Source organism: Gossypium hirsutum, chromosome A13 (genome assembly GCF_007990345.1).
Source record: "Gossypium hirsutum isolate 1008001.06 chromosome A13, Gossypium_hirsutum_v2.1, whole genome shotgun sequence".
Lineage (NCBI taxonomy): Eukaryota > Viridiplantae > Streptophyta > Magnoliopsida > Malvales > Malvaceae > Gossypium > Gossypium hirsutum.
In genome coordinates this window covers 4,794,057-4,859,957 of record NC_053436.1, presented here as the reverse complement: position 1 = coordinate 4,859,957, position 65,901 = coordinate 4,794,057, and the positions used below count along the sequence as shown (strand labels likewise).

The window sequence follows — 65,901 nt, the reverse complement described above, 5'->3', positions numbered from 1 at the left end:
GTACCTATGTTTTTTTACTAGAATACACGTGTCAAACATTCATCGGGCTAAATGATAACATTTGGTTTGGATACTCAAGTATCAAATTGGACAAAAAAAAAACACTCAAATATCAAATTAAAGATTAAAACCAAACTTGCATACTAAATAATATAAGGTAAACTACCAAAATAGACACTTTTATTTACCTCAGGTTACATTTTAGTCACTTATGTTTGAAATGTTACGTTTTAGTCACTTAAGTTATCGCGTTGTATCATTTTAGTCACTGAGCTGTTAATTGCCGTTAATGGTGTAACGATAAGCTGACATGACATGTTAAGTCATCATTTCAAATAAAAATTTTAGATTAATTTATACAATCGCTCTCCATATTTTTTTATTTTGAGCAATTTAATTTTTTTCTTTATTTTCCATTTTCTTTTGCTTCTCCCTCTATTTTCCTCCTTTCTCCATTTCTTTTAACGTAGTTTTTCTATGTTTTCCATTTGTTAAAACTAGTCCTTATACTTTTATTTTTTGAACAATTTAATTTTTCTTGAGTAAGACAAGCTTGTAGACTAGTTTTAACAAATGGATAATATAGAAAAACTATGTTAAAAGAAACAAAGAAGGGAGGAAAACAGAGTCAGAAGCAAAAGAGAACGGAAAAAAAAAAGGAAAGTTAAAATACCATGAAAGAAAAAAATTAAAATTGCTCAGAAAGAAAAAAATTAAAATTGCTTAAAATGAAAAAATATAATGACCAATTGTAGAATTTAACCACGTCAGCTTACCATTACACCGTTAACGACAATTAACGGCTCAATGACTAAAATGTAACAACACAATAACGTAAGTGACTAAAACGGAACATTTCAAATAGAAGTGACTAAAATATAACTTGAGGCAAACAGAAGTGACTATTTTTATAGTTTACCCAATAATATATTAACCCTAATTGATGGTTTGAGAGGAATGTTTTTTTTTCTTTCTTTTTTCCAATGAGAGAGAGAGAGAGAGAGAGAGAGAGAGAGAGAGAGAGAGAGTCGTGCTTAAGTTTATCAAGTCATTAGTAAACCTAAACAAAAATTTTCCGACAACTAATCAATGATAAAAGGAGATCAATTATTTACAAATGGCCAACTTTTAGTTTATGGTCAAAAAATTGGGCAGCCTGCACTCATCATTATCTTAATGAAATAAACAATATTTTCTGTTAGACTAAGCTTTGCCTTTGCTTTCATGTAGTTTTCATGATCAAATTCCTCCGTCGCCCTGGAATTCAATCCTTTTGACTGAATTTTTTTTTTGCCTACTTTCTTACAAAAGGAATGATGTTAGAAAGATTTTGTATGGAGATTAGGAATTGGGACGGGATTTTTTTTTTCTTGTCAAATTCTGACTCGTTTTTTATACATTTCGTTTCGTTACAATTCTATTTTGAATTTAAATTTATTTAAAAATTTCATCCCGACTCTAATCTTACCTTAATCTAGCTATCACGACATTCTAAATAATAAGAACCCCTTCTTTAGTAAGGAACAATATTCAGTGCATTAATATCATACACTATCAATAAATAATAACATGACGCATCTTTAAATTAAACAAAAATATGGAGGACTTGTTAATAAATATTAATAATTTTATTTAAACACAATCAAACATTAATTGTAACTATTATAAATAAATATTAATAACTCTTAAAATTAAGATCTCGAGTTTAAGGGTTTTGGCTTTAGGGTTTTAGTATTTATTTATAATAAATTATTATTTAATTATGTTTAAATAAGGTTATTAGTATTTATTTATAAGTCTTTCACTATTTTTTATTTTTATTTAATGATGATATGTCATGTTATTATTCATCGATGGTGTGTGAGATTTATGCACCGACAATGTATCAAATATTTTCCTTTTTGGGAAATATATATCCAAAGAATAAAATGACTTTTAACTGGGCTCAATCCCAAAAATTTTAACGTAAAAATCGACCCGATCACTAACTCTAAAATTCATTTTTTTATTATAAAAAAGTTAGTTTCAAATCGAAGAAAAACGGAACCTTCAAATTCAAGTTGGAAGTTTTGTTCAACCCTTAATGGAGATGGGGTATGAAAGTTGGGAGAGAGACAGAGAAATTAGGATATTTAAAAAGACCAGGTCAAAAATGGGTTTTATGAAGCAAAATTGAGGAAACCAAAGAGAAATTTAACAAGACAAATTAGTATGAAGATCAACTGTTGTGGGCAGGGGAAACCCATTTTTCTCGCAACCATATCCTCCATTCACGGTCAATGTACCATACTAATGTCATTGTTGAAATTTGCAAGCTCCTATTCCATCTATTCATAACCATCAATGATTTTCACCGCATAAAATGCGAATATAAATCATAGAAATGTATAACACAAAATGTGGATATAAATCGTGGAGATGTATAATAAAATTAATGTATTAATAAATGTTAAGTGTAGTAATAAAGTATGTCATACTTATAATTATGTTCAAATTATTTTTAAAAAAAACAGTCTTACAACATATTAGTCAATATGAACAAAATGGAGTAGTTAAAGAAGGAAAAATGACTGATTAAAGCCAAAGGGGGACCGGTTGGGAAAGAGTAATGGCTAGAAATGAAAATTTCCGCCATTAATGCCTTGCATTGAGAAGCCAATGCCCCAGGCGCTTCTACATAGGTTCAATTATGTTTCTAGTCTTTATATGGTCCCTTTATTTTTATTTTTATTCTTATTTTGGTGAAAATAGTCCCTTTATTTTTAATCCCAACAATTTAATTATTCCACTCTTTTAATTTGATAGTTGAAGTCGAATGAATGATACCGTCAAATGATTTTTCACTAAATTGGATTATGTTATATTTAATGTGAATATTAAATCTTTGAGTGATTGGAGCTAAAGGTTTAATACGCATGCATTTAGGAGGTCATTTCTCTCACTTTTTCACAACACAACAAACAACTTCTCCCACTCTTGTTTTCTAAAAATTCGAGTGTTTTACTAAATTATATTAGAGCGATATTCTGTTTAGGAGATTGGGGTTTCAATTTTTCCTAGGAATTGAACCTAGTGTAATTTATCCGAGTTGGGTTTCTTCTAGGTTATTTCTCGATTCCTTTTGACAAGAGCAATGCTAACTATGTTCCACTTTCTTTATTTGGTTGTACGAATTTAAAAATACCGTATTAACTTTAGGGGCGACGTTCATTACTCAATTACACCAATCAAGACAAGTTTGCTTCTAAGGTAGTGATTCTTCCACGGCACAATGATTATTTCATTATTTATTTACGCTCAATTTATTTTACTCGGGCAGTGCTAACAAGTTTATTTTCCAGTAGTATATTTTTAAGACATCCATCTAAGCCCAAATTCAAACCAAACTCAATTTGTTTTCAAATTTATAATAATTTTTAGGTTATTATATATGTATATATATTATAATATATATCATATATATGTTTATGTCAAATTGTTTATGTTTAGAAATAGGTAATGTGTGTTTTAAAGATGCAAATGACCGATGTGGTTGTTGATGGTGATTTTTACGAGCAATTGATCATTTTAGGTGTACTCTTTTCCAACGAAAGAATGACATTTTATAGAGGCATTTTTTTCTATTAAAAATTTGTTTATATTTAAAAATTTAATAAAAGATATATATATAGTAAAAGATATATTATATACTTTATCAGTAAATATTAAATAAAAATTTAATGGGTAATTATTTGATATATCGTCTATAAAGTTTTTAAGACTGTATAAGTAAATTAAAGGTGTGACAAATGTCGTATTTATTTAAATATTTAATTTTTTACTACACCTTATAAGATATTTGTCACATTATAAACCTGCTTATGGAGTCTAAAAAACTCCAAAAGTGTTGCATGAAATAATTAAAAATTTAAAAGGAAAATATTTGATACTCTGCCAATAAAATTTAAAATTTTTATACGTAGTGTTGAGTTGATGATAAATATATATAAGGTATAATAAAAAATTTTAAAAAATAAATATATATAAAAGAAACGGGACACATGACAAATTTTTAATTATGCTTGTGAAGTTAAAAACATGCATTGCATCTAATTTTAAAATAAAAATAATGTAGGGGATTAATATTCATAATTAATAAAATATTACGAAATAATAATCCTTTCAAATGCAAAAAACTTATATTAATACTATAAAAATATTTTCAATAAAATGTGTTTTTATTTTATTTTATATCTATTAAGCTTTAATTTAGTTGCTTATTGTTATAATAATTAAAAAGACATGAATTTAAACTAGTTTTATAATTTAATGATTTAAGAAGAGATATTAATATTAGTAAGAATCGTATAAAAATAAGTGTGTTTTATGCATATAAATTAAGGGCAATTATTAAAAAAAGCTAAATTCGGATATTATTCTCTATATTATGCGTATGTCGTGGATTTAGTCTATGGATTTTGAATTGATTATTTCTAATTTTTGTACTTTTTTAAAATTTAAAATTTTAGTCTTATCAAATAGTAACTATTAAATTTATTCAGTTAAATTCTACTATTTTCAACCTTCAGCGTGACATGAAAGATTTCAAGAGAACTTTGAATAAAATTGTACTTCTCTTATTAACTAAAGAATTGAACTTAAATGGAGAAAAAAAAAGTCCTAATCTTAATTAGGAAAATAGTTCCCTTATTCTAATAAACTACTAAAACATAAAAAGAAAATAGTTCCCTTATTCTAGTAAACTACTAAAAGATAAAATAAAAATATTTCTAGAATATGAATAAAACTTATCTATCCAAATAAGATTTATCTACCTAAATAAATTTAAAATATATACATATTTCAACATGACAAACTTATTATTGCATGTGTAATGCAATATAAGCTCATTCTTTCCAAATATTACTCACAAAAAAACCTAGTTAATGGATTTAATGATAACAAAAGTCTCGCAACATTGTTTTCTTTATTCAAAATACTCAAACTCAAAACCTTAAGACTTTGCTAGATAGAATGAAAAGAAAACCAGAAAGATGAAAAATTGAAGGAATAGAAAAAGTAGAATAACAGAAAACATGTACTTTTTCTTTCTCTCTTTTTTTTTTCTAATTTTAAAGGATTAATTTTTATACACTAAAATGGAAAACAGTCATCTCTCCTAATATGATTCTTTCTAATTTTAATAGCCATAAATATAAATATATATATATATAAAAGCATATTTCTATTTCAGTGAGGTTTTAATAGCTCCAAGTGCCTGGTGTATTTAGGACTAAAGCAACCTTTGATTGCACCATATGAATTAATGAAAATTATGAAGTATTTTAGTAAACTACATACTATAAAGCATATATAAAAAACAATCAAAGAGGCCAAATATAGATATAACCCATTCAAGTAATGCAAACTATATATATATATATTATATTACATAGTGATTGTCAATGATATCTTTTCTGACTTTCAAACTCAAAAGAATTAGCATAAAATTGAAGCCTCATAATCTGAGCTGATGATGTTAGGCCTCAGATGTCTAAAAGAAGCATGCTTCCTGAGTCTCTCGACTTTAAAGAGAGATCGATATCCAGTTTTACACGGAATCAAAGCCACATCTTGTCCGATTGTATTCGATATTCGACCAACATGGCATTATTATTAGTACTGCCTTGAGTGACCAACATCCCTTGCGACATCATTGTGCCTTCGCAAGGGCTCGACTGGATGGACCGCGCAACAACTTCACAAACCCAAGGAAACTTAACTTCCCATCCGTATGCCTTATCCAGTCATTAAGAACAGCATGAACCGGAATGGAGGGTCCAAGGCCAAGTTCCTGAATAGTTTTAAGTACAGAGTTGCTACTTTAGAGGTTGCATTTGATGATGCATTTTCCAGTTTAGTATCATAATTCATAACACTGATTGGAAACTATTATTTATCTAAAAAATTCCAAACTTACAGAAGCAAGTTCCTCGATCACGATAGGCCTGTTTCCATCCTTCTCAAAAAGCTCGTATGCACAACGGGCATGTTGTTCCCAACGATCAAGCGCCTCAAGCTGATGAACACTTAATGCAGCTGCACAAAATTCTTCAAAACCCATCATTCTGTATTGAAGTGCGTTAAGCTGTCATGCAATGGAAATTAAATGGAAGGGACTTGAATAAGCTACTTATTGATGACCATATAATCGAGGAATGGCTACATAAAAGAAAGAATAACTGCTTTCATACTGAGAAAAGAAAATCCGGAACGTGTGAATCCTTCATTGCATCTGTTACATTTTTCATCAGGGCCTGCTATCAAGAAAACAAATAATCAAAAAAAGAGTATCATCTAACAACATATCAAAGGTGGGGGCAGGAACGGAGACTAACCGTCTTAATATTCTCCAAGGTTATGCTACCATTTTTGGGCTCGAATAATGCAAATTGCTCTCTCATGTAAAAGAGTTCATCCTCAGTCAATGTCTTAGACAGTGCCTGCAGGAATGAATTAATCGTAAAAACTGATGATTTCTAGTAAGAAGAATCAGTGTATCAGATCTTTCCACCAGAGAATCATAAATGACATAACCAAGTTAAAGTACTCTCTGGAGTTTATTTTAAAGGCTTATCTCTTAGTAGTAAAACAAACGTCCTAGATTCTCCAAGACCTTGGTGAAGTACACCATTCAGTAAAGAACATGCATAGCAGCATATGAGATCATTTTAGTTTCTCACATCATACTAATAGGTTTCACTTAGGCATCAGATCTTGATGAATCATGCACTATCTAGTTTACATTCTAAATTACAGACATAATGAAGTAATACTGAGCAAAGAATAATCGAAATTTATTGGTGTGAGCATGGTGGTCAAAAGACCAAGTGTTACACAGTGGCATAGGTAAAGTACAAGTAGAAGAGAATTTCATCCCATTAGCATACACACCTTTAAAGCAGCCTTCCGTAAAGTTGATGATCGCATATATGCCTTCATAAGCCTAAATACTAGAATGTCAAGAGGGACCTTAACATCATTATGATTCTGGATCCAAGGATGACCTGTGAACAAAAGAGCAAAGCTCGTTACTCTAGCCTGAGGATGCAGCAACCTAATATTGTAGTTAAAACCAGGCACGCACATAGAGCCTGAGCTGCTGTCATTCTTTTCCTGGGGTCCTTATTCAAAAGGCGCTTAACAAAGTCCTTAGCTTCTGAAGATAAGGAAGGCCAAGGCACTTCGTTAAAAGTTGGATCAGCTTTTAGGACTGCTCGAAAAATTCCGGATTCGGTCCTAGCCCAAAATGGACGACTACCGCATAAAAGAATATATGCTATTACGCCTATACTCCAAACATCAGCTTCTGTACCATAAGATCTATGTAGAACTTCAGGGGCCACATAGTATGCACTTCCCACAATGTCATTAAGTCTTTCATCTGGAAAAACCATAAGCATTAGATATTTAAAAGAATCCCAAAAGGTCAAGCAGGAGGAAGCTGAGCAAGAAGGGTAAAAACCTGGTCTGACAAAATCCGACAATCCAAAATCTATGGCCTTAAGCTGAGAGTTCTCCTCCTTAGAAGTATATAGAAAGTTCTGGTCCAGAAATATGCTAAGTTTAGATTCTTCAAAACGGTAAAAAACACATAAAAGGTCACAAGTTATTTACAGAGTATCTATCATGAAAAGAGGGTAACAGACTCGGCCATTATGATGTGGCATGAAAAATGTCCTACAACTTTAACCCGACAGAAGGCACACACTTGCCTAGCCCCTCATTAGGTCAATTTTCAATATAGGAAATGTCAACCATATCTCCCATTACACGGCTATGATCTATGTATGCTTTGTGTTTATATTAAACCATACAGAATGCATTTGAGGATCACTACCTACTCATGCTTTTATTCCTTTTAACTATTGAGTAAGAAAAAAGAGAATTTGCTCCACCTCTGGCTTAAGGTCCCGATGCACCACACCCTGAAGATGACAAAAAGCAACAACATTTAGTATCTGTACCATCACAGTTTTTGCATCATCTTCCGAGTATTTTCCGCCCCTGCAAGCATAATTTCACTTTCAAGTTAGAGGCCATACAATAAACCATTCTTAAAATTTTAGCCATCTATTACAAGAACAATCACCTGGCAAGAATTCTATCCAAAAGCTCACCTCCTTCGCAAAACCTGTAATTTCAATCATGTTACTCAAACTTTTAATTAAAATAAGATCACGTAAGTGGCAGTGCATGTCTTGAGCTTACTCCATTACTATATAGACATTATCATGATCTTCAAATGCATCATAGAATTTCACTAGATTGTTATGTCCTGTCAGGGCTCGCAATATCTTCACCTCCCTTCTTACATCCTCAACTGCAATAGCTGTTGTCATCTGACACATAAATAAATTGTCACAAGAAAAACACATAAAGACAAACCAAGGGAAAAAGTAGAAAAAGAACACGATCATAATCTATCTTCATCAAACATTAACTAGAACTTGTTTTTCCCAACAAACAAACTGCATCTAGGATAACTAAATATAAGGCATTCGCTTCAGGCTATTTGTTAATTGATTTGATGAAAATAGAAAATGAATAATAGAAGCCACCTCTGCCTTCATTCCGTTTTCAGTACATTTTAGTTGTCCTTAAACAAATACTAACAAATCGAAACCACCCAGAACAGCATATTACAACAAATCTTTGCTTTGATAAAGTGAGTTGGAATAATAAAAAAAAAAGAGGGCCTATATTGAGAAATTTTCATCAGTTCTACTCGGCAGCAGGTTGCGAAAGAAAATCCATCCTTATCTGTTCCTATTCTTTTTCCATTTAAGAAGGGACCATCGCAATCAAAGATTAATACACAAGAGGAAGAAAGAAGGCTACGTAACAATTTATTAGTAGTTACATCTTAAGCCATCTTGCTAGTCGGGGTAAATTAAGTCAAAATATCATCTTAATCAAAGAATAAGAAAGAAACAATAGTAGAATGTTTCTCTCTGCCTTGCAAAAGTTCAAAGCATTGCTTCAAGGTCAATTGATGACATAAAATTTTCGGTGCAATCATGCAACAAACACAGACAATGGATGTGCAATCTAAACAAACACAGACAATGGATGTGCAATCTAACTACAACCATTTGTTTTTTTCCGTCTTGGTTGCAAGTATAAGCCAGTACAAGACAATAAGGTACTACTTGACTGGTTCTGCCTGACCATGATCATTCCAATAAATCAATTTATTCTTAACCATTGAATAGTGGTGCTTCAGTAGCACTTGTCAATTCAAAGTGTAGAGAAAAAGATATGTCAATATCCTCTAGAGAATTTCAGCAGTTTCTTATCATAAAATATTCACTTCCACCAGCACCCAGACATACAACTTAATGATTCAAAGATGCAACTTTTAGGACCCCAGATGTCACATTGCTAGGAGGGGCAATTACGAAGTCCGAAAGATTAGTGTTTATGGACAGTTAAAACAGACATGAAAGATACCATATTCATTCCCAAAAAGAATGCACTTTTTAGGCCTAAAATATTAAAGTCAGATGTGGCGAGCTTAAAATATCAAATAGTCCAAAGTTTTGACCTAAACAAACACCCAAGACAAAGATGTGGTAAGCTTTATAAATCAAAATAATCAGGAGTTAACCAGGTGGATGGTAGCACTATATGATCACATCCTAACCATTAACCCATAAAAATCAACAAAGAAAAAAGTTGGCCACTTTATGTTGTTTTACCCTGAATTAAAGCCAAAAATTTCACCTAACTCTGGAACAGTAAACTTCCCTATGATTTCTATCAATATTCTCTTCGTGTCACATTCAAACTATTAAAGTCTTCATCCCACTTACCTAGAAATAAGCAAACAAGTTGGCCACTTTAGTGTTGTTTTACACTAAAGATATAGAAACTTATTTTCTTCCTCTAGAAGGGTTCTGAAACAGTAAATTATCCATCATGAACAAAATAGAAAGTCAGTTGTAGCCAAAACTCAAAATCTAATAAGAAAACAAAGAATCTCTCATTTAATCTTATAAACACGAAGAAGAAAGTATCAAACATTTACAATTACATACATTGTCAAAAGGAATGAACTTTGAAAAAAAACAAAAACAAAAGACCAAACCTTGGATTTGGGAATAACTTTAACAGCAACCTGCTGGTCTTTAAACTCTCCTTTCTTAAACTTAGCAGAACAAGTATAGCCAAAATGCCCTCTGCCAACTTCTTCTTTGACTTCCAACTTACTCTTCAGCTCCTTTGAAAACCCAAATCTTTTATCCAAGTCAACTCCTTCCTCCTCTTCTTCATCTCCTTCAACAATTTTACCCTCATTTTCGGCTTTCTTATTAGACTTCCGGCGCCTCAACACAGCCCGAATGTGCTTGGCGGGAGAAGGAGGAGGAAAAGGACGACGTAAAAACCTGAGAGGAGTGGAAGGAGTCTTGGGTTTTTGGTGGTGGTGGGCAGGGCTTGGGGTGTACAAAGGGAGGAAAGGTGTGGTCGGAGGGAGAAGAGGAGGAGGAGGAGGGGATTTGGGTAATTGGGAAGTGGCAGGATAGTCATTGTGGTGATTCTCTCTTGTGGCATATGAGTTTGGCTTTGAAGGCTTTGAAGTGCAGGCTCCCATTGTCAAAAAGAAGAAGAAGAAGAAGAAGAAGATCAAGAAATCAACAACGAGCTTTGCATTTGAGAGATTTTTTTTGGGGTTTCAGCTAACTGTAAGAATCAGAGGAAAAACTTTTATAACAATAAATAAAGAGAGAACTAAAAAAAAAAAAAGTGAGATTTTGCTGTCGTTTGTTGCTGCAAGAGGAAGAAGAAGAGGAAACAAGTGAAAGTGAATCAAAATGTAAGCTTTAGATGCCTGTTATGCACGTGAGCTGCACATGACCGTGTTCTTTTATTTATATTCATCACTAATAACAATAATACCATAAATAAATGCTAAATATTAATTATAATAATATTAAATTTAATTTATTAAATATTAAAATTTCATTTTGTCCCTAGAGCAGTGTGTAATAGATTTGGTGCCTGATTGGCTGTGAATGCCCCCACAAACTTCATTGACCTTCAAACATATATATATATATAAAACATTGAAAACATGTAATTATTTTAATACCAACCAAATGAAATTATTTAATTTATTTTATGATCCCTATAATTTTGCATGCATGGAGATATTAATTTTGTTTTCATTTGCTTCTACTTTATTAATTACAATTTTATTTCTTATTCATGGACATTACATGTTACCTTCACCTCCAATACCAATTTTCTTTTATTCAATTCATAATTTAATATTTATTTCAAAACTCATTTCCAAATTATTCTTTTAATTAGGGCTGTGGGTGAGGATGTTCAAGCTTTCACCTTTACTAATTATTTTATATTGTATAAATTAAATATTGTTCTTATTTTTTAGAAATTGATTTCAATTTCATCAGGTTTGTTTAGATTTTTTGATCCGTCCAATGGCGTAGCCAGGGGTGGCATGGCCCCGGCCCTCCCTAAAATGGTAAATTTCATTTTAGGCCCTTAAAATTTTTTAAAAATTTTAAATTAGTAAAGGTAAAATTTTACTTTGGCCCTCCCGAAAATTATAAAAATTCAATTTAATCCTTTACAAATTATAAAAAAATAAACTATAAAAAATTAAAATTTCATCCGGCCCCTCTAAAAAATTTTTCTGACTTCGCCCCTGGATCTGTCCATCATAATTCAGTTTGATTTTTAGTTTTTTTTATTAATTTTTTGTTTTGATTTTTTAGACTTGCTTTGATGAAATGAGCTTTGTTTTATGGATTTTGAATATTGTTTGACAAATTTTCAAGTTCTTTTTCAAAAATATTTCTAAAAGATAATAATTTTTTAAAAAATTTTAAATTATTTTCACTATTTTAAATATATTTATTTTTATATCATGGAAATAAAAAACATAATTGGATTCGATTTTTGAGTAATCGCGATCCCTAAAGTTACATTCCATAAATTGTTTAAATATCTTGATTTGCATCGCTTTTTAGTTTGAATGATTTTTTGCTCAACCCTAAATTAAAGATTTATAAATTTAAAAATTATAAAAACAATTATTGCTAGAATAATTTCAAAAATACATTGAAAACCAACATATCATATTAGCATGAAATATACATAGACCGTCACGTATATTGTCATGCCAATATCGTTTAAGAAAATTAATATTTTAGTTAAGATTTTCATTAAAAAATAATTTAATTTTTCAAAGATTAATGATTAAATTTAACTAAAAAAATTAAATTAACAAAATATGTAAATCGAAGGAAATGTTTGATATCGTCTTATTAAAGCTCAACACCTTTACTAAAATATCACGTTCGACTTTCTTTTATAGATTTAATCATTTATATTGTATTTATATTATTATATGATTAAAAATTGAAATATAACATAAATATATACACACAAAAATTATGAAACCTAATTGGGAATTTTAAATTAAAGTGTTTGACCTCACTATTAAAATTATAACGTTAATTGCCTAAAAAGAAAACATATATTGTAGTTTTCTCTTTTTTCGCATATTATATTTTCATTTGATGCAACTTTTTTCACTTTTTCTAAATCTAATAAAAAATAAATAAGTTTTGACATTAATCTTTTAATTTAAACATGATTAATTAAGTACAAAAAAAATGACATTATTAATAATTGAGGTACGAAATTAATTTTTCTTTTGATAAAAAAACGGTTACATTCTTAAAGTATTATCGACTCAGCTATTAATTCAATTATTTCGGCCATATAATTAGTAACATTATTTTGAGATATTGGATAAATTAAGTCCATAAATTAACTCACATGCAGTCCATGAGCTACTTTATTGAAAGGGTGTTTATTTTTGCTACTAGCCTACTATTTTTAATGAAAAGAAATTACACTCTACATATTCACACTATTAGTTCTATACTTTGCATAAGTTATTGATTCACCCTCTATACTTTAATTTATTCAATTTAATCTACGTACTTTTCGAATCAATTAACTTTAGTCTTTATATTTTTAAATTTTAAAATTTTAATATTAACGCGAAACAACAGTTATTAAATCCATCAATAAACTTTTTTTATAAGTAATATATAAAAATAATAAACTGACATCACATTATATATATATATATGATAATATCAAAAATTAAATTTTACAAAAATGAATAACATAATTTAATCTTTTATTTATATAAATCAATATCAAAAGGGAATATAAACTTTATCAAAATTCCCACTATCATCATTGTTAATTTATTTAAAAAAAGTTACAAGTGGGATCCCCCACTAAATGGCAGAAAAAACAATTTCATTGTTATGAGAAAAAAAAAACACTTTCTTTTTTGACATATAGGGACCCCATTTTTCTTTTTTATTCTGCCCATTTAAAGGGAAACCATGAGGGAATGTGAATTTATTCCTTGCCTTTGATCAAAGTTCTCTTGTTGCAAATACTTTACTTTTTTTTCAATATTTATTTTGCAAATTTTCTTTTTCCATATTGATGAAAATGAGAAGCATCAAGTTTTTTGAAATTTTAAATTATATGTTGTTGAATGTTATTTGAAATTTTATTTTATTTTAATTTTTTTTATAATTAAGGTATATTCATATTCAAATACATAATTTTAATCCTCGTATGAAACATTGGACCAAATTGATGAAAGTGAAATTTGGTGTTGTTTGGGAATACAAGGAATTAAGATAATCAACGATGAAAATGGACAACTATGGTTTCAAGAAACTCATGTTTGGACTAGTCACCCATATATAGAACCTGTTCGAGCTTGAGGCTTTGAAAAAATTAGTGATAACTCTTTATTTCAATGTTTTCTTTCGGATATTAATTTTTATGTGTGTGATGTGAATTTATTCCTACCATAATAATATTATTATTTTTTAAAAATTATTTTTTATAAAACTTTAAATCAATTTTCACTATTTTAAATATAATTTTTTAATTCTATTGAAATAATCTTAATTTTTAAATTTGTTTTTTGACACTATGGTCTAAATCCATTTTTGATTTCTCAATATTTTTTCCTTAGCCCTAACCTTCAACCCCTTTTGAAAGCAACAAGCACAGCCACCGTTGATGACTGAAAAAGAGAAGACATTAACCATTCAATACATGCATAATTATAACTCTGTATATTGATGGTGATAGCTTTTCTCCATGATAAATAATTGTATGGCTCTATGATTTCACGTCATCTTTATTTCTTTCAAATAGGAGATTCAAATAGGAGAATGATAAATCAGATTTTTACTCATGATTTTTAGCATTTTTAGTTGAATTTGAATTCTTTCAAGAGTAAAAAATTAAAAATCAAGAGGAAAAATCTGATTTATCATTCTCTTATTGGAAATGGATAAAGGATGACCTAGAAACATAATTTTATTCAATCTCTTCTCCATTCTCCATATATATATAACTCTACTTTAATAATTACATTAAACCCTAACTAAATTCAAAATCAAATCAATTAAATTTCTAAACATACAATAAAATTTTGGCGGTCTTTTATTCACAAAATTTAAATTCGAGACTTTATAAAAGACGCATTCACAAATGCGTAAACAATGAATGCAAGCAGAGGCCTTAGCACCTCGAAATCGTAAATCTCCATTTAATCCTTTCAATTTTTGTGAAATTACAGATTAATATAATAGTAAAATTTCACTTTGATGTTCTGAAATTCATAATTTATTTCTAACGTCTTCAGCGATTTTATAATTTCATCCTTAGACATTGAACTCCTTACTGACACAAATTAATCATATATTTGATGTCTTTACTTGCACCCACACCTCCATGATGGAGCATACGTGTAATGCATAATCATATATTCGCCTCAATTCTTTGGTTCGCCACTACTATATTATGCATCAAATCAATGACTTGGGTACATCACTGCGAGCTTGCAATTACCTTCTTGCATTCATTGCAGTTTTTTATCAGCCTCTTTTCAGTTTTCATCGATTTCCCAGTATTAATCCTGTTCTTTTCTCTCTTTTTTGGGTACAAATTTCTCGTGTAGAAATAAAATAAGTATGTTAGGCTAAAACGATGTTTCATTTAAAGTACATGTTTAATTTCCGGAAAGATGGTACAATTCTAGCATCATATCAAACAACTTTAAAAACAATGAACCATAATTTCAGAGTTTGTGAGGAAAAAATGTAGTATATATTGGTTCCATATTGATTTTATCTCAAAGTTCAAGCTACTATTAAATTTTAAGTTTAAGGTAATTTTAGTTTTAGGTTATTTTGAGTTGAAGACATTTGGGTTTGAGCTTTTAAGTATTTTTTTTTTGTTTTTTTTAGGGATCTTAGTAAATAAAATCTTTGATTGGTTGAACCACTAGTGTTGGCACAGTGGTACAATAAGGGAGTAGTAAAGAGGAGGATGTGGTGGTGACTATGAAAGCTGATTAACCCAGTTGGGACGAAGAGTTGAAGATTTCAAACAGTGAAAACGGAGAGAGTCTAGAGGCTAAGTGCTGGGAGCAAATTGGCAGACTGTAGGTTTTGTATGCTTAGGAGCTGATCTCTTCTTCATTGCCTTTAGGGGTATTTATAAGTTGGGTCCCATGTAGGATAGTGTTAGCGTGTTGGACCTGCCATTGAGTCATCATTGCAGAATGCGTGAGCCAGATATCTTCGATGGGACGAGGATGCTTGTGATAGGATAAATCTGTCATTCATTCTAATTCGGTGGTATACGGAGCAGTTAAACCCACGTAAGGTTTTGTGACAAAGAAATCATGTTCTTAACAGAAGACTAGGAGTTTAGAGGAATGGGTGGTTAATCTCCCTGAATGACTACCTCATGTTTGCCTAATGATTAGGACAAGAGGTGAAGCTTTTGGTAACCTTTTATTAGTAGGTGGAGGAGTTCGTCTCTTAAATGGCTTTCTGACTTGTTACATGTCCCTATTCGTATGAGAGATATAACAATCGGCAGACTGACAAAAAAATTGTGTTTAAATTTTTAATTGAAATTATTCTTAAATTTGATTCCTTGCGAATCCTACTTCTTCCACTAATCAACAATCATGGACTTTTGTTCTTGCCATTTTTATTAAACTCCGATAAAAATAATTTCATCTACAAGATTCTGAAAAATCATGTTTATAAGTGAAAATATTGCATGAAGATAGAAGCAATGTATCTTTAAAATGAAATTTTAACAATCAAGAATGGTCTTTTTGGGGGTGTTACGTATTTATGATTATCAACCCGAAAATCAGATTAGGTTCTGGTCGCCTACCCGCACCTGGTTAGGCCCTACCAGATGAATGCATGCAGCCTTATAGTGGGAGGTTGACAAGGGGAGTTTGTGGTCCCAGTTCGCACATACCCAAGGTGTTCGTATGTGGGGGCCATGATGTCCAACAAGCATATCAAAATAATACACATGTCCAGCATGCATATAGCCTACTAAGAACGTCAATTCCATAAACAATAACCATGTATATATATTCGATTGTCCCCTTCAATGAGACACAATGGAAAATTACTCAACAGGAGGAATCCTTGGAATCAACAAAATAATCTCTAAAAGAAACAAAGAACTATAAGTTATCTATTGAGTTACATTTCAATTCCAAATTTCATTAAAGCAGGCAACAGTTCCTTCTAGTCCGTTGATATAATAAAGGTACTCTAATACCTAAAAATAAAATACCCAAATTCCTTTTTAAATTTTTTTCCCAATTGACAATTAAGACATTGTAACATCTCGTTTTTTAGTGGTATCGTGAATAGTGGTTTTGGGACCACAATTACGGCTAGTAAGTCAGTGTTAGAGGTGTGCATGGGCCGGGCGGCTCGGCCCGGCCCGAAGGCCCGCCCGAAAAATGGGAGGGTTTGGGTAAAAATATAGGCCCGAAAAATGGGCTTGGACAAAAAACGAGGCCCGTTTAGAAAATGGGCCAGGCATCGGGTAAGATTTTTTTAGCTCGGGCCCGGCCCGATTTTAATATTAAATTATTTTTAAAAAAATTTTATTTTTAATTTTAAGTAACTTTAGTATTTTACTTTACTCTTTTTGTTATTTTTAATGTTATTTTAATATTGTAAAACTTTTGTTATTAATATAATTTAGTTCTTAATTTAATTTTAATTTGTTTCAATTTTTCAATTTTAATATAATTACTTTTTATTTTATTTTTAATTTATGTATTATTTTAAGAATTATTTTAGTCTTATTTTTTATTTGTTTTTTGTTTTAATATTTGTTTTTATGTTTTAAATGTATTTGATTTATTATATTTTAAAGTTTTTTATTTAATAAAAAAAAAGCAAAAAAAAAGTAATATGGCCGGGCCGGGCTTGGACAAATTTCTAGGCCCATATTTCGGGCCGGGCCAAGCCCGGGCCTTGAAAACAGGCCGAATTTTTTTTATGGGCCCGGCCCGAACTCGGCCCGGCCCGGCCCATGCACACCTCTAGTTAGTGTTTTATTGATTAATTAATATTTATAGGAAATCTATAATGTTCTATTAGAGTTTGATCAAGAAATTTTAACATTTATTTAGTTAATTAAGTAAAAAAGACTTAAGGATAAAAGTTGTGAAAGTTGGTGGTTATTAGTTGAGTTAAAGCATTAAATGGTTAAAGTAATTTTAATTTTATGGCCTTAAATGGTAATTATTCTATGAAGACTTAAGATGGACGGTTGTAGGCTTTAAGTAATTGCCGGCGAATGGCGGTCGCCACGGTGATCCGACGACTGGACATTGATCGGAGTTTAGAAGGGGGGAGAGAGTTTGAGAGAAAGCTTCTGATTTTTATTTTTAAATGGAGGAAGAATGAAGCTTTAGCAAAAAAACTTGATATATAGCTTATTCAAAACGACGCCGTTTTGGGCCAAAGAAAAAGTGCTAAAACGGTGCCGTTTCATGCTCAATCCATGCACTGACCCGACCTGTCCAGAGGATCCACGTGTTTTTAATTAATGGGCTATTTCACTTTTAGCCCTTCCGCTTTTTAATTATTTTGCAATCCAGTTTCTTTCATTTTTAGTTTCTGCCCAATAATTTTATTTTTATTTCAATTTAGTCCTTTGTTAAAAGGTGCGTTTTTGGGACAAGGAATATTTCCAATTTGGTCCTTGTCCTTTTTGCGCGCGTTTTATTTTCCCCCTTAATCGCCCCTTTCTTTTTTTACTTTTAAATCTATCCCCTAAATTTTGTTTAACTTCTGATTTAATCCTTTAGGCATTTATTTTATTATAATTTAGGCCCTAATTTTTATTTTGAACTCAATTTAATCCTTTAGGCATTTATTTTATTATGATTTAGGCCTTTAATTTCATTTTAATTCCACTTTGGTCTTCATTTATTTAATTTCGAACATTTATGGCTTTTCTTTATTTTCTTTATTATTTATCTATTTATTTATTGTTACTTACTTTTTTTAATATTTCAAATTGATTTATTCCTTTTATTATGCATTTTATATTTCATTTTTTTTCCTACTTGCTTTTATTTATTATTATTATTATTATTACTATTATTATTATCTATCATTATTGTTATTATTTATTTACATGTTTTATTTACATTTTTATTACAAATTGCACCTTAAATTTCATTTATATTTTAATTTGGTTCTTTACTTCCAATATTTTATAAACTCTTTTCCCTTATATTTATATTTATATTTATTTATTACTTTGTTATTATTGTCATTACTATTGTTTATTTTATTCATCTTTGATTATTCATATTATTGTTAAGATAGCGTACATTACACGATACTCATGCGTTGTTTTAATTAGTGCCATTTGCTAATACAACAGTTCATTCATGTATTGTTTTAAATATTACATTAATTTCTACCCAAATTCGTAAAAAAAGGGAAAATTTGAAAATAGACAATGTTTCGCATTTTGGAGATTCGAGAAATTGTATCCTAACTTACGGGGTTTTGATTTTCTCGTCGAACCTAAATAGCCAAATATCCTTTCAAAATTTTAAAATATATGTGTTGACACCATTTTTTTGACGGAAAACGGGGTCAACTTGGGTTTTGAAAAATGAAAACGAAAGTGGGAGTCGCCACCAATCTTTTTTGATGAGGTGTGATCGGGTCACCTCGAAGAGTGGCTGTTTTTAATAAACGATTTAATTTTTATTAAAATAACGATTTTGGTCTACGAAATTCAGAAAAAAGGGTTCGGGAGTCGGTTACGCACGAGGAAGGATTAGCACCCTCGACACGCCCAAAATTGGTACCTTAGTTGATTATTTAATGTATTTATGTCGAAAATTAAAAAACTCGAAAAGAATTTAAAAATACAATCCTTCTTTATATTTGCGTTATTTTTTTAAAAAAAAATTACTTGGATAAATCAAAATGAAAAATGCCTTCTTATCTCGAATTAACAAGATGTCACATCCAGTAAGTTAGGACACGACACCTCGTATTTTTAAGAGTAAGCTTGCCTTTTATTTTTATTTAAACCTCATTTATTTCAATTTTCAAAGGGTATTCGATTATTTAGGAACAACGCGAGGAAAATCGAAGCTCAGTAAGTTAGGGCACGATTTTCTCGAATTTTCTAAATACGAAATATTGCCTTTATTATTGAAAGTTTAAAAGGGTATTTGGCCATTTGGTCGAACGAGGAATCGAAACCCAGCACGTTAGGGCACGTTTTCTCGAACTTTTCAAACGCGAAATATTGCTTTTATGAAAGAATTATTTTCGTTGGGTAATTAATATAAATTCGTGGTAAAGTGGAATAGCGAAAAATGAGCAAACAAATATGAATTTCGATATCAATGAACATAACAGAATAAAAATAAATGCATAATAAGAATGATGAGATCAGAAATAGAGGAGTAAGACAAACAAGCAATGTAAGAGAATAATAAAAGATTAATAATAATTATAATAGTAAAAATAATAATAGTAATAATAGCTAAGTGGGAAATAGTAACAGTTCATTAATAAGACGAATAATATAATAATAGTGATAGCACTAAAGAAAAGAAAAAAATATATATATTAATAATAGTAATAAATATAATAGTAATAAATAGAAAATAATAGTACATTAATAATAATAGTATATGTTAATATCAATAATGATATGTATAAAAAAGGAAATAATAATATGGTAAAAAATATGTTAATAAAATAAAAATAGAAATAAAAATAATATTAATAATGATATTAATAATAGTAATAAAACAGAGAAAAGAAAAAATATATATATAACGATGAAAAGTAATGATAATAATTATTATAATAGTAATGATATAAAATCAATGAGGTAATAAGCAAATGGGTATAAAAAGAAAATATAATCATAGTAATAATAGTTGTAGTAATAATAATAGTAAGAAAATAGTGATAATATAACAATAATAGTAATATAACAAGAGAATAATAATAATAATAATAATAATAATAATAATAATAGTAATGGAGATAATAATAATAATAATGATACTAATAATAATATAAATAAAAATATAAACAACAAAAAAAAGCAATAGCAATAATAATAATGGAATGAAGGTGATAATAATAATAGTAAATAATATGCAAGAAAATAAAATACAATTATAATACCATAATGTTAAATAATAAAAGAAAATATAAAAGAAAAGGACGAAAAGGGGCTAATTTGAACTCTAGACAGAAATTTGGGGCGAAAATAATAAAATAAAAAGAAATGGGACCGAAATGCTAATATACATAAGTGTCAAAGCCAAATTAAAAAGAAATGAAATAAATGAGGCATGATTGAATGTTTGCGCAAATGGGAAGGACCTAATGCACAATTCCCCCATTTTCAATTAAAAGGCACATATTAGGCCTGATAAATGGGTTAAAGTGCAGGCTTATTTTTTTAAAAAAAAAACTTAAAACCCCCTTTTTTATTTTTTGTTTCCAGCCCTTTTTTTTAAGAAAATAGAAAGCTTTTTGCTTTCTCTCCTTCCCCTTTTCTCCCCCATTTCTCTCTTTTTGGCTAGGGCTTCATACCCATCATCGCCACTGCCGTTAAGGCCACCATGGACGGTGGTTGAAGGCAAGTGAAAAGGAGGGTTTTTCACCTCCGTTTAAAGAATTTGAAAACCGAGCCTCCTCAAAACCCCCCTCAAAAAAATGATATATGAAAGAAAGACCCATTTTTCTCTCTTGAAATCGACTTCAGCGACGGAGAGGAGAATTTCGATGGCCGACCACGGGGCGTTCGGGTAAGGTTCTCCTCTTTTTGTTTTCTTTTTATTGATTTTTCTATTTAAAATAGATTTGTAATGAAAATAAAAAGATAAAAAATATAAATTGAACAAAAAGAAACCGAACAAGTAGAGACAAATCAACCTTTCTTGATTTTGTTTTCTTAATTTTTTACTGATGTGTGTAAAAAGCTTTTCTCCAAAAAAGGGACCAAGAAATTTCAATGACCAGGTTCTGGCTTTTAAAGCCAAGTTACAAGACTTTTATTTTCTATTTTTTGTCTTTTTGCTCTTGTTTTTTCTGCTACTTGGCCTCTGTTGTTGCTGCTGTTTCTTGTTGTTTGTGTTTGCAGGGTATAGCCGGTGTTGGTTGTAACACCCCTTACCCGTATCCAACACCGGAATAGGGTACGAGGCATTACCAAAACACATACACTTGTAAACGTATTTAACCGAGTTATAAAATTTCATCAAAATTAAAACTTTCAAAATAATTAACATGTTTCTATAACTTTTCCCAATATATCCTCAAAATATTATAATCATAATAATTAGGGCCTGCGAGACCCGATACATACTCATGCAATTTAATGCTTCATTTCCATTTCATTCAATTCGCAATTTCTCATGCTCATAATTTAAATCATATCACTAGCAATTTCCATTTAATTCACGTGCAATTCAATGACATCAAATTCAAAACTAATACGTATTTACCATTTAACTCAATGTTTATTGATTATACCATTCAATAACACATTTATGAAATTCTCAATTTAGCAATGAAAATATCACTTTACTTTGAATAACAACATCGTCCTGATATAAATACACTACCACTTATCCATTTACTTTAATTCTTTTGGGCCCATTTGTCACTTACCATCCTTAATCAAATTAGGGAACGGTCACGGAAAATTGAGTACTTCACTTTCACTTTGCCATAGTATAACTATGGTCTTACGTATGATCACTTATCACTTGTCCCTGATCAGATAAGTGTAGCCACCTATCACTTTGTTTCTTGATCAGATAAGTGTAGCCACCTATCACTTTGTTTCTTGATCAGATAAGTGTAGCCACTTATCACTTTGTCTCTTGATCAGATAAGTGTAGCTAAAGCTATCACTTATCACTTTTCACTTGTCACTTGATCAGATAAGTGTAGCCGAAGCTATCACTTATCACTTTGTCACTTGATCAGATAAGTATAGCCGAAGCTATTACTTATCACTTTCCACTTGTCACTTGATCAGATAAGTATAGCCGAAGCTATTACTTATCACTTTCCACTTGTCACTTGATCAGATAAGTGTAGCTAAAGCTACCACTTATCACTTTGTCACTTGATCAGAAGTACTCAAATCCGGCGTTCCGCTCAATTTGATCATTTATTCATATATCAGGCTTACCAACATGTGTTAATTCATAAACCATTCATGGTATTATTTCATGCCAAATCATATACTGAATATACCATACACACATACTATGAAACTTTATTTTCACACATGAGCTTAAACCATGACCAATAATGCACAAAAATAAGCATCATTCATATTTCATCGTTTATGAGTTATAATCAAACATATGACCATTTATACACGAATCATTCATATATTTCCCAATTTTCCTCCTCCTCCTCTCCATTCCACATCCTTAATGTGTATAACACACTTAAACAACATTAACCATAATTTCAATATTCACTAACATGTATATTCAAAGCTGTTTATCCGAGTCAGAGTCACTAAATTATTTTTATCCGGAGCTACAGAGCTCCAAATTAAGATCCGTTAATTTTCCCTGAAACTAGACTCACATATCTTCATACCATAAAATTTTCATAATTTTTAGTTCAGCCAAATAGTACAGTTTATTCTTTAAAGTTTCCCCTGTTTCACTGTCTGACAGTTCCGACCACTCTTCACTAAAAATTAATTATCTCATTGTACAGAATTCGGATGATGTTTTAGCTTGTTTCTTCTAAAAATAGACTCATTAAGGATTCTAACCATATAAACTATAACTCATAATCATTTTTGTACAATTTTTAATGATTTTCCAAAGTCAGAACAGGGGAACCCAAATTCATTCTGACCTTGTCTCACAAAATCTATTATATCTCATGATTTACAATTCCATTGCTCACATCATTTCTTTTATAAGAAACTAGACTCAATAAGCTTTAGTTTCATATTTTATTCATCCTCTAATTCAATCTCTACAATTTTTGGTGATTTTTCAAAGTTACACTACTGCTGCTGTCCAAAACTGCTTTAGTGCAAAATGTTGATTTCCATTTTGCCCCAAATTTCACAGTTTATACAATTCGGTCCTTTCTCAATTAACCCTCAATTAATCTAATTTTCTCAATTAGTACTTTACTAGACATTATAAGTTGTTACACAACTATTGAAATTCAGAATTTCCACATATAACTCTATCTTCAAACTCTTTTACTATTAGGTCCCAAACATTCACTTTCTATTCAATTCTTTCAATAAAATCAGCATATGAACAATTTAAAGCTCTAATTTCATGCTAAATCATCATATACTTCCAGCACATATTCATATCAACTTTCAACTTCTTTCATAAAATCAAAAACTAATGGATTTAACAAGTGGGCCTAGTTGTAAAAGTCATAAAAATACAAAAATTTCAAGAAATAGTCAAGAATTGAACTTACTTGTAATAAAAATATGAATAACCAGCTTGAAGAAGCCCTTCCATGGTGTTTTAGCTGATGAGAATTCAGAAAAATGAAGAGAAATCTAGATAATTCCACTTGGGTCCTAACTTTATTAAGCAAATTTTGCAATTTTCCAATTTTGCCCTTAATTCTCCTTACTTTCTTGCTGATTTCATGCCTCTGCCGTCCAGCCCAAATAGACCTTGGGTCTATTTGCCTTTAAAGCCCTCTTCCTTTTATCATTTAAGCTATTTAATCATTTCCCAAAATTTTGCATTTGTTACAATTTAGTCCTTTTTGTTCAATTAATTATCGGAACTTTAAAATTTCTTAACGAAACTTTAATACTAACTTTTTAACACTCCATGAATATTTATAAAAATATTTATGGCTCAGTTTAAAATCCCCGAGGTCTTGATACCTCATTTCGATTCTAATTATTTTAATATTTATTTCTAGTGCACTATTCACTATTTCAAAAATTTTCCTAACTTCATATTTAACTTATACTTACTAAATTAATAATATTTTCTACCCATTTGTCGAATTTAGTGATCTCGAATCACCGTTCCGACACCTCTGAAAATTCAAGCCATTACATTTTTTTTTCGTCGGATTTGTGGTCCCGAAACCACTGTTCCGACTAAGCCTAAAATCGGGCTATTACATTGGTGGTGGGAGTGTCAGACGGTATGGGCGTCGTGGGGGCGAGGGCGCGCATGCAATGCTGGGGGGCAGACGAGACTGAGCGGCGCACATGGGCATAGGGCTGCTAGGGTTTCTGTCATTTTTTGATTTGGGCTAGGGTTTATTTTTGTTGGCCCGTTGGGTTTGTTTAGTTAGGGTAGGTTAGTTGGGTTTTGGGGGTGGGCCAAAATTGGCCTGTACAATATGAAATTTAAATAAAAATTAAAGGTAATATTCCGCGTTCAGAAACTCGAGAAGGTCGTACCCTAACTTACGGGGTTTTGATTTCTCTCGTTGGATCCGAACGATCGAATATCTTTTTGAAAATCAAAATACCATTTTGAAAATAAAACAATATAAAGGCAAGCTTGTTTTCGAGGGTTCAAATGTCGTGTCCTAACTTACGAGATGTGACATTTTGTTATCTCGGGACGAGAGGGCCTTTAATGCTCGTTTCAATTTGTACAAGTTTTTTTAATCAACACCAAAAAGGGGATCGTATTTTAAATTCTTTTCGAGTTTTCAACTTTCGACATTAAGACATTAATTAATCAACTAGGTACCAATTTTGGGCATTACAAGTGTGCTAATCTTTCCTCGTATGTAACTGACATCCGAACTCGTTTTCTCGAATTTCGTAGACCAAAATTGTTGTTTTAGTAAATCAAAACGTTTTATTAAAACGATCAATTACAAGGTGACCCGATTACACCTTATAAAAAAAGATTAGTGGTGACTCTCCCATTTTTCGTTTTCTTTTTAAATAAAAAGTCGACCGCCTTTTTTAAAAAAAAAAGATGGTTTCGACAGTGTAAATAGTTTTGATATGTGCCGTAATACTTTGTAACCCAAATTCGATAACGTAGATGTGTTAGGGATGTTACAAACATGAGCTTTAAATATATTATTTTTTTAATAGAAATACCCAAATATGATTGTGAAATGAAAAGAAAGCTAAAAGAGGGAATGATATGTATAAGAAAACATGAGAGGTTTTGGATTTTTATTTAGTCATCCAAACACTGTAATTCATACATACATATTTGTGGTACACGAGTCATTTTGGTTTTTATAAGGTAATTAAATTTAAGTCACAAAATTTTAATTTTATTACATTAGATTATTAAAATTTTATTATTAACAAATTAAATCATTTATATTAATTCCATTAAGAAATTTCAATGAAAAAGGCATTTGCGACTTACAATAATTTTGGAAGGTTGATTATGTTCAAAACATAAGTACAGTATGCAAGTTGAAGTAGCTTTTACATTAAAAATATTAAATGAAATTAGTATAAATGACTTAATTATTAATAATAGAAGCCCAATGATATAATTTGAGATTTTGGTAATATTTGCAAAAATTGAAGTCTTAATATCTTACTCAAACCTATTCTCAATTATAAACTTGTTGTATAATAGTGAATATCTCATATTAATCAATTAAAAATTAATTTTAACTTAGTAACGGAAAATAAATCAATAATCTTTGCATAATAATTAATGTGTGTAAAACACTTAATAAATTAACAACATACTAAAATCATTATCAACAAGTAATATTAAGTATGGACCATTCCATCTATATAAATACCTATTAATAATATGCATCATAATTAATGTAATTAAAAGTAGTTGTCCCAAACCACGGTTTTTAATAACATAAAATGATAATCGTATTAATAATAAATATCGGTGAGAACAAACTGAGACCCTCTGCATGTCAAGTCCGCATCCTAATTTGTTGGGTTATCTGAAGAGATGAAAAATAAGGGGAGTGAGCTAAGGAAGCTTAGTGTGAGTTCCTCTACAATATACCAATTCAATATTCGATTATAAACATTACGAATAGCAATCAATTTCACATATCAGTCAACTCAGTACGATAATTCGGGCTTGATACTTAAGCAAGCGATATTCAACATTCAACCAATCAGACGAATTTAGTTATCAAATCATTATATCTTCCATAATAACCATATGCACATGTAATAGTTCAAACGTTTCAATACATACTTTTCATGAGTATGCTCAATGTATCAAACCGTGATCTTTTAACAATCAAAAATCCTACCCTCGACCACTAGCTCTCCAAATAGGGAGTTCCCCAGAACCCCTCATCCAAAAACACCAATTAAGTCATCTAGGGTTACCCGACAACGATGACCTGCCACCTCAGGTTGCCCAACAACGATGGCTTATCAATTTACAGTTAAACTGCCAGGTCAGATATATGTGGTCAAGCCACTAAGTTGCAGTCAAGCTGCCAAAACAGATATGTGGTTATACCATCAGATAGTGCAAATTATTAAACTGCCAGAACTTTTTTATTACCATATCGTCCCCCCATGCATATGCAATGCGATCATTTTTTTAATGCGTACATTCATTCAATCATTAGTACATTCAATATTCTAATTTATTGTAAAATAACGACATTCATCAATAGTTTAATCATTTAAGTATACGCGGCGTTCATTCGGCATATATAACATTGATAAACATAAAATCATTCACAGATCAAACAATTAATCAAAAGTAATTAAGATCATAAATTCATTCATCCATATATTTAATCATTCTAATCCTAGTCTAGAACCTAATTGCATAATTTAGTTCTCTAGATGTCATTGAAAACTTACTCAAGGACTGATTTGCATAAAATAATAAAAGATAAGACAAAACTATGATTTTTAAGTTTTAGGGATCACATGGCCGTGTAACTAGCCCATGTGTGAAGCCCCAAACCGTGTGCTATGTGAAGGGTGAAGGTGCAAGAGCCACACGACTGTGTGCGAGACTCCAAGCCTTGTGCGAAGGATCCACACGGCCATACGTTCGGCCGTGTGTGATGCGAAAGAGTAAGGTATATGAGCCACACGACCGTGTGTCCAAGCTGTGTGCGTGGCTCTAGGCCATGTGTGAAACGCAAATGTAGGGGAAAACAGACGAACATGGCCGTGTTTGAGAGGCATGGATAGAACGTAGGATGTGAGGGTTTATTTGTTTCTTCAAACTGAGTTTTCTTTTAAAAAAATAAATTAAATCTATTGTTTTAAACATGTGTCTTTTATATAAAATATTAGGATGGGAATGGGAGATTACTTTAAACATGTTAAAAGGTAATTTAGTTGTTAACATATTTTAAATTATTAAAAAATAAAATATTAAGAAACGAATAAACTCTAAATTCATAAACCATAAAAACAAAAGAGAAATAAAATCAATAATGGACTAGTGGTTAGTTCAAAGTTAGAAATTCTTGAAGAAGAAAATTGAAGCAAAATTTTTTTATTATAAAAATTTGCTATTTAACAATGTACTGTTTACCTTATTTTCAAAAAAAAAAAATGTGCGCTTTGCCTTTTACTTTACTTTATTATTATTTATTTATCATGGTTTAATCACTTAAAAATAATACTGAAATTATGCTTAGTTAAATAAATGTGCTTAAACTCAAAAATAAAGCTTTGAAGTTAATTATTATTATTTTTTTGTTTACTTTATGTTCATTTTACGGTCTATGTTCGGGGTTTGTGGCTGCCCTTCTCAAGAATATCATCTCCAAAATTCGAACCTAAATCCTCCCATCATACAAACTTACAAAATAATAATATTGAATTAAAATTTTAAGTAGAATTTTATTTTTGAAAAAAATTTGGAGAGGGAGTGAAGCTCCTCCCACCATAGTTTTGCCCATATTTGATTCTAATTTTAATTTATTAAATATATAATTTTTTATTGTATTTGTAAACTCTTTTTTAAGTAAAAATCTTAAATAAGCTTGAAAAGTTTTGTATTTGAGATACATAGATTCACTCAAAAATTTTAAAATCACATTACATTATTCAACACAAAATCAAATAAGAAAATCATAAGAAAGAACATAACATGTTCAGTTTTTTTTATGTTTGCTTTGATTTAGATGGCCATTTTGAAGAAACTTCAATTTAGTTTTATTATAGAAAAAAGAGAATTATTGGATTGAGTATTTTCCTCCTAGCGAGAAAGCTTTTATTCTGCAATTCATTTCAAAAGATTTCAATTGGTACATATAAAAAATAGATAAATTCAACAGCTTTTTTGTTCAATTTTGCAGGAACTCAAATTCTCATTAGTACAAGTCAAGGGAACGGCCCCTTGGCCTCTAATTTTCATATAAAAGATACAATGAGCATAAATACCCTCTTTAACTTCTATTCTGATGGATTGGATATTTTTCATAAAAAATTGTAGAAAAATGCAACGATTTTTTTCCAGGAAAACCCCAACGAAAAATATATACTATTCCCTCCTTTGTGAAGTTTAGGCTTATTAAAATCTCAATTCGTAAATCTTGAATGAAAAGTATATAGAAAAAACAAAACTCAAGTTACTACAATAATCTTGTACACCAAAACCCTTGTTAAAACAACAATGCATATACTTTGTTCTCGATATCCATGGATATTAATGATATCATCGGAAAAATGGCATAACCATAAACTTCATACGTCCAACCAGGGGCGAAGCAAGAAAATTTTTTTAGGGGGCTGAAATCAAATTGTAATTTTTATGATAGTAAAAATACAATTTTAAAGGATTAAATCGAAATTTTATCATTTTTAGGGGGGACAAAGTGTAATTGTACCTTTATTAATTTAAAATTTTTAAAATTTTAAAGAACCAAAATGGATTTAAAGGGGGGTCGGGCCCCTGCCAACCCCTTAGATTCACTCCTGCGTCCAACCTTGCAATGGAAATCATTATGTTCACCTCAAGAAAAGTAATATAGCCACCACTTATTCAGCACGAAACAAAAGTTGCCGTCACCTTATGTCGTATTCACAATCATCTTCACTCTTCTCAAGTCACAAGTTAGGAAACTCTATAAGTTTAGTAGCAAGTAAATGCTGTGAGGAAAGGTGGCAATGCTTGGTGAATCATATTTAAAAACTTCATACCATCATTTTATGAGTTAGCATATCGCTTAAAATTGAATCATCTAACTATGATTTTTATCTTATATTATGTTCAAATTTAAGATTTAATCTCTCTATTTTAATTAATTTGACATAATTTAATCTATCTACTTTTATAATTGATTTTTTAAACACTCTTAAACATTCGACTAACATGTAAATTTATGTTAATATGATTGACTGGATTTTTATGTTACCTTAATTGTGTGAAAATTACAATAGAAAAAGAATCAACTTCTCACTTTAATGGCAACAATTATGTCAATTTGAACTTATTAATCATATAATAAAAGTAGAGAAACAAAATTATGCTAAATTAAATTAGAAACACTAAATTTTAAATTTCAATATAATAGGAAAACTAAACTATAATTAGACCAAACTAAATTCATAGCCTTTTTTAAGAAATCGGAAGACACTCATTTAATAAGACATTTGTTATTTCATGAGTTCGAGAATTATAGACGGACAATAATAGTTCTAGAAGAGCTTGCCCTTGTTAGAGTAATTTAATCTTACTCGACTTTAAACTTAGTTGAGGTCTGAAGTGACCATCAATAGGGGTGTAGCCCTCTTGATTAAAGGGTATAGTGTATATATCCTTTTTAGTTGAATTGACCCTTTAATTATATGAAAAATTACATTTTGGCGACGTAAAAATTGGTTCCGGGGTCGCTAATTGTGGCGATCTAGTGAAAAAGTTTGGAAACTGAAGTTCGATTTTAAAATGAAGAGGGAGTCGCCACCGATCCTTTTTACTAGGTGTGACCGGACACCTGTTAGACTTCTTTTTTTTTAAAACAAAAGGAAGGCTGAATTTAGGTCTACGTTAAAAGCCAGAGGAAAATTAGGGTTCGGGAGTCGGTTACGCGCAAGGAAGGTATTAGCACCCTCGCGACGCCCAAAAATTGGTATCTCATAAACACATGTTGTCTTAATTTTCAAAAATACGGTTCAATGTAAAATTTAGTCGTGATCCGATTAAAAAACAAGAAACTTTAGTTTATTCCGTTTTTTCTTTTAGAAGGGTATATCGCTTTAACACGAGTCAATTGACGTTCACCCAACATAGCGATGAACTTGATGACTTAATGTTAAATCGATATATTGCCTTGACTATTGAAATTAATTAGAAAACCGGAACGTAATTTTCAAGAGAATGCAAGACATAAATGATACGAAATGAAAATAAGCAAATGAAACGACTTGATACATTTGAAACAAATAACAAACATAACCATAATATTAGAAAATAATAACCGTGCATGCAAGATCAAATGCAATGTTAGCATTGAATACGATAACGTAACAAGGATACAATGAATACACATATGAAGATAATTAAGAGTATATACGTAAAATATTTATATAAATAGTAGTAGTGTTAGAAATATACTATACGTATAGTGTTTGAAGTACGTATAAGATAGTAAAAAAGTACATAACTAGCAACAATAAAATAAAATATATACATATAGGTGTAAAAAATAATATTACAAAAAGGGTATGTATACATGTATAAAAATAGATGTATTAACAATGAATATAATAATAAATATAATAGTAAAAAAGATAATACTATATGAAATGTGTATATATATAATAACATATGTATGCTAATATGAATAATGATAATAATACTAATAATAATAATAAAACACGAAGAAGTATATATAATATAATAATATTAAAATACAATAATTAAAAATAATATTATATATAAATATATACAATATTCACATGTAAAAGAAAAATGTATACTAATATATAGTAATAATAATAATAATACTATAATATTGGAAATAACAATAATCATATTAAATAAGGAAACAAAAAAAAGGACCAAAAATGAACTAAAAACAAAGCTTTGGGGCGAATTTTAAAAAAAATTAAAGGGGAAGGACCTATTTGAATGCGGGTAAAACCATGGGGTATTAAAAGTGCAAAATTTCAAACTTTCTAAAACGCTGCGCATATACGGGGGTTAAATTAAAAACTGAGCAAAATTCTGGGGTCAATTCAGAAACAAACATAAACCTAGTTTAAAACACCAAAAATGCGGAAGGGCTGATTGCGCAAATAGCCCTTCCGCTCTTAAAAACACGCGGATCCTTGCTGGGGCGGGTCGGGTCGACCTTAGGTTTTAGATTTGATTCTCCGATTTGGTGTTAGAGCCCCTGATTCTATATGTATTTTCGAATGGTTCTTGTATTCAATCTGTTAATATTGAAAGAAAATCTTTGTTTTCATAGCAAAAATCCCCCCTTTACAAATTTTCCATTTAGGCTTTATAGCCGAATGTTTCAAAGAAGAGTACAAAAAATATTGTTTCTTCCATTCGCTACTGCTCTGTTGCTGCTGTTGTTTTGTTTCCTTTTTGCAGGTATAGAGTCTGTTGTCATGCGTACGGGGTGTGGGCGTGGCGTACGAGGACTGTGGAGGTATGGGGCTGTTGTAGTGGGGGTATGGGGCGTGGCAGACGTCGGTGGTGACAGAGGCAAGTGGGCGCCGAATGCTAGGGGGCTAGGGTTTGGGATTAGGTATTTTTGTTTCTGATTTTGTGTAATGGGCTATTAGTTTAGTGGGCTGGTAGTTTAGGTTATTGGGCTTCGGGTATATGGGTTCAGGGATATTGGGTTCTGGTTGTAAATGGGGTTTGAATTTTGGGTTGGCTGATGTATTAGTTAGGCTTAATGGGTATTGGGCTGTTTAGGTTAGGGTAGGTTAGTTGGGTTTTGGGGGTGGCCCAAAATTGGCCTGTACAGCTGCCCCTCTTTGCTCATTGTCGTGTAACGAGAATGGAGCAAAGACATAATGAAAGGCCAATTTTGCCTGGTCTTGCTGGGTCTTGACTTCATTGGTGCTCTTCTAGTTCAGATAATCTTCTTCCAGTCCATCATATCTTGTAGCTTGGTCCATTGCATCTTCTGATATATGCCTTGTAGCTTCAACCTATTTCGATGTAACTTCAAAGATATGAGATATGTAGCTTTGATCTGCTTCCATGTTGCTTCAGAAAGATGAGGTCTACAGCTTTAATCTGCTCTTCTATCGCTTCTGTGAGATGAAATTTGCGATCTTCTCTTCTGTAACTCTAGCAAGGCAAGATCTGATATTCTCGATCAGCTCCACTCTGCAACTTCAGGGAGTCAAGATTTGCAACTTTGACCTGCTCCATTGCAACTTCAGGGAGACCAAGTCTGGTGTCTTTCATCAGCTTCAATCTTTATTCTTACTTGGCATGTGATCTTGAGCCCAACTCATTTCTCGCAATATGAATTGACTCTTTAAAAACAGACATTAAAAACAAAAACTAAAGATATCTCAACATGTGAACCGAGGCTCAACTCACTTTTCGCAATATGAGTTGATTTTTTTTTGACAACAGAAATTGAAATTACCTCGGCGTGTCCCGAGGCTCAACTCATTTCTCGCAATATGAGTTGAATTTTAAAAAGGTAGAAATTAAAAGGTTCAACCCACCTCTCGCAATATGAGTTGATTTTTTGAAAGTAGAATTTGAAAATACCTCGGCGTGCCCCGAGACTCAACTCACCTCTCGCAATATGAGTTGATTTTTGAAAAATAGAAATTGAAATTAACTCAGCGTGTCCTGAGGCTCAACTCACCTCTCGCAATATGAGTTGATTTTTGAAAAGCAAAAAAATGAAAATACCTCAATGTGTCTTGAGGCTCAACTCATTTCTCGCAATATAAGTTGAATTTTGAAAACAGAAATTAAAATTACCTCAACGTGTCTTGAGGCTCAACTCATTTCTCGCAATATGAGTTGAATTTTTGAAACAGAAATTGAAATTGTCCTGAGGCTCAACTCATTTCTCGCAATATGAGTTGATTTTTTTTTTAACAACAGAAATTGAAATTACCTCAGCGTGTCCTGAGGCTCAACTCACCTCTAGCAATATGAGTTGATTTTGAAAAACAAAAATTGAAATTACCTCAGCGTGTCCTAAGGCTCAACTCATTTCTCGCAATATGAGTTGATTTTTTTTTACAACAGAAATTGAAATTACCTCAGCGTGTCCTGAGGCTCAACTCACCTCTAGCAATATGAGTTGATTTTGAAAAACAAAAATTAAAAGGCTTAACTCACTTCTCACAATATGAGTCAATTTAAAACATAAACTAAGAATACCTCGGCGTGCCCCGAGGCTCAACTCACTTCTCGCAATATGAGTTGATTTTTTAAAAAATTAAAAATACCTCAACGTGTCTTGAGGCTCAACTCATCTCTCGCAATATGAGTTGATTTTCCTTGGAAAGCATGAATATTAAACATCAAAATACCAAAACCAGTCCTTTGGTAGAACTCGGGTATTTTTTCCTTTGATTCAGTGCGACTCTCATTCAAGATTTCTTGCTTTACTGGATTACCTGTATATGCCATGCATGATGTCATCATGATATGCACATGTTTGTCTTAAATGCCTTTATGCCTACATGATTATGCAGTGCTCCTTAAGCATATTGGTCGTATGTCATTTTCGCCATGATTGTTGAGGATCTGCGTTCATTGCTTTGATTTTCGACATTCTCTTCAGGCCTCATACCTGTCTTCGAGCTTTACGAGTAATCGACGTTTCTCAGATATCACCCTTTTGCCCTTGGTTAAACTTTGTTCTTGCTTTGAAGATCTTGCACTTATCAAATTCTTATCCGGGTAATGCTTGACATTTCTTTTGTTTAGAGTATGTCATTTCACTATTTATCATTAAATAAACACATAATGAGATGCATGAAAATGGTCAGGTAGGGACAAAAAGGATATCTCATATTCCTTTATTTCAAATGCGGCAAACAAAGAAAGTTAACCAATGAGAGTAAAAATGTCAAAAAGAAAGAAAAGGTCGTATTCAACGGATACAAATGCTCTAGATATTCAACACATGAACTTTTCCACGTTCCTCAATCAATAATCTTTTCGAGCATGGCTTCTTGCGTAGAAAATTTCGAGCTTTCAGAAGTGCTTCAAATACTGTAGTCTCACTACTTGACCTATCGTTCGACCGCCAGGTTTGTTTCATTAGGACGCCCTCTCGGGTTTTCATCCTAATCTTTTTGTACTAATCAAGACGCCCTTTTCGGGTTTTCGCCCTGATCCCCCCCTTTTTTTTAAGATGCCTTTTTCAGGTTTTCATCTTAAGCATAATATTTCTTCACCGTATCTGAATTCACCGGATTCGGTAACTCCTTCCCATCCATCTCGGTAAGGATTAAAGCTCCTCCTGAGAATGCCTTTTTTACAACGTATGGTCCTTCCCAATTTGGTGCCCATTTTCCTCGCAGGTCTTTTTGTATTGGGAGAATCTTTCTCAGAACGAGTTCTCCTTCATGGAACTCTCTTGGTCGTACCTTCTTGTCATGGGCTGCGATCATTCTCTTTTGGTACATTTGCCCATGACAAATTGCCCTTAGACGTTTTTCTTCAATGAGGTTCAACTGATCATATCGAGCTCAAACCCATTCTGCTTCTTCTAACTTTGATTCCATCAATACTCGCAGAGAGGGGATCTCAACCTCGATAGGTAGCACAGCTTCCATTCCATAGACTAGAGAGAAAGGAGTTGCTCCCGTAGATGTTCGCACAGATGTGCGATATGCAAACAAAGCAAATGGAAGTTTCTTGTGCCAATCTTTATATGTCTCAGTCATTTTCCCAATGATCCTCTTAATGTTCTTGTTAGCTGCTTCAACAGCTTCGTTCATCTTTGGGCGATAGGGTGAGGAATTATGATGCTTTATTTAGAACTGCTCGCACACTTCTTTCATCATCTTATTGTTCAGATTCGTGGCATTATCTGAGATGATTCTTTCAGGCAAACCATATCGGCAAATGATTTCCTTTTTCAAAAACTTGCACACTGCAGTCTTCGTTACATTGGCAAACGAAGCGGCTTCAATCTATTTTGTGAAGTAATCGATAACCACAAAAATGAATCGATGTCCATTTGAAGCTTTTGGAGAAATTGGCCCTATGACATCCATGCCCCACATAGAAAAAGGCCACGGAGAAGTCATGACATGAAGGGGTGAAGGGGCTACATGAATTTTATCGCCGTAGATTTGACATTTGTGGCATTTTCTAACAAAATTGATGCAGTCACTTTCCATTGTCAGCCAATAATAACCGAGTCTCATGATCTTTCTGGCCATATTGAAACCATTGGCATGCGTTCCGCAAATTCCCTCATGGACCTCTTCAAGTATTTTTCTGGCTTCAACATCATCCACATATCTCAAAAGCATCTGATCCTTTCCTCTTTTATACAGGATATCCCCATCAAGAACAAATTCCGCTGCCATTCTTCTAATTGTTCTTTTATCGTTCTCATTCACTTGTTCGGGATACCTTTGATTCTTGATATATTCTAAGATATCATGGAACCAAGGCCGTCCGTCTACTTTTTTCTTGATGCTACAACAGTGTGCAGGGACCTCGTATATGCTCATTTTGAGGGGCATTATTTCTGCTTCTCTACTTGCTTTGAACATTGAAGCCAAAGTGGCTAGGGCATCAGCCAGTTGGTTCTCTTCTAGTGGGAAGTAATGAAAAGTTATTTCTTTGAATTCCTTGATCAATCCAGCCACTAAATTGCTGTACTTAATCAATTTTGAGTCCCTCACTTCCCATTCTCCACGGATTTGGTAAATCACTAGGGCTGAGTCCCCGTACACCTCCAAGATCTCGATATTTCGTTCGATAGCTGCATGAAGCCCCATGATACAGGCCTCATATTCTGCGATATTATTGGTACAGAAGAAGTTCAGTCTTGCAGTGAACGAATAATGATTTCCGTCTGGTGATACCAGGATTGCTCCAATTCCATGCCCTAAAGCATTTGACGCGCCATCAAAGCACATCTTCCATGACTTCTCTTTTGATGACTCGCATTCTATTTTTGTGATGCACATTAAGTCTTCGTCTGGGAAATCGAATCTTAAAGGCTCATATTCCTCTATCGTTCGAGTTGCTAAGAAGTCAGCTATTGCGCTCCCTTTTATCGACTTCTGACTTACATAGGCAATGTCATATTCCGAAAGGAGGAGCTGCCATCGTGCCATTCTTCCTGATAGTGCCGGCGATTCCATCATGTATTTTATTGGGTCCAGCTTTGAAATTAGCCATGTCGTGTGATACAACATATATTGTCTGAGTCTCCGAGCTACCCAAACCAGAGCGCAACAATATTTCTCAATGGACGAATATTTTGCCTCATATTCAGTGAACTTTTTGCTGAGGTAGTAGATCGCCTTTTCTTTTCTCCCTGACTCATCATGTTGCCCCAGTACGCAACCCATTGAGTTTTCAAACACGGTCAGGTACAAAATTAAGGGTTTTCCATGGGTCGGTGGTACTAGCACAGGAGGATTAGACAGATACCGTTTTATCTTATCGAAGGCCACTTGGCACTCCTCGTTCCATTCTCCCGGGTTATGTTTTCGAAGGAGTCGAAAAATTGGGTCGCATTGGTTGGTAAGTTGAGCAATGAATCGAGCAATGTAATTCAACCTCTCTAAAAATCCCCTGACTTCCTTTTGTGTGCGCGAGGGAGGTAATTCTTGGATGGCTTTTATTTTATCTAGATCAACTTCGATACCTCTTTCATTAACAATGAAGCCTAGCAATTTTCCCGAGGTAGCCCCGAATGTACATTTGGCTGGATTAAGCTTTAGCTGAAACTTTCTCAGCCTTTCAAACAACTTCTTGAGGTTCATTACATGTTCTTCTTCTCCTCGAGATTTAGCAATCATATCATCGACGTAGACCTCTATTTCCTTATGCATCATGTCATGGAATAATGTCACCATAGCCCTCTGATATGTTGCCCCAGCATTCTTTAACCCGAATGGCATCACCTTGTAGCAGAACGTTCCCCACATTGTTATGAAGGTAGTTTTCTCCATATCCTCAGAGGCCATCTTGATCTGATTATACCCCGAGAATCCATCAATGAAAGAAAACAATGAATGTTTTACTGTGTTGTCCACCAACGTGTCAATATGTGGCAAGGAAAAATTATCTTTTGGGCTTGCTCGATTCAGGTCACGGTAATCCATGCACATTCGTACTTTTCCATCTTTCTTTGGTACCGGGACTATGTTAGCCACCCATTCTGGATATTTGGAGGCTTGTAGGAAGCCAGCGTTAAATTGCTTCTTGACTTCCTCTTTTATTTTCAACAGCATTTCGGGCCTCATCCGTCTTAATTTTTGCTGGATGGGCTTGCATTCTGGCTTTAATGGGAGCTTATGGACCACTAAATCTTCATCTAGCCCTGGCATGTCCTGGTATGACCACGCGAAAACATCTTTGTATTCGCGGAGTCAAGTGATCAAACTATGCCTGGTACTTTCTGAAATAGAAGTCCCAATCTTCACTTCTTGTTTCCTCTCTTCAGTGCCCAAATTTATTGTTTCCACAGATTCTTCATGAGGCAGAACCTGTTTATCCTCTTGTTCCACCATTCTTAACAATTCAGGAGACGAGACATAATCTTCAGCATTTTCTTTGGCTTCAAATTCTCCTAAGCAAACAGCCTTCTCAAAATCAATTTCAAGATTCGTAACGGGCTTATTCATGTCGTCAATATCTGAGCACCTGAAAGTTGAATGGAAAAGGAAGCTATCGGGGGACATCCAAGTATTGGAAACAACAAACAAATGTTATGTCATAGCAATGAGGCAAATGTAAGGATGAGAAAATGATTATGAAATTAGTGATAATGCGAAAAATCGTGACAAAATGCATCTTCATTGATATTCATTTAAATGATAAAGAGCGAATGCAAACTCTTACAAAAGAATTCTATTATATCTAAGGACACAATAGAAGGTTGATGTTTAGCATTACTCTGAAGGCTTATAAACTACAAGAAGCTCCTCAGCAATCCAATTGTTCAACATGAAACCAGGAGGACAAGGGCGTATCCTCGAGACATCTTTACTTGCACCAGCTTCTTTGTCAATGACATTTATACTGACATTCTGAAAATCCCTTTCAATTAATCCCAGCATGTTTCGTGGATCATCTTGTCCAGGGTACATCATTCCCGCAGATGTAAATGTTTTTGACAAAGGAGGGTACTCTATTGGTTCCCATTCTGGTTCTCGGCCAAAAGTTCTTGCAATTCTTCTCTCTTGATCCCTCTTCCACTGTCTTCTTCTTTGGCGCATGTCAGGCTGGAACCCCCAACCGTATCGGGCCTTGTGGTGCACTGGCTTTAAAGCCCTCACTATTCCTTACAGATGTCTCCCTAAACCTCTTCTCGCACGAGCTCCCCTTCCTATGGTCAACTTGACACCCATTCTGGTATTTCTCGACAGTTTTTGCATCGGAATTCTATTTCCCTCAGCGACGAAAGTGGCATTGATGAATTCAAGGGATCGAAAGGAACATTCCACTGCGTCCTTGCTTACTTCCAGGTATGGCGCATCAGCAGAGATAGATGCGACGATGTCTTCTTCGCCCTCGACTGTGACCAAACAACCATCCATGTTGAATTTCACCTTTTGATGGAGGGATGATGAGACTGCTCCAGCAGAATGAATCCAAGGTCTTCCCAAAAGGCAGTTATAAGAGGGTGTAATGTCCATGACTTGGAATTCGACCTCATAGATGTAGGGGCCCACTTCCAAAGGGATTTCGATCTTTCCCATGACTTCGCGCTTCGTCCCGTCGAATGCCCTTACCATGAAATGACAGGGCTTTAAGTAGGACAAATCCATCGGTATTCTGGAAAGCGTAGCCAATGGCATAACATTTATCGTTGACCCATTATCGATGAGTACGTTCGGTATTATGTAGCCCTTGCAGCGGGTCGTGATATGCAGCGCTTTCACTGAGCCTCTACCATTTGGCGGTATCTCATCATCACTAAAAGAGATGAAGTTGTCCGCATTCAGATTGTTTACCCACCTATCAAGCTTTTCGACAGATATGTTGTTGGCCACGTAAGCTTGATTTAACACCTTCAATAAAGCGTTCCGGTGTGGCTCTGAATTTAACAGTAGAGATAGAACTGAGATTCGTGCTGGCTGCTTGCTCAATTGTTCCACCACACTATATTCGCTGTGCTTAATAAATTTCAAGAATTCTTGAGCTTCTTCCTCATTCACAGGCTTTTTAGTTTCTTGTACGAGTGGAATTTCTTGCTCGACTTCGACCTCGTACATCACTGCTTTCCCTTTTTACTTCGAGTCGCTACTTTTGTTTACCGGTTCAACTTCTTTAGAATAGCATCGTCCACTTCAAGTAAAATGACCTGCCTCCCCAACATCTTCAGTTATGGCTTTGGACTTTTCAACTTTCGGTGTAACGATATTAACATCATATTTCCAAGGTACTGTTTTGTTGTCCTTATACGGGAAAGGAGATGGTACTTCAATTACCATCTGTGGTTTCAATGGTTCTCTCATCGCGTCGTAATAAATTACCAACGGTTGATCAGCACTATAAGGGGGCCCTGATGATTGGCTATCAGAGACGCATACTTCTCTTTCGTTGGCATCTTCACTCTTGTTAAGGACCTTGATCTCCTTATTATCCATCCGGTCTTGAAGTAACCTTTTAAAGTCCTCACATGACTGAATGTCATGTCAAACAATCCCATGAAAATTGCAAAAACTTTGACCTTCTTCTCCAAAAATTCTATCAGAGTGACAGAGCAATCCTTTCTTAACCAATACCTCCCAGATTTTCTGTAGAGGCGTCCTTATTTCTGATACACATCTTCTGACCTTCCATTCATCCTCTTTCCCCACTGTGCTCACATTCCCTTCGGTATGGTTAGGGAACGGGTTCCCCGTGGCGTTACTAGCACTATCGAATCGTAGGATACCCGCATCAATGAGTCCTTGAACTCTCCTTTTGAAAGCGAGACAGTTCTCAGTAGAGTGCCCTTGGTTCCCTGCGTGGTATGCACAACTAGCGTTTGGATCGTACCACTTTGGGTATGGAGGTTTAAGGGGTGCCATGTAATGGGGAGAAATTAGCTGTTTTTCTAAAAGTTTTGGGTACAATTTCCCATACGACACAGGGATGGGGGTAAATTGCGGTCTCTCGGGATTATGCCTTGATTGGCTTTGGGCGGGTACCGTGTTTTGTGGGAAAGTGGTGACGGGTCTTTGGTTGTTCGTGGCGTATACGGGGCAGGACGGATGTGGTGCTTGGTAGTAAGGGGTTTGAGGGGGATAATAGGAATTCGGGGTGGATAATTTCGAGGTCGGGGTTGGTTAGGATACGAATTGGGAATGTAACGACTCCCAGTTCCCACCATGTGGGCTTCTGGCTCTTTCTTCCTTAAGGGTGCTGCTTTTCTTGATCCTTCTGATCCTTCCATTCTACCGCTCTTGACGGCATTCTCTATGAGTTCACCGGATATTACAATATCCGCGAAATCTTTCGTGGCACTTCCCACTAATTTGTCATAAAACGGTGCCTTTAAAGTATTGATAAAGAGAACGGTTATCTCCGTTTTTGTTAGTGGGGGTTCCACTTGAGCTGAGACGTCTCTCCATCTCTGCGCATACTGTCTAAAGGTCTCTGATGGCTTTTTCTCTATCATTTGCAAGGTCATACGGTCTGGCACCATATCCGATACATGCTTGTACTATTCGCAAAATGCTGACGCCAAGTCCTTCCAGGATCGAATCTTTTCTCTACTAAGTTGATTGTACCACCGAAGAGCTGACCCTGTTAGACTATCTTGAAAGTAATGTATGAGTAGTTTATCCTCGTTCACATAACCGATCATTTTTCGACAGAACATAATGAGATGTGCTTTTGGGCACCTTGTCCCATCATACTTCTCAAAATCAGGCACTTTGAACTTCGGGGGCAAAATTAGATCAGGTACCAAACTGAGCTCCTTGGCACTTAATGCAGAGAAGACTTCAGCGCCTTCGATTGCCTTGAGCCTTTCTTCAAAACTCCTATACTTGCCCCAAACATCATGATTGTCAATTTCAACATGGCTATCTCTACTGAGTCATCCCGATCTGGAATATTGGGATCAACGGGATTACCTCCGGGGTTTGATACAGATATACCTTGCCCTAAATGAGTAGGTGGTACAGATCGTTGCTCCAAGCCTACAGGATCCTTTTGAGGACATCCTCTTTGCGTTACATGAACGTGAGGCGGGGTGAATCTTGGGGGATAAAACGGATCCTGATCATGGTTAACTCTTGACTGAGGTTCTATAACGTCAAGACTCTGCATAAGTCCATTCCCTTTAACAAAAGCTGACATTATCTCCATCATTTTGGCCATTTGATCCCTTTGCTTGAGTGATTCCTCTCGAGACCTTACCATCAGATCTCTCGTTTCCTGCTGTGATTTAGCCAACTGTTCTTGCAATTCTCTTTGGGCCTTTTCCATTCTTTCAATTCTCTCATTGAATTCGGCCTCCATAGTTCTAGCTCTTAGTCGCGTCTTATACGAATGGCGTGATTCCAGACTCGTAGCGTTACAACTGTAGATCATACAGTTTCAGCCTCAGTGAATGATTAAGGGACATGTACATGCAATGAATGGATGAATGAATAAATGGCAGATGAATGTCAGTCATGAATATGCAAAAATTTGGTGTTAATTTCAAGATAGCCCCTATTTAGGCATTTCCTTAATTAAAAGAGTCTATTACACAACATTTCGGCCATTCGTATAATTGACTCCTCCATCAGAAACCCATTTTTGGCAACCAATCTCTAATCAACACCTTCCTAATATGATGCCTATGATGCATGATGAAAAATAGAAATACAGACAAACAACTTTGGTTAGCATAACACATATGAACAGAGAAAAACTGTGGAAAATCTAACAAATTAAGCTACTTGGTCCAGTGGACTCGATTCCCTTGTTTAGAAAGCACAAATGTAAAAGAAATAGAAGGTAAGATGTGCTTTTCCCGTGTACTTATTTTGGTGACTACTAAACGAGCGGAGGTTCGGCATGGCTCTAGTTGGATGGCTCGTATGGTTCACTATATGCGGTTTTGGTTCTAGATGGGTACTCGAATCGTCTGCACTGTCATCTAATAAGATTAGTACAGAGCCTCGGTCATGGCTCATCATAGGCTTATGAGATCAATTCGAGGGATTACATTTACTTATGCCTATGCGGAGGGACAAGTTAACTCACGAAAGCATAAGTCATATGTAACCCGAAAGTATTCACTAGCCTGTGCGGAGGAACGAGTTAACTCACGAAGGCATAGCGTTTACTTTCTCTTAATAGGGACAGAGCCCGGGTATAGAGCTCATGTTATGCAACAAAAATGCACGTGCACGGTGTGTGGGGAGAAACTTGTAAACCTTTACGTTTTATTTAGAAAAACTAAACCAAAACTAAAATTGCAAAAATTTAAAGCTGAAAAACAACCTGATAAAACAAGTTAGAATATATACAACACGATGCAAATGCATGATTTTTTTGAAAACAAAAAATTTAAGGATCACGACTAAATGTTAATTTGAACAAGAAACTTTGAAAATTTTGACAACGCGAGTTTAATTCGACTCGTCTCTCAAAAAGGGTCCCCAGCGGAGTCGCCAGCTATAGCGACGTAAAAATTGGTTCCGGGGTCGCTAATTATGGCGATCTAGTGAAAAAGTTTGGAAACTGAAGTTCGATTTTAAAATGAAGAGGGAGTCGCCACCGATCCTTTTTACTAGGTGTGACCGGACACCTGTTAGACTTCTTTTTTTTAAAACAAAAGGAAGGCTGAATTTAGGTCTACGTTAAAAGCCAGAGGAAAATTAGGGTTCGGGAGTCGGTTACGCGCAAGGAAGGTATTAGCACCCTCACGACGCCCAAAAATTGGTATCTCATAAACACATGTTGTCTTAATTTTCAAAAATACGGTTCAATATAAAATTTAGTCGTGATCCGATTAAAAAACAAGAAACTTTAGTTTATTCTGTTTTTTCTTTTAGAAGGGTATATCGCTTTAACACGAGTCAATTGATGTTCACCCAACATAGCGATGAACTTGATGACTTAATGTTAAATCGATATATTGCCTTGACTATTGAAATTAATTAGAAAACCGGAACGTAATTTTCAAGAGAATGCAAGACATAATTGATACGAAATGAAAATAAGCAAATGAAACGACTTGATACATTTGAAACAAATAACAAACATAACCATAATATTAGAAAATAATAACCGTGCATGCAAGATCAAATGCAATGTTAGCATTGAATACGAGAACGTAACAAGGATACAATGAATACACATATGAAGATAATTAAGAGTATATACGTAAAATATTTATATAAATAGTAGTAGTGTTAGAAATATACTATACGTATAGTGTTTGAAGTACGTATAAGATAGTAAAAAAGTACATAACTAGCAACAATAAAATAAAATATATACATATAGGTGTAAAAAATAATATTACAAAAAGGGTATGTATACATGTATAAAAATAGATGTATTAACAATGAATATAATAATAAATATAATAGTAAAAAAGATAATACTATATGAAATGTGTATATATATAATAACATATGTATGCTAATATGAATAATGATAATAATACTAATAATAATAATAAAACACGAAGAAGTATATATAATATAATAATAATATTAAAATACAATAATTAAAAATAATATTATATATAAATATATACAATATTCACATGTAAAAGAAAAATGTATACTAATATATAGTAATAATAATAATACTATAATATTGGAAATAACAATAATCATATTAAATAAGGAAACAAAAAAAAGGACCAAAAATGAACTAAAAACAAAGCTTTGGGGCGAATTTAAAAAAAAATTAAAGGGGAAAGGACCTATTTGAATGCGGGTAAAACCATGGGGTATTAAAAGTGCAAAATTTCAAACTTTCCAAAACGCTGCGCATATACGGGGGTTAAATTAAAAACTGAGCAAAATTCTGGGGTCAATTCAGAAACAAACATAAACCTAGTTTAAAACACCAAAAATGCGGAAGGGTTGATTGCGCAAATAGCCCTTCCGCTCTTAAAAACACGCGGATCCTTGCTGGGGCGGGTCGGGTCGACCCGACCCACCCTTGAAACGGCGTCATTTTATTGGTTAAAGGGGGGACCAAAACGCACCGTTTTGGTCCCCTATATAAGTTAAAAATTTTTATTTTTTCATTTGAAACAGAAGAAAGAAAAAAAAGGGGAAGAGGAGGGAGAGAAAAGAGGGAGCGGGGAAAGGGGAGAGCTCCGGCCAGGGGCCGGTCACCGGACGGCCACCGAAGGCTCGCCGGCGCCGGTGCGGTGGCCGGAAAGGTAAATTTTCTTTTTCTTTTTTTTTTGCTTAATAATACATATGTTTTTATGTTTTGATATTTTTTAGTATTTTTATGTAAAAAACAAACTCAAAACAGTAAAGAAAAAAAGAAAAAAAAAAGAAGTCACTTTAGGTTTTAGATTTGATTCTCCGATTTGGTGTTAGAGCCCCTGATTGTATATGTATTTTCGAATGGTTCTTGTATTCAATCTGTTAATATTGAAAGAAAATCTTTGTTTTCATAGCAAAAATCCCCCCTTTACAAATTTTCCATTTAGGCTTTATAGCCGAATGTTTCAAAGAAGAGTACAAAAAATATTGTTTCTTCCATTCGCTACTGCTCTGTTGCTGCTGTTGTTTTGTTTCCTTTTTGCAGGTATAGAGTCTGTTGTCATGCGTACGGGGTGTGGGCGTGGCGTACGAGGACTGTGGAGGTATGGGGCTGTTGTAGTGGGGGTATGGGGCGTGGCAGACGTCGGTGGTGACAGAGGCAAGTGGGCGCCGAATGCTAGGGGGGCTAGGGTTTGGGATTAGGTATTTTTGTTTCTGATTTTGTGTAATGGGCTGTTAGTTTAGTGGGCTGGTAGTTTAGGTTATTGGGCTTCGGGTATATGGGTTCAGGGATATTGGGTTCTGGTTGTAAATGGGGTTTGAATTTTGGGTTGGCTGATGTATTAGTTAGGCTTAATGGGTATTGGGCTGTTTAGGTTAGGGTAGGTTAGTTGGGTTTTGGGGGTGGCCCAAAATTGGCCTGTACAGATGGCCATTTTGAAGAAACTTCAATTTAGTTTTATTATAGAAAAAAGAGAATTATTGGATTGAGTATTTTCCTCCTAGCGAGAAAGCTTTTATTCTGCAATTCATTTCAAAAGATTTCAATTGGTACATATAAAAAATAGATAAATTCAACAGCTTTTTTGTTCAATTTTGCGGGAACTCAAATTCTCATTAGTACAAGTCAAGGGAACGGCCCCTTGGCCTCTAATTTTCATATAAAAGATACAATGAGCATAAATACCCTCTTTAACTTCTATTCTGATGGATTGGATATTTTTCATAAAAAATTGTAGAAAAATGCAACGATTTTTTTCCAGGAAAACCCCAACGAAAAATATATACTATTCCTCCTTTGTGAAGTTTAGGCTTATTAAAATCTCAATTCGTAAATCTTGAATGAAAAGTATATAGAAAAAACAAAACTCAAGTTACTACAATAATCTTGTACACCAAAACCCTTGTTAAAACAACAATGCATATACTTTGTTCTCGATATCCATGGATATTAATGATATCATCGGAAAAATGGCATAACCATAAACTTCATACGTCCAACCAGGGGCGAAGCAAGAAAATTTTTTTAGGGGGCTGAAATCAAATTGTAATTTTTATGATAGTAAAAATACAATTTTTAAAGGATTAAATCGAAATTTTATCATTTTAGGGGGGACAAAGTGTAATTGTACCTTTATTAATTTAAAATTTTTAAAATTTTAAAGAACCAAAATGGATTTAAAGGGGGGTCGGGCCCCTGCTAACCCCTTAGATTCGCTCCTGCGTCAAACCTTGCAATGGAAATCATTATGTTCACCTCAAGCAAAGTAATATAGCCACCACTTATTCAGCACGAAACAAAAGTTGCCGTCACCTTATGTCGTATTCACAATCATCTTCACTCTTCTCAAGTCACAAGTTAGGAAACTCTATAGGTTTAGTAGCAAGTAAATGCTGTGAGGAAAGGTGGCGATGCTTGGTGAATCATATTTAAAAACTTCATACCATCATTTTATGAGTTAGCATATCGCTTAAAATTGAATCATCTAACTATGATTTTTATCTTTTATTAGGTTGAAATTTAAGATTTAATCTCTCTATTTTAATTAATTTGACATAATTTAATCTATCTACTTTTATAATTGATTTTTTAAACACTCTTAAACATTCGACTAACATGTAAATTTATGTTAATATGATTGACTGGATTTTTATGTTACCTTAATTGTGTGAAAATTACAATAGAAAAAGAATCGACTTCTCACTTTAATGGCAACAATTATGTCAATTTGAACTTATTAATCATATAATAAAAGTAGAGAAACAAAATTATGCTAAATTAAATTAGAAACACTAAATTTTAAATTTCAATATAATAGGAAAACTAAACTATAATTAGACCAAACTAAATTCATAGCCTTTTTTAAGAAATCGGAAGACACTCATTTAATAAGACATTTGTTATTTCATGAGTTCGAGAATTATAGACGGAAAATAATAGTTCTAGAAGAGCTTGCCCTTTTTAGAGTAATTCAATCTTACTCGACTTTAAACTTAGTTGAGGTCTGAAGTGACCATCAATAGGGGTGTAGCCCTCTTGATTAAAGGGTAAAGTGTATATATCCTTTTTAGTTCAATTGACCCTTTAATTATATGAAAAATTATATTTTTGATCCTTCTTAAAATTAATTAATTTAATTAAATAATTTTAAAATAAAATATTTCTAACTCCGGCTACTCTAAAATATTTTAATTTCATCTTAGGCCTTCAAAAAATTTATTGAATTTGCCCTTAGCTATCAAATACCAAATGTCGTGAAAAAGGAAAGAAAGAAAGATAGAAACCCATGTTAAATAAACTCTCACCTAGATGATAGAATGGACCGTTTTGGGGTTGAAGTGCCTATTTTTTGACCCACCAACATAGATCGTTTTGGGTCCTTCGGTTTGATTTAAGGGATGATAATGGCACCAGCCCCAGCCCCAGCCCCTGTTAGCCATTGTCATTCCCCACAAGCCTGCACCTACCATTATTACTATCACGAGTGTGGCAGAACCTGTAAAACCCATGTTTTTTCTTAGATCAAGTTGTGTAACTGATGAAACACAGATTGTAAGCTCAAAATGTTAAATTGCCAAATTCGGTTGACCCTTGTTTTTTCTACATTGGTTGGCTCTATATGGAAAACACGATTCACAGGTCATTGAATAATAAACCACGTTTTACCCAATTCACTCTTCTTCTTCCCAATGGGAGTTGGTGGAGAATTTTCTAAAATGCCTTCGATTAACACTCTCAGAAGGGATCAACATAATTCGTTTGTATATAAAATAATACGAAAGCAATGTTTCGTTTTTCTGGGTTCTTGAAATGTGTTTTTATCTTCTCCACTACAAGTTTACCAGTTGACCTGAAACTGATTGGGAAAAGTCAAAGGGAATATCTATGCATTGATCTCACGCTGACAGGACACACCTACTTATACGTTTATGTGATGTAACAATGACAGCTTTGCTGTACATTTCGATTGATTGTCTTTTTCTTTTTCCTCAATAAGCCGTAGCCTCGTCTCTTTTGTAATCTTTTATTTCATTCAAGAGCTAAAAGGATTAAGTTAAATGATTTCTATTTTGTGAGGATTTAAAGGATTTTTTTTTTCATTTAATCAAAACAGACAAGGCCTTTGTCTACACTCAACACTCTGACTTCGCCACTATCAAGTTCTTTGCGAAGGAGTATATAATATGCTAATGGAAGGGGTTGGCAGGTTACCTCACTTTTAAAAATAATTTTTAAATGAGTAAAGTTAAAATTATATTTTAATCTTTTAAAATAATAAAAATTTAATTTAATTCTTTAAAAATTATAAAGATATAGGCTATTAAAATAGTAAAATTATATTTTTATTATCGTAAAAATTATAATTTAATTTCGACTTCTCTAAAAAAAATTTTTAACTTCATCCTTATCGCGTGTCTTTATCTATGAGCATATCAACAGGGCCTAGGAATTATGTGATGGGAGTAAAGATAAAACCAAAAAATTGGGGTCAAAGTTAAAATATTTGCACTCAAATGATTTAAATTGTATTTTTTAAACTTTGAAAGGGCCATAATTACATTTCTTTTATTTAAAACAAATTAAAAAAAATAAATTTAACTATTTACATTTAGAAAGTACTAAAATAACAAATAATCCATCTAGTCAAAGGGGGCCAAGGCCGCTCCCGCCCTTTTTGCTATGCTGCTGTATGTCAATGAGTGATCAACTTCTTATTGGTATCCAAATTTTTTTTTGTAGGGGTTAATGTTGTTCAAGATTGAACTCGAGATTGGTGTTAATTGATTATTTGAATGCAAATCTTTTGTCACTTCATTTGTGATTCATTCACCTATAAAAACTTAAATATTTGATTATTAATGTATTAAGTCTAATAATATATGATATTAAACAAATTTCTAAATATTACGGATTTACTTTTAAATGAGTAGAGTATAAAATTTAAGAGACTTCACTTATTACACTTATTACACTTCTTTCTTTGAAACAAATTAAGAAAGGTTAATTTATTCATCAATATAATCTTTAAATGCAATTATAACATGTCTTATTTTGCATCATTACAACATAAAATAAACCAAACTAGTAGCTTCTCAACCATATTAAGAAAGAATCACACATTAATTTTGTCAACAAAGTGAAATAAAACCGTATATGTATGTGAGTTATGTTGGATGTCGATCTTTCTCTGAGATGATCTCCAAGAGTTTAGTAATGCCAACGAAAGAGTGGCATCACCATGAACCTCATGCTGCCGACCTTACAATGGAAGCCATTACGTTCACCACAAGCAAAGTAATAGGGTGTCCACCTCTTCAGCACAAACTCGAACCCATCGCCACCGCCTTCGGTTGTGTTTGCCACCATCTTTGCTCTCTTTAAGTCGCAATTCAAGTAGCTCCATCGGTCGGGAAACAAGTAAACGCTGTGAGGGAATGTGGTATTGCTTGGTGGATCGTACTTGAACACTACGCAAACCAATTCAAAACACAATTTATTTCAACAAATAAATATAAAAACTAGGTAGCTTCCCATTTCTTTGGTTTGTAAAATGTAATATTAAGGACTCACCTAGAGTATCGTTGAAGTAAAAGGGTGCATTGTTGACTGCCCAATTGGAGTAGTTGAAGCCAAAATGCCAGTTTTCTGATCCACCAACAATGATCTTTTTGGATCCTTGAGTTTCATTCAACGGATGGTTATTAAAGCCCTGACCAGTGTGGTTAGACTTAGAGGAGCCCCAACCCCAACCCCAACCCCAACCCCAACCCCAGCCAGTATAGTTGGAGTTAGGGGAGCCCCAGTCTTTATTGGCCAGGCTTATTCCCAACACGGAAGCAACTGCCACGACTAAGATAAGTCGATATGCAAACGTGAAACCCATTTTCACAGTCAAATTTCAAGACTCAATATAAGATTCAGCTAAAAGAAATGGAGCTGAAGTTGATGGTTTTTGCCAATGGCATGTTGGGGAAGAGGTTTATATAAAGGGGAGAAAGGATGTGGAAAATGGTGCAAATCTGCCAAATTGACCTTTTTTTCCGCTTTGGGTAGGCGAGAAAATGAAAACAGCAATGATATGGCAAATATTTGGCTTTATTCGCATTTTAGCCTTCAAATTATACCTGTTTTCCACATTGATACTTAAATTTTTTTTTCTCATATTGATACCAAACTCCAAACTGCCTTAAAAGATTCTGAAACTAAACCCATTTTAAATGTTGATTTTGCTTGGGTTTGGAAATTGTATGGGTTGGCGTTGGTTTTTCTTGCGTTTTAAAAGTTATTGGTCAGAGAGCATTGAAATGTGTTTACCATTTCCTTGTATTTCCATTAACAGTTAAAGTTTAAAAGTAGTGTGAAAAATTATATGATTGTGATGGTGGGTGAGCCGAGGTGCCGCCGTTGGCTAATGGGGGTAGGTGGGGAATTTTGTAAATTGCCTTTGATCATTCAGTTCAGTTTTAGTTCTTGGATTGTGTTACATCTTCTTCACTACCATAACAAAATGTGAAAAGTCCCATACCTTGATCTGGGGTTGACAGGACATAGTTAGTCATACGTTTATGTGATGTAATAATGACAGCTTTACCTGTTGATTGTCATTTTCATTTTCAAACTATGGTTAGAAGGCAATTCAAAAACATTCAACTATAAGCCAGGAATAGTAACTTTTAGGTTCCATGATCTTAGCAAGTTGAAGTAGGCTACCTTAATCTTGCACTTTCTAAAGCTTTGGGACTTCATTACGCCATGTTTGTTTAGTTCATCTACTCTACTTTGATTGAATAAATAGAAATTCCCACTCATCCCTCTAAAAAGCATTAAACCAAAAATAATTAAAAATATAATTAAGCCCCTTGCACACATTCAACTTTTACTACTAACTCTTACACTTATCGGTTTCCGTTATTAATCTTGTTGATTATTAAAATCAACCTAATGGTAACTCCAGAATTTTTTTTATAAAAAAATATAAAATTTATAAGAAAAATCATACAAAATTATAAAAACTTGAAAAATACATTTTTTAAACCCAATGCATTGTATGAACCCAATACCCTTTGTTGCACCTCCACCTTGGCTTATATAGCGACTCCTCCTCGAATTGTGAGTTAAATTTTTTGAGTTAAATTTAGCCCTTAACTTAAGAAAAATGAATTTAATCAACAGGGGCGAAGTCAAAATAATTTTGTAGGGGGTCGGATGAAATTTTAATTTTTTATAGTTTATATCTTTATAATTTTTAAAGGATTAAATTGAAATTTTTATAATTTTAAAGGGTCAAAGTGTAATTTTACTTTTACTAGTTTACAATTTTTAAATAGTAATTTTACATTTTAAGAGGACTAGCAGGGCTAGATTCACAGCTGTTAATCAACTTTTCAAAAAGAATGGAGTTGTTATTATTTTTAACAAAAATAATGAAAATACTAATTAAAATATTAAAAATTTAAACATACTAGCTTAAGTGGCAATCCAAATGTATTTCATGCTATTTTTTTATTTTTATGATTTTTTTATAATTTCTTAAATTTTGAGTTTTGTTTAATATTTTTATAATTTTTAAATTATTTATTGACGAATATAGAAGACAAATCATGCCATGTCAACATTAAATACAAAATGTAACGCGGGTTGTCATACTATCATTAAAAAATTAATGTTTTAGTCAACGTCTTCTTTAAAAAAAAGCGTTTTGACTCTTTTTAAAAGATTAATGATTAAATTTAGTTTAAACAAGAATAAGGACTAAATTAATAAAAATATAAACATTGAAGGTAAATTTGATACTGTGTTTATAATTTTTAATAAATTTTTTATTAGAAAAATAGAAAATTAAATATGAATTAGGTAAATGCCGCTATCCAATTAGCTAATTTTAATCGTCAATAAGATCAAAGATGAAAACCAACAATTAAGAGATTTAATTGATTTTTTGAATTAATGATAACAACTTCATTGAGTGTGAATTAAGTTGAAGGGCATAAAATTTTCTTTCTTAAAGGCTTTCTATCCCTATAAGCCACGTGTATATATATATATCACTTAACATTAACATGGCAAATGGATGTTCAAACTTACAGATCAGTGTAGAATTAAAGAAGATTTAATGTCTTTTAAACGAGTTAACTAAGTAAAGGTCGAGAAATTAAAGATGTATTTTTTTCTTTTAAAGTGGATTGAGTTTTAGCTCAATTGGTATAGATATTATTGTTAATGCAAGAGGATGTGTGTTTAAGTGTATTAAAGCTTATTATGCTCCAATTTATAGTTTAGAAAGAGACTATAAATAATTCTAAACATTGTGTAGAAAAAAAAAAACTGTAACGATATTGTTATAAAATAATAATAATAATAAGAAAGTTAATTTATTCATCATTTTAAGAAACCATTACACATTAATTTTGTCATCAAAATCTAAATATCTTTGTTATATTGAATGTCGATATTCCTTAATTTGTGATCATCTCCCAAGTATTCTAGTAATGCCAACGAAAGAGTGGCATTACCATGAACCTCATGCCTCCGACCTTACAATGGAAACCATTACGTTCACCGCAAGCAAAGTAATAGGGTGTCCACCTCTTCAGCACAAACTCGAATCCTTCGCCACCGCCTTGGGTTGCATTTGCCACCATCTTCGCTCTCTTTAAGTCGCAATTCAAGTAGCTCCATCGGTCAGAGAACAAGTAAACGCTGTGAGGGAATGTGGTGTTGCTTGGTGGATCGTACTTGAACACTACGCAAACCAATTCAAAACATCATTTATTTCAACAAATAAATATAAAAACATGGTAGCTTCCCATTTCTTTGGTTTGTAAAATGTAATATTATGGACTCACCTAGAGTATCGTTGAAGTAAAATGGTGCATTGTTGAATGCCCATTCGGAGTAGTTGAAGCCGAAATGCCAGTTTTCTGATCCACCAACAATGATCTTTTTGGGTCCTTGAGTTTCATTCAAGGGATGGTTATTAAAGCCTTGACCAGTGTGGTTAGACTTCGAGGAGCCCCAACCCCAAACCCAACCAGTGTAGTTGGAATTAGGGGAGCCCCAGTCTTTATTGGCCAGGCTTATTCCCAACACGGAAGCAACTGCCACGACTAAGATAAGTCGATATGCAAATGTGAAACCCATTTTCACAGTCAAATTTCAAGACTAAATATAGGTCTCAAGTAAGAAGAATAGAGGTGAAGTTGATGGGTTTTGGCAATGGCAACTTGGGTGGGAAGAGGTTTATATAGAGGGAGAAAGGAGGTAGAAATGGTGCGAATATGCCAAATTCACCCTTTATTTCTGCTTTGGGTAGGCGAGAATATGGAAACAACAATGATACAACAACTGTTTTCTTTTCACGAGTCCACCTTGTCGTCTATGCTTGTTCAATTGGTGATCCACATGCATAGAAAATAAACCAATTCCATATAATTGGGTTTTCTTTTCACTTTTTTTTAAAAAAAAATTATAAAATATTATCAACCATTTGTGCAAATTGCTGAATATATATATATTTTCACAATCGAATTAAGTTGATTCTAAGGGAGAATCCAGTTAGATGAGTTAGAGGAAACATGGAATTTGGGGGAGCAATTATATTTCTATAATTTTATGTTTTCACAATAGATATTTTTATATATATATTTTTTCTAATTTTATGTATTTTTGTAATTCTTGTATAATTTTTATATGATTTTTAATAAAATTAAAATATTTTTTCACCACGTGGCACAATCTTAGCGTGGGACGTGGCAAAAATAATCCAAAAAAAATTGCAGTTGTTAATTTTTTTTTAAAGGCAGATGTTATTTTTTATTTGTCATAATCAGAGTATCCACCAACAGCAACAGTGGTTAATCTCTTCACCATGAGTGCTCTCCAAATAGGTAAATGATTAATCATGAAATGTACTCTATTCTCAATAAGTGCTCTCCAAATAGGTAAATGATTGATTATGAAATGTACTCTATTCCCATGAGTAGGGACTGAACCCTTAACCACATGATTAAAGGATGAGATAAACAAACGCTATACCATGCCTTAATTGATTGAAATTTTAACTATAACAATTGACTGTTAACTTTAACTATCAAAGAACTTAATTGATTGAAATTTTAACATTCAAGGGTTTAATTGATTTTTTTTTGAAAATATTGAGGGCTTATAAAATGAATGTTTATGTTGCTATTACTTAAACTTTTTTGACATAAATGACACTTGAACATTAACCAGGGCTTGTTTGATAACCAATTAAAAAAATTAAATCAACTGAAAATTAATATTTCTAATAATTTATTTTTTTAAGCAAGTTTGATGATTCATATACCCCACTTTATATCTTAATGTAGAATTTGTTTCAATTATTTTTATTTTATCTTTTTTAAATCCTTCAAGTACTCTACTTTTAAATTTTTTAAAAATTATATTTTATCAAACAATCTAATTATATTTTGTATTCAATTTTAATTTATACTAAATAAATTTTATAATTTAAAATAGCTTTTAAAATCATTTTTTGTATTAATAAAACTCAAGTTTAAAACATTTACTTGAATTTTTTTATGACTTAACGAGTTTCCATTAACTGTTATAGTTTAGATATAGGGGTGAATATTCGGTCGAGTAAAAAAATTCGAGTTAGTTGAGTTGACGAATCCTATTTTAGCAACTGAACTCAATTTGAAAATTTTTCGAATTGAATCGATTCAAAAAATTTCGAGTCAAGTTGATTTGAGTTAATAAATCTTATTATTTATACTCAATATTGTGTTTATATGGATCGATTATTTAACTAGTAGACGAAATACAAGATTATATAACTACATAAACAATATAATTGTTTTGTTTTTTTAACTTAAATGGTTTTGGCTTCAACTTTAGAAAATCTGAATATTTATCAAAACAACGTAGTTTTATCTTTTTTTATTTAGATTTTTAGATAGCTCGAATTGTATAATTCATATTCGAGTTAAACCGAAAATTTTAATTTTTTATTTGAGTTAATCCGAATAACTCGATTAACACGAATAACTCGAACTGTTTAATTTAAAATTTGAATATTTTATTAAAATTTTCAAATTAAATTGAATTTTTCTAACCCTCTTTTGAGAAGACGAGTTGTGGTTGATAGAGAATTTTGTAAAAAGATTTTGATTAATCACCCGAATGGATTTAAAATTAATGGAAAAGTAATGTGATTTTTTTTTCTTGAAATGTGTTTTACCTTCTCCACTACAATTCACCTGAAAAAGATTGTTAAAACTGAAAAGGGAGAATATATCTAAACTTTAATTATGTATTTATTACCATACAGTACATATAAAATTTTAATTTTTAGACTTTAAATTTTATGGGTTATTTCAATTTTAGTTTCAAAATTATTTTTATTAGATTATTATATATATCTATTTAATTTTTTTAGATTTTTATTTTAATTTAATTGCAATTAAATTAGACCTGTCTATGGGTCAGGCCGGATGACTCATCTGAAAAGTGAAAGGGTTTGAGTAAAAATTAAACTCGAAAAATGTGTTTGGGCAAAAAAATAAGCCTCATTTAGAAAAAGGGCCGAACCTCAGCTAAAGTTTTTTTTGTTTGAGCCCGGTCCCACCTGAATATTCGAAAAGGAAAAAAAAACTGTTATTTTTTTTTCTGTTTTGATGCTTTTTCTTCTTTTTTTTTCTCACTATTTTGCTATCATTTCACTATTATGTTGTTATTATTTGAGTATTGTATAACTGTTGTTTTATTATTAATTTTGTTACTATTTTAAAGACATTTACTTGTTAAGTTGCACCTATTTTAGTATTATTTAAGTATACATATTGTTTTTAATTTATTTTCAATTTGTTGGGAAATATTTATTTTAATATTTTTAGTATTTTTATGTATTATATATATTTTTAAAAATTATATAAAAAAATTAATATGAGGAGGTCAGACTGGGTTTAGCATTTTTATCTAAGTTGGGCTTGGGAAAAATTTTAAGCCCATTTTTCAGGCCGGACTCTAACAAACGAACTTAAAATTTTGGTAATATTGTTTTTAAACAAATAACTAGTTTCTTTAATATTTGTAATATTTCTTTTTATTATCAATTAGATAATATTTTGGTGCAAAATCAATTTTAACGAACATAATAATATGGTTACATATAAAAATTTTGCAACAAAATATTATTATTTATGGTTGTTAAAATTAACTTTGCACAATATTTAAATATCGTGTAATATAAGACGTAACCAAATATTATGTCATTGTAAATTAATATTTCACAACTAAGTAAAAATTGTTATGTAAATGCATTAACAACTATATTGTTGTTGTTGTTGCGTAAAGTATTTGACAACTACATTTTATAGTTGTTTAAATAAATTTTTATAGTTGTTGCGCAATTAGTACACAACAAATTAAAACATCATTGTAGAATAATATTTAGCAACCAATAGTATTATGGATACGTAAATGATTTGATAACCTCATTTAATGGTTGTTAAAATAATTTTTTGGCAATGAAATATAATCATTACCAAATAAAATATCCTTACAAAATAATATTTGGTAATCAATATGTAAAAAAACTTAGCAATTTAATTTTACATTGTTGCAAATTTTATTTTGCAACTAATATATTATTGTTACGTACTATTATCATTGTGTTAAAAATATTGTAACAAATTTTATTATAACTAAAACACTTTTAGATTAAAATATTACATCGTTACAAAAAAAATTATATATTAAAACGAAAAAAATTGTTGCAATATATATAATTAAAAACGACTTCTCAATTTGTAAAATCGTTCTACATATTTTATACAAAGAAGTTATACACGATGACTTCCCAATGATTTTTTTTTGTTACAATAAAATTTTAGCAATGGTAATACAACGTTTAACAATAAATTTTAATGTTGACAATTCATATTTTTGAATATGTTATATTATAAAATTTAAAATGAAAACAAACAATGTAATGGCCGGCACGAGGGAGCGAGTGTTTGAAGCAGAAACTCTGGAAGAAGGGAACCAAGTGGAATAAAAACTTCACTACTGCAGTAGTAATGGAAGAAAGACACATAATTATAGGATCCACCGGCTGAGGCGTTGTTTGGCGCTCCTGGACTTGACATCTTCACTGTTTTTCAAATGCTGGATGGGTCTTATTCCTAGCTGTGTGATGAGGTCCCATAATGTCTCCTATGTGAATGCTTGTAGAATCTAACTGCTTCGCAGATACTTAAGCAAAATGTGGAGTCCAATGTCTTCATGGCGTGTATATGACTGGGTTGTGATGTTCTTGTTGCTGTGTTGCTGTATGATGTTCAGGGAGCTGACTGGATTTGCTGCTGCCGTTCCAGCTTTTTAGGGTAGTTTGAATTGATTTCTCTTTGGTGGACTATTTTGTTGTTGATTATGTTATTCACAGGACTGTAGAGCCTGCTCCTATGGTGGCGATGTTTGCTGTAATACCTTCTTAACCTTTAACAATATAAAAAAAAAAGAAGCAGCATATAATCTTGTTACCAAAACATGAAATCCCCAAACCATATATCATCATATGGTTGCAAAATACAGTATCATCCGCATTTTATTATATATTACTATATTGGAGACCAACAACCTAGAATTTTAAATATCATAATTTAGTGAATGAAACAACAACTGAATCCCATGTTGTGGCTTGAGTGTAAGACGTTGTGCAGGTGCGTGAACATAGGTAGGGGAGACGATGACAGTGTAGCATTGCAGAATCATGGAAAGTGCAATTTTTGCTTCAGTGATTGCAAAGCTCATGCCAACGCAAGATCGAGGTCCCAATCCAAAAGGCATAAATGCAGCTGCATTGTACTTAGTAGCTTTCGCTATCCCTTCAGCAAACCTCTCTGGTTTGAAAAGATTAACATCATCTCCCCATAAGTCAGGGTCATGGTGAAGTGCTATGATTCGCATGTCGACCTCTAAATGAGTAGGCAGGACAAGTTTTCCTAATCGGACTTCTTTTCCTACTTTTCTTATCACACCATTTACAGGAGGATAGAGCCGTAAAGTTTCATTGATAATCATGGTAATCTGTTGGAGAAAAAGAAATCCAAAAGGCAATATAAATGATCACTGTTAGTTTCAAGCTTCTGAATTTGTATAGTTTGCTTACCGTTTTTAATTTGGCCATCCCTTCAAAATTTGGGTTTTGATTACCAAAGACCTCAATCACCTCTGCTCTTGCTCTGTCTTGCCAATCGGTGTGTATTGCTAAAAGCAGGGTTGCCCATGCAAGCAAGGAATTGACTGTTTCTTGCCCACCAAAATAAAAAGTTTTACACTCATCTACCAAATCTTGTATCGAAAGTCTGTTTTTCTCGTCCGCCTCATGATAAGCATTTACAAGTAATCCTAGAAAATCACAGCCGAAATTATCAGCTTCTCCGGTCACTACCCTCTCTTCCCTTTTTTTAACAATGCTCATCACAGAATCATGTATCATTTTGGCAATTCTTTCTGATTCAATTTCATCAGCAGATTTCCAAAACTTGCTGAAAAGGACAACCAGATTAAATCAACCCATTGGCAGCTGCAGTATGTTGATTAACAAAGTAAAGATTTGATGAAGTTACCTGATGATGGGAATCTTTGCTTTAAAAATATTTCTGCCTGTAATTACTGACAACTTCATCAACATGTCAAAAATCTTCTCACCTTCCAAGTAACTGCTACCAAAGGCGGTTCTGGATATCACTTCTGAAGTCAATAATCTGAACTCTTGGAACACTTCTATCTCTTTGCCCTCCTTACTTTTCCATTTCTCAAGCAAGGTTTCAACGCTAGCAACTACTGCTGGAGTCATATTCTGCAAAAAATTATCAAGTTTGTAAATGTCCCACTACAATAATTAGATTAGAAGGTACAGATGATTTACTTTTAAGCTTTCCCCATGAAAGGCATAATTGGCCAGTTTCCTTTGCCTTGCCCATTTCTCACTTTCGGTTGAAGCAAGCCCGTCGCCTATTAGCTTGTCGATGAAATATGAGCGCTTTGGCTTTGGAAAAGCCTTTTCACTGTTTTTAAGGACCTCTTTGACCCGTTCTGGGTCTGTAATTAGCAGTTGTGCTCGAATTCCATTCCAACTAAGATAAGTCTTCCCTGAAAGAAAATGATTTCTCTTCGTGGAAAGTGGAGGTTAATCAAAAAATACTACCCAAAAAAAAAAACATATTCTCACCATATTTGTTGATCCAGGAGTAAACATGAGGCATGACTCTGGGAAATATATCGTGTGTCAACGCCATACGTTTGGTAGATGCTTCCATGAGCATTTGGGCAGCTTCTTTGTTGTTTCCGTGGATAAATTCATAAGGAGGTCCTCTGGTTCCTTGTGAATTCAAGATGAGCTGTACCCGATGAGGAATCCACCAATACTTGTAGAAAACATTGAGCAAAGCTATGAAAAGGTACAGGCATAAAGAAGCTGTAAAAAGGATTAGAAGATTTCCCATGGTCTCCATTTTCTTATCTTCACCGATCAGATTTTGCAGTGTGACGGTAATCTGGGTTTTGCAAGGTGACAGTCAACACTTTTCGTATCATGAGACTACACTTGTCCCTCTTCAAGGTTCATGTCATTTTGTCCCATTTACTTAGTATATTTTTCTTTGAAAATTACAGCCATTTCTACACAGAGAAATGGGAAGCCTGCAGGATTTGAATTCTAGTTATTATTCAATACCTGCTACTAGGGCCCTCAATGAACAGGATGGTTTTCTATAAACAAAAATTAAAAGAACCTTTTCTCTTGACGACTGACGAGATATGTTTCGGTTCAAGTGGTGTTAATAACTTTTTTTTTTTAGAATTTTATCTTCTTTTTATAATAGGAGCGGATCAGATTGGGTTTAGCATTTTTATTCAAGCCAAGTTTGAGAGAAAAAATTAAGCTTATTTTTTAGCCCGGGCTCTAAACAAGCTTAAAATTTTGATAATATTATTTTTAAACAAATAATTAGTTTCCTTAATATTTTTAATTACTTCTTTTTATTATCAATTAGATAATATTTTGGTGCAAAATAAATTTCAACGAACATAATAATATGATTACGTATAAAATTTTTGCAAACAAAATATTATGGTTGTTAAAATTAATTTTGCACAATGATTAAATGTCGTGTAATATAAGAAGTATCCAAATATTATGTCATTGTAAATTAATATTTCACAACTAAGTAAAAAATTGTTATGTAAAAGCATTAAAAACCATATTATTATTGTTGTTGTTACGTAAAGTATTTGGCAACCACGTTTTATGGTTGTTAAAATAAATTTTTATAGTTGTTGCGCAATGTAATACATAACCAATTAAAACATCATTGCAGAATAATATTTAGCAACCAATAGTATAATTGTTATGTAAATGATTTGACAGCCACGTTTAATGGTTGTTAAAATATTTTTTTTAGCAATGAAATACACAACTAAATAAAATATCCTTACAAAATAATATTTGGTAATAGATATTATTATTGTTGCGTAAAAAAACCTTTGCATTTTAATTTTACATTGTTGCAAATTTTATTTTGCAACTAATATATTATTGTTACGTAATAGTGTTTGTAACTATTATCGTTGCGTTAAAAATATTGTAACAAATTTTATTATAACTAAAATATTTTTAGATAAATAAATTATATCGTTAAAAAAATATATTTTAAAATAAAAAAAGTTGTTGGAATATATATAATTAAAAACTATTATTTAATTTGCAAAGTCGTACATTAAAATTTTATATTTTAAAACGAAAAAAGTTGTTGCAGTATATACCTCGCAACGATTTTTTTTTGGTTACAATAAAATTGTAGTAAAGGTAATACAACATTTAGCAATAAATTTTAAGGTTGACAATTCATATTTTGTAATATATTATATTACAAAATTAAAAATGAATCGTGCCAGGCTGAAGACTTAAAAGGTGGAATCCAAATTTCGCTCGTATTTTAAATGGACTTTCTTGCATTTTGGAGCTTTGGCTGTGTATTTTTCTGTATTACTTTTGCATTTTAATTTGTAGATTTTGTATGGCAATTGTAGATTTTGAAATATGAAATGGCTTTGCTTGAGTGGAGGGGATTAGCGAGAAAGTGGCTTCGCTATGCTGTCTTGAGGGAGTTTCTGGTCTATCATTTCAGGTTTTTTCGCGGATGGGATGGCGAAAGGTCGTGTGCTTTAGTGGAAATGGGTAGTTTTTCATGGAGAACGGACTTTTGCCCTGCAACTCAAAAAGATGGAGCCTTGTTATAAGTAGCTCTTCCTTAAGAGAATATGTCAAAGATACACAGGCAAAGGAACAATGTTTCTGGTCTAATGAGCTTCGAGCCTTCGATGAAAGCTAAACAAGCAATGTAATGGCCGGCTCTAGGACTGAGTGTTTCAAGCAGAAACTCTGGAAGAAGGGAACCAAGTGGAATAAAAACTTCACTACTGCAGTAGTAATAGAAGAAAGACACCTAATAATAGGATCCACCACCTGAGGCATTGTTTGGAGCTCCTGGACTTGGCATCTTCACTGTTTCTCAAATGCTGGATGGGTCATATTCCAAGCTGTGTGATGAGATCCCATAATGTCTCCTATGTGAATGTGTAAAGAGAATCTAACTGCTTTGTTGATACTTTAGCAAAACGTGGAGTCCAATGTCTTCATGGCATGTATATGATTGGGTTGTGATGTTCTTGTTGCTGTATGATGTTCAGGGAGCTGACTGGATTTGCTGCTGCCATTCCAGCTTTTTGGGGTAGTTTGAATTGATTTCTCTTTGGTGGACTATTTTGTTGTTGATTATGTTATTCACAGGACTGTAGGGCCCGCTCCTGTGGTGGCGACGTTTGCTGTAATACCTTTTTAACTTTAACAATATCAACAAAAAAAAAAGCATATAATCTTGTTACCAAAACATGAAATCCCCAAACCATATATCATCATATGGTTGCAAAATACTGTATCAGCCACATTTTATTATATATTACTATATTGGAGACCAACAGCCTAGAATTTTAAGTATCATAATGTAGTGAATGAAACAACAACTGAATCCCATGTTGTGGCTTGAGTGTAAGTCGTTGTAAAGGTGCATGAACGTAGCTAGGGGAGAGATTGATAGTGTAGCGTTGCAGAATCATGGAAAGTGCAGTTTTCGCTTGAATGATTGTAAAGCTCATGCCTACGCAAGATCGAGGTCCCAATCCGAAGGGCATAAATGCAGCTGCATTGTACTTAGTAGCTTCGGCTATCCCTTTAGCAAACCTCTCTGGTTTGAAAAGATCAACATCATCTCCCATAAGTCAGGATCATGGTGAAGTGCTATGATTCGCATGTCGACCTCTGAATGAGTAGGCAGGACAAGTGTTCCTAATTAGACTTCTCTTCCTACTTTTCTTATCACGCCACTTATAGGATAATAGAGCCGTAAAGTTACATTGATAATCATGGTAATCTTTTGGAGAAAAAAAAATCCAAAAGGCAATATAAATGATCACTGTTAGTTTTCAAGCTTCTGAATTTGTATAGTTTGCTTACCGTATTTAATTTGGCCATCCCTTCAGAATCTGAGTTTTGAGTATCAAAGACCTCAATCACCTCTGCTCTTGCTTTATCTTGCCAATCGGAGTGTATTGCTAAAAGCACGGTTGCCCATGCAAGCAAGGAATTGACTGTTTCTTGCCCAGAAAAATAGAAAGTTTTACACTCATCTACCAAATCTTGTATCGAAAGCCTATTTTTCTCGTCCGCCTCATGATAAACATTTACAAGTAATCCCAGAAAATCACGACCGAAGTTATCAGCTTCTCCGGTCACTACTTTGTCTTCCCTTTTTTTAACAATCTTCATCACAGAATCATGTATCATTTTGGCAATTTTATCTGATTCAATTTCATCAGCAGATTTCCAAAACTTGCTGAAAAGGACAACCAGATTAAATCAACCCATTGGCAGCTGAAGTATGTTGATTAACAAAGTAAAGATTTGATGAAGTTACCTAATGATGGGAATCTTTGCTTTATAAATATTTCTGCCTGCAATTACTGTCAACTTCATCAACATGTCAAAAGTCTTCTCCCCTTCCAAGTAACTGCTACCAAAGGCGGTTCTGGATATCACTTCTGAAGTCAATAATCTGAACTCTTGGAAAACTTCCATCTCTTTGCCCTCCTTACTTTTCCATTTCTCAAGCATGGTTTCAACGCTAGCAACTACTGCTAGAATCATATTCTGTCACTGTTTTTAAGGACCTCTTTGACCAGTTCTGGGTCTGTAATTAGCAGTTGAGCTCGAATTCCATTCCAACTAAGATAAGTCTTCACTGAAAGAAAATGATTTCTCTTCATGGAAAGTGGAGGTTAATCAGAAAATACAACCCAAAAAAGAAAAAAAAACATATTCTCACCGTATTTGTTGATCCAAGAGTAAACATGAGGCATGACTCTGGGAAATATATCGTGTGTCAAGGCCATAGGTTTGGTAGATGCTTCCATGAGCATTTGGGCAGCTTCTTTGTTGTTTCCGTGGATAAATTCATAAGGAGGTCCTCTGATTCCTTGTGAATTCATGATGAACTGTACCCGATGAGGTATCCACCAATACTTGTAGAAAACATTGAGTCAAGCAACGAAAAGGAAATGTAACACCCCAAACCCGACCCAGACGTTATGACCGGATCCGACATGCCACATCGAAGCGTTCAAAACATTTTGTATTGTTGATCCAGAAAAACTTACTTAGTGTTTTAAAAGATAATTTCATTATAGGTTAAAGTGAATGGAAGCTGTGCACCAGGTAGGAAACCGAAAAAGAGGTGGTGAGTCCATCGGACTTGCTTAAGTACCAAGCTCCCTTTGGATCCAATCCTAGACATGCATACCGCCATTGCCACACCTTAACGTCATGGATATTTCTAGGAAACCGATTTGATTAAGTCATTTTTAGGAAAAGTGATTAATTTTGGAAAATACTTTCATTGCGGAATCTTTGCTTGTTGTCGTGTTATTTTGAAATCAATTGTTTTTGAAAACGCGTCCTAAAGCTATCCAATTTCAATAGTTAAATATAAATATTACCTATCTTAATAAAACATATAAAAACCATCAAAAATAAATAAGCGGCCTTATTACATTTAAAAGCCCAAAACCTCAAACGTAATTAAAAGGATGTCCAGTTCACCAGAAGAAAATCAAACTTTCAGAACGGGTGGCCACTCCAAATTCCCTCACAGCTCCAAGCCCACTATGGTTGGGGATTACCTGCGTGGATGAAAATAAAAGGGGTGAGTTTGGGGAAACTCAGTGTGTAAAATAACCCAACCATAGCCTAAATCAGTTCAACCCATAGAAACAGAATAAGTTGGCCTTAGCCCAGAACAGAAATTCAGAATAAAGCCCATAGGCCCATAACAGAACAGAACAGATATTACATGTTTATGCAGAAACCCAGCCCAGATTCATCCATAACACCCCCGTACCAGCCTTACACCATGTGGGGAGACTACTCGACCCACCCAACCGCTACACACCACAGAAATCGCAGCGAGGCTGCCAGATATTGTGACGAAGTCACCAGATACAGATATTGTGGTAGAGCCACCAGAACAGATATATGTGATAGAGCCACCAAATCAGATAATCGTGTCATAGCCACCAGAACAGATATATGTGGCAGAGCCACTAGATCAGATAATTGTGGCATAGCCACCAGGACGCTTCCTCTATAATATAACCCATGTCCCCATGCAACAGATATATAATCATGGCATACATCATACAGAATCAGATCGTCATGCTTTTCAGTCAAAATTAACCCTAGAGGTATAACGGTAATTTTGCACCTAGGGGTATAACAGTAATTTTCCATACATAGAGGTATTATAGTAATTTAGCTGCTTTTAGGGTTTTCATGCATATCCTAACTATTTACGTACTATCAGAACACTTACCGCGCATACTTACTGAATTGAGCCCATTGGCCCATAAACCCGATCTTTGGCCCATTAAGCCCAAATTATCAAAATGTACGAAATCGCGCGTACTGCAGTTTATTACTTTAGATTACCAAATATACAAACCCAACTATCTTACGAGCATTCGCACACTCGCAAATTCCCAAAATACCGACTTTTCGGCTTTTGCCAATTTAGTCTATGAGAGGGTGTCAGTTACACACATGTTTGCGACGATATGCTGACGAGATCCACACACGAACTGCCTACAATTGGATTACTAACACGTTAATCTAACTATTCAAATACGAACTACGTATTAACCCCTTACAATATTCGGCCAACCACACCTAAAAATCATAGTAAGCTTATAAGAAATCAATAAGCAACTCATTAACAATTTTTTTTGTCAATGTTTACGACATAATCAAAATTTCACTGCAAGCTGTCTTCCTAAGCAACAGTCACTAAATCATTTATAACTGGAGCTACGAAACTCCAAATCAAGTGCCGTTAATTTTCCCTAAAAATAGACTCATATATCTTCTATCCATAAAATTTTAAGAATTTTTGGTTTAGCCAATCAATACCAGATTTTTCTCAAAGTTTCCCATGTTTCACTGTTTGACTAATCTGACCACTCTTCATTACGAATCAAATTTCTCATTGTACAGAATTCAAAAATGTTCTCGTTTATTCCAT

At 33.0% G+C, this 65,901-nt stretch overlaps 4 protein-coding genes across 6 annotated transcripts; all 4 read right to left on the bottom strand.

The window, feature by feature from the left end:
• Positions 1-5,398: 5,398 nt before the first annotated feature.
• Positions 5,399-10,841, bottom strand: LOC107920590 (CDPK-related kinase 5). 2 transcript variants are annotated; one of them, XM_016850376.2, is made up of 11 exons: positions 10,130-10,841; positions 8,251-8,381; positions 8,132-8,173; positions 7,938-8,046; positions 7,505-7,583; positions 7,127-7,423; positions 6,934-7,046; positions 6,378-6,482; positions 6,234-6,296; positions 5,960-6,127; positions 5,399-5,833 (listed from the first exon to the last, which is right to left on the bottom strand). In XM_016850376.2, exons 1-11 carry the CDS (start codon positions 10,631-10,633, stop codon positions 5,693-5,695), a joined length of 1,752 nt encoding a protein of 583 aa, XP_016705865.2. In that variant the 5' UTR covers positions 10,634-10,841; the 3' UTR covers positions 5,399-5,692. The 2 variants fall into 2 exon arrangements, with proteins under 2 accessions (XP_016705865.2, XP_016705864.2); XM_016850375.2 differs by having other exon boundaries at positions 7,127-7,583; positions 10,130-10,839.
• A 38,388-nt stretch (positions 10,842-49,229) lies between these two features.
• On the bottom strand, positions 49,230-50,160 carry LOC107894960 (uncharacterized). Its single transcript, XM_016820117.2, has 2 exons — positions 49,796-50,160; positions 49,230-49,692 (listed from the first exon to the last, which is right to left on the bottom strand). The coding sequence occupies exons 1-2, from the start codon at positions 50,106-50,108 to the stop codon at positions 49,433-49,435; spliced, it is 573 nt and encodes a 190-aa protein (XP_016675606.1). The 5' UTR covers positions 50,109-50,160; the 3' UTR covers positions 49,230-49,432.
• Positions 50,161-52,616: 2,456 nt separating this feature from the next.
• LOC107919601 (uncharacterized) lies at positions 52,617-53,420 on the bottom strand. The gene is made up of 2 exons (XM_016849033.2): positions 53,071-53,420; positions 52,617-52,967 (listed from the first exon to the last, which is right to left on the bottom strand). The coding sequence occupies exons 1-2, from the start codon at positions 53,363-53,365 to the stop codon at positions 52,708-52,710; spliced, it is 555 nt and encodes a 184-aa protein (XP_016704522.2). The 5' UTR covers positions 53,366-53,420; the 3' UTR covers positions 52,617-52,707.
• A 4,330-nt stretch (positions 53,421-57,750) lies between these two features.
• Positions 57,751-63,879, bottom strand: LOC107894249 (cytochrome P450 CYP749A22). 2 transcript variants are annotated; one of them, XM_041084561.1, is made up of 5 exons: positions 63,655-63,879; positions 59,142-59,365; positions 58,840-59,072; positions 58,380-58,758; positions 57,751-58,297 (listed from the first exon to the last, which is right to left on the bottom strand). In XM_041084561.1, the coding sequence occupies exons 1-5, from the start codon at positions 63,815-63,817 to the stop codon at positions 57,857-57,859; spliced, it is 1,440 nt and encodes a 479-aa protein (XP_040940495.1). In that variant the 5' UTR covers positions 63,818-63,879; the 3' UTR covers positions 57,751-57,856. The 2 variants fall into 2 exon arrangements, with proteins under 2 accessions (XP_040940495.1, XP_016675000.1); XM_016819511.2 differs by lacking the exon at positions 63,655-63,879 and adding an exon at positions 59,445-59,835.
• Between the last annotated feature and the right edge of the window lie 2,022 nt (positions 63,880-65,901).

What these genes read in the sequence shown, in the direction of transcription:
- LOC107894960 (XM_016820117.2), bottom strand. Translation starts at nt 50,108, where the DNA reads ATGGGTTTCACGTTTGCATATCGACTTATCTTAGTCGTGGCAGTTGCT. An exon ending in TTACTTCAACGATACTCTAG is followed by an intron (nt 49,693 to 49,795) that starts GTGAGTCCTTAA and finishes TGGTTTGCGTAG; the next exon opens with TGTTCAAGTACGATCCACCA.
- LOC107920590 (XM_016850375.2), bottom strand. Translation starts at nt 10,633, where the DNA reads ATGGGAGCCTGCACTTCAAAGCCTTCAAAGCCAAACTCATATGCCACA. An exon ending in TTGGATAGAATTCTTGCCAG is followed by an intron (nt 8,047 to 8,131) that starts GTGATTGTTCTT and finishes TTATGCTTGCAG; the next exon opens with GGGCGGAAAATACTCGGAAG. An exon ending in CCTTGGAGAATATTAAGACG is followed by an intron (nt 6,297 to 6,377) that starts GTTAGTCTCCGT and finishes TCTTGATAGCAG; the next exon opens with GCCCTGATGAAAAATGTAAC.
- LOC107919601 (XM_016849033.2), bottom strand. Translation starts at nt 53,365, where the DNA reads ATGGGTTTCACATTTGCATATCGACTTATCTTAGTCGTGGCAGTTGCT. An exon ending in TTACTTCAACGATACTCTAG is followed by an intron (nt 52,968 to 53,070) that starts GTGAGTCCATAA and finishes TGGTTTGCGTAG; the next exon opens with TGTTCAAGTACGATCCACCA.
- LOC107894249 (XM_016819511.2), bottom strand. Translation starts at nt 59,727, where the DNA reads ATGGAGACCATGGGAAATCTTCTAATCCTTTTTACAGCTTCTTTATGC. An exon ending in CTCCTGGATCAACAAATATG is followed by an intron (nt 59,366 to 59,444) that starts GTGAGAATATGT and finishes ATTTTCTTTCAG; the next exon opens with GGAAGACTTATCTTAGTTGG. An exon ending in TTCATGGGGAAAGCTTAAAA is followed by an intron (nt 59,073 to 59,141) that starts GTAAATCATCTG and finishes AATTTTTTGCAG; the next exon opens with AATATGACTCCAGCAGTAGT.